At 41.7% G+C, this 72,089-nt stretch overlaps 2 protein-coding genes across 2 annotated transcripts; both read left to right on the top strand.

The window, feature by feature from the left end:
• The first annotated feature begins 21,805 nt into the window (after positions 1–21,805).
• atp6v0d1 (ATPase H+ transporting V0 subunit d1) lies at positions 21,806–29,375 on the top strand. Its single transcript, XM_085358001.1, has 8 exons — positions 21,806–21,991; positions 23,016–23,187; positions 23,426–23,604; positions 24,104–24,183; positions 25,554–25,631; positions 25,782–25,958; positions 26,136–26,213; positions 28,306–29,375. The coding sequence occupies exons 1-8, from the start codon at positions 21,865–21,867 to the stop codon at positions 28,465–28,467; spliced, it is 1,053 nt and encodes a 350-aa protein (XP_085214127.1). The 5' UTR covers positions 21,806–21,864; the 3' UTR covers positions 28,468–29,375.
• Positions 29,376–30,313: 938 nt separating this feature from the next.
• Positions 30,314–33,667, top strand: foxr1 (forkhead box R1). The gene is made up of 7 exons (XM_085357990.1): positions 30,314–30,504; positions 30,654–30,746; positions 31,376–31,605; positions 31,997–32,065; positions 32,940–33,067; positions 33,246–33,478; positions 33,639–33,667. The coding sequence occupies exons 1-7, from the start codon at positions 30,348–30,350 to the stop codon at positions 33,665–33,667; spliced, it is 939 nt and encodes a 312-aa protein (XP_085214116.1). The 5' UTR covers positions 30,314–30,347.
• The last annotated feature ends 38,422 nt before the right edge of the window (positions 33,668–72,089 follow it).

The raw sequence follows: 72,089 nt of genomic DNA, 5'->3' as shown, positions 1-72,089 counted from the left end.
TAGATAGTTTTTTTTAGGTCTGCCATTTATTTTATCTTACACTTTTCCAGTTTCCTCAGTATTTTTAACGACACACGCCAAGATCTGCCAAGTTCTCAGCTATTAAAAACCCACACATGTGCAATAAGACTGCTGCATGTGCAATTCTTTTTCTGACATAGTTGTACTTTTGTATTTTCTTACTCAGTTGTATATAGCATTTGTATTCTATTTTATTCTATTGTATATATTATTCTATTTTATTTTATTATATTGCATTCCAGTATTTTCTAATTTCTGCTACATAACTTTGCACTTTTGCTGTAACGAAACAAATTTCCCACCTGTGGGACTAATAAAGGTCATCTTATCTTATCTTATCTTATCTTATCTTATCTTATTAACTCTAACTGGAAATCCCCACAAAGATAGTAACAAAGTGGTTAAAAATGTTACCGTATTTAAAATTTGTATTTGCTAAGTATGATGATTTATGATGATTTATGTATGATTCACAGGTCAGTGTCAAGTGGTTTAACAAACCACAAAACATTCCTCAGAAAATAGTCAAGTACAAGGACTGGAGTAAAAATGAGTGTAACAATAGCTCATGTTCACATTAATTATATAACTGACTTTTATGATTTGTTTAATTGACTCGAGTATTTTAAAACTGGACTTGATGTATTTTAGATCCACTGTGATAGCACATGGAAACAAATTATGAAAAGTGTCTGACTGTCGAAATATTTCCAGGAAATGGGAAGTAGAACTGTGTATGAAGTGCTTTAAAAGCCTCTTTGTGTCTGCTATTACTGACACCAGTGACTCATGGCCTTTTCTATAACCTGCAGGTGTCAAAGAATCATTAGCATCATCAGGGAATCAAACTCCTTGGAGATTACTTGGAGCCTATCCCAGCTACCATAGGCAAGAGGCAGGGTATGAATGTCGCCAGTCTGTCGCAGGGCTGTCTTATCAATGGCTTTCTTGCAGGAACTCGACTTGTCAAACATGTAACTGGCAGTCAAAGCTGAGACTTGGTGACTATAATCATCATGAAGCTATATTTGAAGATGTGGTCCTGTGAACTGTCCGTCATACAAGCCATTGACTTTCAGAAACTTGTCCTCTGATTCAGTTGTGGCTTTGGGTCTGCCAGACGTCTTCCTGTCAGAGTTTGTTTCTGAGTGCCTTTAATGACTGAGACTGTACTCAGCTTTCACAGCTGCAAGAGAGACACTTTTAAAAGTATGAAAATCTGTTTCTCTTTTATTGTTAATTGCCTTTTCCTCATCATTTTTCACTATTTTTCTAACAGAAAAAGGCCATTTGTATATTTTGAAATGTATATTGTTTTTCAGTTTAGGGTAACCTTACCTTTTTTTTTAAACCACTGGGAGTTCACCACTTATGTTTCTGCCATTTCAAGCTAGCTATTCATTGGACTTGAACTGCTTGAATTTCAATAAGTAACTGTAAGACCTGAAGTGTTGTGAAACATTTGATCAGTGTTGCCATGACAGTCATTCCCAAAGATCCATGGTGTCTAAGTGAAAATGAACTCTTGATGATCTTCTACAGGGTTTTGTGTAAGTAGACAAAGATGCAGGACTATCTCCTTGCCACTGTGCTACTGCCAAACTGTACCAATGAATGCAGTTTGGGCAGTGATATAAAAAGGTTGGAACCATACAACAGATACATTATTATCCAGGTTATTATCCAGAGTATCCAGGATACATGCTCATTGTGATAGAAGTCATTAGGCAATGTGTTTGTGATTTCACAGTCAGATCCAGTTCTCGGCATCATACCTGGTTTAAAAATGCCAAAGTTCTTATCTTTAGGCCTCAGTAGGTGCAGTCACATTCTTTACACTGCCTGTTACTGTGACATTTTGTGTGGTTTGTCTGAAATAATAAAGAGTGACCTGGAATCAGAGTCCTTGTTTTCTAAATCTGATTGTGATGCTTCACACCTAGAAAGTAATGAAAACCACCTTAGGTTAAAAGTAAATATTAAGGACTAATAAAATAATGAAAATATGTGCTTTAGTAGGAGATGACATTTACAACATTTGGCTTAAAACCTGTTAAAAAACAAACCTTTTTCACTATGTCATTATGGAAAAACTTGGAGGTAAAAAATAAATTGAGTAAATTGTAAAAAGGCTTTAACGTGACAAAATGTGGAACAAATGAAGCACTGTGAATACTTAGAGATGCACTGATGTGCAACGTTACTGCCACCTTCTGATACAAGTGTGGATTTTTATGTTGAGTGGATCTTTTATGTCATTACACAAAATATTATGAAGTCATTTATTGACACAAGTTTCTAAACATAGAAATACAATTATAAACCATAACAGATTAAGTTATCCACATTTTGACTTTGATGTAAACTCTGTGATTTCAAAAATGCCTTAGCAGAAGTTCAGACATCATCACAGAGTTAAGTAAAAAAAAAAAACCATGATGAAGATTTTTAACTTAGGAGGGAAACAGGGCAGGATGTAGGGCTGAACGATATATCGCATTTGCGATAATATCGCGACATGATCTGGTGCAATTTTCTAACCGCAAAGGCTGCGATTATACTCTGGACATGTCCAAATTCATGGGCTGCATCCTCCTGAGGCCGCATTTGTAGACCGATTACGTCACAGCGACACGCCGAAGGCTGTCCAAATTCGTAGACTCCTCCGAATGTAGCCAACAAATGCGTCCTCCTTTTCCCCGAATTTGAAGGATGGGTCGGGTGTGTCCTTCGTGGCCTACTGTTGGGGGAAAACTCTGTAAAAGACCCAGGAGAAATAAAGACACAATGAGACAAAGTTACTTTCTTTATCAAACGTGTACACAGGTGAGCTGCTAAGGACAACTCACACCATGCACAGTGGCTTGGTAATTTTTATAGGAAAGACAGTGAGAACAGGATAAGAAAATACAAAACAAATAAAATAAACAACTCCATATGTGGCGCTAGTCTCGTCAGCAGAGAGCTGGGAGAAGGCTGTGAGAGATAAAACAATCTAAAACAATATGTCCCAAAACAGTATGTCTTTGCTGAGAAAGTCTAAAAAGATAATTCTAAACTAATCTAACCATAGGCAAAGGGCAGACAAAAGGCATCTTTGTACATTTAAAAGAAGGTAAAGAAACATAGAATCATTTTTCCTGTAACATTCCCCCCTGTTTAACTTATTTTAAATGTATACAACAATTGTCTATGAAAATCATTTATTAAGCATGTTAGGCAATTTTTAATTTCCAAAATCTTCAAAATGTCATCATAGCAGAAATGGCAGTCATTTGGTCTAAAGAATAAAACAAAATAAAAAGAAAAACATAGTAAATGAAAATCATAGTAAATGAAATAACAAGTGGAATAAACAAGAAAAAATAATAAAACTAAAACTACAAAAAAATAAAAGGATGAAAACTAAAATGAAAACTTCAAAAAATACAAGGATGAAAACCTTATATTTAAAATGATGCAAACCTTAAATTGAAAACTTTATATGTAAAATAATGAAAACTTCATATTTAAAATGAAAACTTTATGTTTAAAACTGAAGACTTCAAAAAATAATAGCATGAAAACTTGCATAACCTACTAATGTTTTAGTCAGTGCATGATCACTTGACAAGTCATTTTTAATCACCTGGATATTTATTTTCTATCCACTGTTCGTCATTAATGAACTTTTGTGTATACTGCCCATTATTGGCAACAGGTTTAGAGGTTTTATTCCCCATTTTTCAATTTTTATTATTTAGTGTATCTTACTTATGTATTTATTTATTTAGTTTTATTTATTTATTTATACACTGGCAATACAGCTGCTATCCACCTTCGCTGGTATGAGGAATGAGAGTGGTTGTTCACACGCCCTTCTACTTTCGGACTATTTCCAAAAGCGGTGTGAACTTTACGAGGCGGAACTCGACCGTTCTCCCAAGCCACCAGCACTTCAGCGAACAGCAGTGAAAGAAAAACACAGTAGGAGCGGCTCAGTCTCTTATTGGACCGTGAAAATTCAGCTTGCTCCGTTAATTAAAACAATACACACACACACATTCACATTCACAGCTTCGACGCGCGCGACCGGAACCCTTATAATAAGGGGAGCTCCCAGAGCTACTTACTCCCTAGACCCAGTCTAGACCCAGCTGGGGGAGCTACCCAGAGCTCCAAAGCTACCAGTCGACGAGCTCCCAGAGCTACCAGTCGACGAGCTACGCTACCAGTCGACGAGCTTCCAAAGCTACCAGTCGACGAGCTACTTCCGCTATTTTAAATTCCCTGAATTCAAAATGCGCTTTTACGCAAGATTGTGTCAGTGTGTCTGTATCTACCTGGTCAGTGTCGCCGGGTCTGGTCCACCTCGATCGGGCCCCACCACCGTGGGTCGCTTTCTAAGAACGTTGGCCAAGACTCGAATTTAACGCTCTTGGTCTTTTATCACACACCTAGTATGTGAGCTGTCGACAGGCGAGCAACGTGGACTGGTCACGGAGATGGGACACGATGGAGGCGCTCCGGCTCCGAAGGACCAAGAAATGTTGGGGGAAAACTCTGTAAAAGACCCAGGAGAAATAAAGACACAATGAGACAAAGTTACTTTCTTTATCAAACGTGTACACGGGTGAGCTGCTAAGGACAACTCACACCATGCACAGTGGCTTGGTAATTTTTATAGGAAAGACAGTGAGAACAGGATAAGAAAATACAAAACAAATAAAATAAACAACTCCATATGTGGCGCTAGTCTCGTCAGCAGAGAGCTGGGAGAAGGCTGTGAGAGATAAAACAATCTAAAACAATATGTCCCAAAACAGTATGTCTTTGCTGAGAAAGTCTAAAAAGATAATTCTAAACTAATCTAACCATAGGCAAAGGGCAGACAAAAGGCATCTTTGTACATTTAAAAGAAGGTAAAGAAACATAGAATCATTTTTCCTGTAACACCTACCATATTCCAGAATTCATAGCACGGCCCAGCCAAACTCCAGTTTCCAAAAATGGCGGGCGCTACTAAGTTTTAAAATTACTCATACTAATCTTTCTGGGTCACAAAATAAACTTTTAACATATTTTCAGGCGAGAAAGTAGTTGTGTAAACATCAAATATCTGCTCGGTTTATCAAGATATCGCATATTTGCAAAAGTGCTTCGACGTTTTCGGAGGCGTCTGCTACCCACCAGCTCGATAGCTAGCCGGGAGCTCGAGGGTTACTGATGCGGCCGAGAACGGCACAACTCCCGGCACATCATTTTCAGATCACCACGGACTTTCGCTGCTCGGGTTAAACGTAATATATAATTCACTTAGACAACCTAAAAATGTTATTGTTGGGCTTTTTTCAGTGTTTTGTTTGTTCGTGAGTAAATCTGTTTGGCTGAGATTAAAGTTATTACATTAGATAAAATAAAACTTTATTAATCCCCCGGGTGGGTTCCTCCTTGGTTTTCACACAGCTGACTAAACGTCAAACAGAAAACTTATTAAACAGAAGTATGAGACAGTCGAGAATTTACACCAGTGTCTGGTTATATTTTAGATAGCAAGAAGCAGACGGCCGAGTTTATTAAGCTCCACCGAGACAGCGGTGACGCTAATCAGAAGGCTAGACCGTCCAATTTCACGGCCGTTTACTTCCGGCCTACCCGACCGTCTGAGGACCAGTGCGGCCTCTTCAGCTTTGCCTCTGCCACTTGAAGATGTCGTGGAGGCAGAGTTGAATAGTTACCTGTTGACCCCTGTCATTGACGGAGAGGATGATCCCTTAGCCTGGTGGAAGGTGCACAACATTCACTTTCCACGACTGTGCAAGATGGCCCGCAAATATCTGTGTGTGCCAGCCACAAGTGCCCCCTCAGAGCGTCTGTTCAGCACTGGAGGGAATATAGTGACCTGCACTCGCTCATCCTTAAAGCCAGCAAAAGTAGATATGCTGGTCTTCCTAGCAAAAAACCTGTGAGCTAGGATGATTATGGCTAGCTGAGCCATACTCATTGTTTATACAATTGCTATTATGTTTGCACTTTATGTCAAATCAAATCAAATCACTTTTATTGTCACATCACATGTGCAGGTACATTGGTACAGCACATGTGAGTGAAATTCTTGTGTGCGAGCTTCACAAGCAACAGAGTTGTGCAAAATACAATAATGTAAACAAGCAAAATACAAGAATGGCTACATCTGAAACTAATAAATATATGTACAATATATAATAGTATATGCATTTCTGGATGTGTATACTAAATATTTTTCTACACGTGTGTGTGTGTGTGTGTGTGTGTGTGTGTACACATATTTTACAAATTAAATAGAGTAAACAATAAATAAAATATATAAAAATGTGTAATGTTACTGACTGCAGAGATCAGTAAGATGTGTGCATTTTTTATTTATTAGTTTTATTTATTTAATATTATTTTTTAATTTAATGACTGTCTAGTAGTTCACAGATGTCGAAAAACTGAGTGTGGTAAAGCCACCGATTTTTTTAATGTATATTTCTGCAATCTGCACATTGCACTGACTTTCATTTTAATGTTTACACCAGGGTTCCTTGTCAGCACTTTATGCTCAGATGTTTGTAAGCTAAAAATAAACTATTGTGTATGTTCAAATATACTGTTGTGATTGAAGAAGTTAAATAAAAATGTCAGTCATCAATTCATGCATCACCTCATGTCATCATAACAGAGGTCTGTCTTCCAGGAAAGAACAGTTTAAAATTAATGTAATATAGTATTGGCCATACTATATGATGTATTGCTTGTCTTTGTTTAATAATACAGAAGACAAAGACCTTAAAAAATAATCGCATATCGCATCGCAATCGCAATATTGGGGCAAAAAATCGCAATTAGATTATTTTCCATAATCGTTCAGCCCTAGCAGGATGCATCTCTCTAAATGCAGAATGACATTAAGTTAAAAGCAATAATAAAAAGAATAACTACAACATTAAAACCTGAATGTCAATGCTCAAAAGCTGGGTATCCTGGTTTGGTCTTTGGCATGAAAGTACTCTCAACTTTGAAGCAAAAAACAAACTAAACATGCCAACAGTGGCTTGTTCAACCACACCATCCACAGACTGAGGGAAACATATAACAAGCAGTTTAACTTTCATTATACTTTATAATAATAATACATAATATTTCATTTGATATGTATAGCCTTAATCTGTAAAATAACTGAAATTGTTGTTCTCATTAGAGTTAGGGTTGAAAAAAGAAAAGAAAAAGAAACAATATGAAAAAAAAAAAACTACTGACTTAGTTTAAACCCGGAATTTCTTTAAAAGCGTATGAGCTGTGTCACGGTCTGCGGAGACAGGCCATGTGGTGGTATGTGTGATGGACCCAGGTGCGTACACAAGTGAGTAGACGGGAGTGAACTTTAACAGAAAGCAAGCCTTTATTATGGCTGAAGACAAAGTGTACAAACACAGCAGGGATAGCGTGACTAAACTAGACTATAACTAAACTGGGAAAACTAGTACTGTGACAAACTAAGAAGACTCAGAGACTATGGTGATAACTGCAAAGTCTGACCGTGAAAACATGGAGGTGGGAACACAGACGACGTGACACAGGCTGCATGAAACACAGAGGCTGTGTCCCAATTCAGGGTCTGCACGCTTGAAGTACGCGCACTACGCGTACTACGTACGGTGCGTACTAGAAGTACGAGAAGTGCGGAAGTGAGAGGCTTGTGACATGGGACGGTATACGCTTCGTCGCGCTGTTCAGGTTGCCTAGCAACCATTATACTAACCGCGAGACACGTTACATACAGCTTTGTTTGACAGAAATGAAGGAGAAAAATGTTTTGTTGGTCATTCATTTTTGTCATGACATCACTTTGATTAGTTGAGTATCTGAGGCTGAGACCACGGGACTGTAAAACATGATAGTTGGGCTTCATTTCATTTAAGATTAGTTAGTAAATAACAATTAGTTAATGTTATTCATGAGACTAAAGTCATCTCACTGTGGTAATGTAAATATAATATGGCCAATATTATAGTATTGTCAGATTATTATGATATATATATATATACATATATATTAGGGGTGCAACGATACACAAAATTCACGGTTCGGTTCGGTTCGATACTTTGGTGTCACGGTTCGATATTTTTTCGATACAAAAAAAATGTTCATGCATTTTTTATTTGTCATTTATTAAAATTATAAATATATATTTTAACTCAAAAGTACAGTTTTTAAATTTAACCCTAACCCTTGTGCGTGTTTTTTATTTTGACAGCGAATGCGCACCTGCGGACCACTTATGTGCAGCCCTGGTTATTTAGCTCTTCATATTGCAGCCACAGAAATTCTTTTGTCCATGAAACCATAAAGCTGCACTTTCTTTTTGCCTTATAGTCTGATTTGTCATAACTTCTCCGTTTTGTGGTAAGCTTTTCTTTGGCTGTCACTTCTTCACCCTGACCTGTCTTATTTGGCTCAGCAGAACTGAAATGCTTTTACACACGCACTCACATAAGCTCAGCGATTCTCTGCGCGATCAACCTCTCACATGTTTAAGCTTGCTGCGGGAGATTTCACTTGTCATGTTTGCATAGTAAGCTAACGATTAATAAGACGATGTCAGAGGAATTGGTGCACAAATTATCATCACTCACAGATCAGTGCTGTCACTCTCTATACACAGTTCGCACATTGCAAAGTGAAAGCAAAAAAACAAGCGCAAATTCAAACGCGATTTCAATATGTCACATATTGACAGTGGCTCACCGATGCCAATGACATAATTACCCAGCTACATTTCTGAAAGAATGCAAAAGCATTGACATATATTTTTCCTACAATAGCCCGACGGGCAGGGAAGAGATAGATTTTGGTAGCCCGACTGAAAAAATCGCTAGCTCCGGGACGTCGGGCTAGCGATATTGCGAGCCCTGTATCTGATTGAGGAATCACTCATCTTTGGAAAAGAGAGTTTATTACAGAGAAATGGCTCTTTCCAAAATAAAAGCTATACTATCCGCTTCTTCTGGGCTATATTCTCAGCAGCATAAGGAGAATCATGTGCTAACAGCTGTCTAAATGACTCGGCTAAAGTTAGTAGCATGCTTGTTGTTTTTGTCTTTGCACTAGGATGATGTCGGCGTAAATGTGCAGTCATATTCGTTGTGTTCCCACTAGTGCTTTCAGGTTAATCTCGTTGAAATGACCTTAACGCCACAACACGGCAAATCTCCGTTAACGAGCTACCGCCGATCGCTCCGTGCATGGGGCTAGACGGCCAACACGTTAACGAGCTAACTGCGCTAACACACTAGTTCACACCAATGTAATTGAGCATTGCATGGCACATCCAACATACTGTTTTACTTTAGTCCATGACTCGCTTACCTTCAGGGTCATACGTCACATGAAAACCAAAATAATTCCAAACGCCAGATCTGAATGAGGTTCAATTTGCCTGTTACAAGGAGAGCTTAACTTCTGTCTCGCTAGCTTGCCCTGCGCTCTTCCTTCTGACTATGCTGTCTGTGTTGAGGCTCAGTGAATCTGCATTCGACTACTCCGCCTAGGCTGCACTGTCGAGCCTAGGCGGAGTAGTCGAATGCAGATTCACTGAGCGCTCAACACAGACAGCATCGTCAGAAGGAAAATTGATAAAATAAATTACAAATGTTGTATTGTTCGATACATATGCGTACCGAACCGAAAGCACTGTATCGAACGGTTCAATATCGATACGAATATCGTTGCACCCCTAATATATATATATATATATATATATATATATATATATATATATATATATATATATATATATATATATATATCATAATAATCTGTTCTTGTTGTTCTTGTGCTGCCATGATTGGTGCCTCTGTGCTGTCTTTCAGTCCAGCTTTGTCCAGCCACTGGTAGGATTTCTGGATATCAGCCACCTCCTCTATCTGCCGGTGGTACATACCGTGCAGGGGCCTGTCCTTCCATGATGGTTCCTCGTTTCCCTCCTCTTTCTTGGGTTTCTGCTGCCTGAGGTATTCACTGAGCACTCAGTCAGTTGGGGCCATCTTCCCAGTGTATTCTTGGATGTTCGTTGCCTCATCCTGGAATGTGGTGCTGACACTCACCAGTCCCCGGCCCCCTTCCGCTTAGCGTACAGCCTCATGTGCTGGACTTGGGGTGAAACCCTCCATTATATATATATATATCATAATAATCTGACAATACTATAATATTGGCCATATTATTATAGTATTGTCAGATATATATATATATATATATATATATATATATATATATATATATAGTACACTCTCAAACCACGAGCTAGAAATCTAATTTGGGGTATTGAGCTCACTTTTTTCATCATCCTTTTCTGACTGAAAAAGTATGATCACCAGTCTTCATTTTATCCATTAGCACAGTCACATAATGAGAGTTTCACTCTTTTAAGTCAGTGATAAGCCAGCAAAGTCATACTTACATAAAACTGTGCTCAGAAAATGAAAGGAAGACTTTTAATCAGAGTAGAGCATCAGGTTGATGCATTGTTCTGGTCAGTTGAACCAGAGGGGGTTTAATCAGTTTCTGTTGCTTTGGTGCTTTTGAAATTAACTGTTGGCCCTCTGGGGCTAGTGCACTACAGGGGCAACAGGGCGTTCAACATCCTGTAGTGGGCCCTGTGCACAGTGCCCAGCACTGTGGAGCTTCATGCTCAGGATAAATCTCTATGATTTATCATACGTGTGACTATGAAAGTTATAAACTGCTAGATGGATGTGGCAGCACGGTGGTTAGCACTATTGTCTCACAGCAAGAAGGTCCTGAGTTCAATTCCACCATCAGGCCATAGTCTTTCTGTGTGGAGTTTGCAGGTTCTCCCTGGTTTCTATGGTGTTATTTTTGTGCCACTATTCTGAGCGCACGTAAAAAAAATTTGAGCGCACGTAAAAAATTTTTTACAGGTGCAAGTGCTGCATTTTGAGGAGAAATTTATGTGCACTTTTGCATATATGTGATGTCTTGATAAATCGAGCAGATATTTGAAGTTTACACAGCACCATTCTTGCATGAAAATATCTTAAAAGTTTATTTTGTGACCCAGAAAGAGTAATACTTCAAACTCCGCCACTCTGCGTTCCTCCGCCACTGCCTCATTTGAGTTTTGGACGAAATGGATTCTGGGATATTGCATTTCGTCATTTCGAGCTGATTGGAGACGAAAACAGCCAATCAGATTTTTTTTGCATCCAAGTCTGTGATTGGCTAGTTTTGTGGCACAAATATAACGGTGTACAGAAAGAGTTGAACGCGCACGGGCAACACATTGCGAGCAAGCGCAAATGCAAAAACTGAGAGAGAGGGGCTGCTATATTGTGTGTATGGATAATAGCAAACACTGAAATACAGTTTTTGCATGCAGCAATGAATTTTGTTCACTCAAATTTAGCTTTACTTTACTCAAAATAAATTTCTCGTCAAAATGCAACATTTGCACCTGCAAATTTTTTTTTCACGTGCGCTCAAATTTTTTTATTTATTTATTTTATGCGTGTGCTCAGAATAGTGGCACAAAAATAATGCCATAGGCTTCCTCCCACAGTCCAATGACATGCAGCTTGTGGGCGTAGACTGGATATTGAATGACAGCAAATTTCATGGCCAATGATCACAATTGGCCATGACAGAAACACCTTTTAGTAAAAACCTCAAAGCTTCACAATTTAGATGAACTAAGATCAATTGTTTAGGTTGGAAAAAATATGAACCAATAAAATCCCAAGGAGGAAAAGAGTGTGTTTGTCTTTGTTATTTATTAATATTTGTTATGTATATATGTGTATGTATATTCTGAGGAAGGATTAAGTTGAAAAAACAGTTGTGAATAAATGTGTAAAAAACATAAATGTCTAACACACTTTAAATAATTTCATGGGGTGCAGTTCATGATATCCATTGCCATGAGGAGGTTGATTATGCTTGGTATGTGCTATGTAATTAAATCAAAAAAAGAAAGTTTCTGTTCTGGGGCTCTCTGTGCAACAACGATCCACTTTGACTTTGACAGTATTTTAGAAACCACAGGAGCGCCTTTCATATCACACACATGTTAATAACATGGGAGTGACTGAAGTGTATAAACAGCAGCACCAATGACTGTAACAAATGTACTGCTGTGGGGATAAATGCTGAGGAAAGCAGTCGTTTGCTGGTGGAGCTGTTGGTTCAGGTGCAAATAAGTGGAAAGGATGCTGGACTGGAAGGTAAAGTGATTATAGAAGCCAAAAGAGCCCTAATGGGATAGACTGACATAAGAACAAAGCATCGTTAGCGATGGGCCTTACAGATGATTCTTTACTTCAACTCCTACAGAACAGTTATAATAATAAATGTATGAGTCATTTATGAGTAATAAATTAGATTTTTATTGAGAAGAGACACACCATATGAAAATAAACCACAAAATAAAAGTTGGTAGGTGGTACTAGTTGGTATAAGATGTAAGTGTAACTGCACCAAAATGGAAACAGGATATAAAGGAATTCAAAGGAATACTGAAGTGCAGACAAAGGTGAAGACATTTCTCCCACATAAAGTATAACAGATGATGATGAAGAAGAGGTCTTTACCACGTTCTAATAGAAACTTAAAAAAATGTCAGGTAGGCTCTTAGTACTCGAAGGCTACAAGCATCAATCCACATTTTCTGGTGCTGGAGTAACATTTTTGCAAACAGCAGATCTGGTTTGCTGATGTGAACATGACGAGTTGAGAGCTCAGCGTCAGTAGTCCTGTTTTTGCCATCGTTACAGATCTGTTTATGTCACGGTTGACGATGGCCAGCCGTGGGGAAGTAAGGAAGGAGGACCCAGGCGCGGAGCTCGGAATATCAGCAGTGCGTTTATTTACAGTGAAAGGAAATAAACAACAATAAATCCCCGTGCTCTCCCGTGACTCCCGTGTCGTGCCCTCCTTGTGCTCTCTGCTCCCGTGTGTCTGCACTCCCCGTGCTCGCTGCTCTTCTGGCTTCCCACGCTCCTCCTGCAGGAAACAATAGCGGCAGCTGTCAGGACACTTAACTATAGCAGGCATGCACTCGCTGACTAAACCTAAACTGGAAGACTAACGTGGAGTCTCACATAGTGATCCCGCGTTGGTGGAGGCTTCACCACACCATTAACAGTAGCATCCCCAGGCTTCTACCTTTCTACCTTTAAAACCCAGCAAAGACTGATAAGTTCGCTGCAATTTCCAGTGTGTGAGGATCATTTGTCACCAACTGCATCATGTGCTACAACCCTGGTCTACATATCACCGTTGATGAACAGCTTTTCCCATCAAAGACTCGGTGCTGTTTCCTGCAGTATATTGCAAGTAAACCTGACAAGTTTGGGATCAAGTTTTGGGTGGCTTGCGACCTAAAATCCAAGTACATTTGCAATGTCTTCCCATATCTTGGCAAGGACCCCAATCGTCCCACTGGGGAGAGACTTTCTGAAAATGTTGTAATGAGGCTGATGGAACCATTCCTAGACAAGGGCAGAAATGTTACCACGGACAATTTTTTCACATCGCTTTCACTTGCGCAAAAACTTCTTAGACGGAAAACCACCATCCTCGGCACAGTCAACAAGATTCGCAGGGAAATTCCTCAATCCACTCAAACCCCCACTCCCCTCCCTCCAGAATTCCCAGGTAACAACCTAATATACATATGAATGACTAGCCAATTTAGCTTCCACTTGGCTGAAGCTAAAGCTTAGCTAAAAGCCTACCAGCCATTTGGCTGCTCTCCGGGTTTTAAAGGTAGAAAAGCCAAATGGCTGCTCTCCGGGATTAAGTAGCTCCCTCCACTGACGCTGATCAGCTCCAGGTGTGTGGCATCCTCCTTGGGCGTGGCCAGTCATCCACAGGCCTGACAGTGCCTGTAGCCCGGCCTCCTGCTACAGCCACAACCACGCACGCACGCACGCACGCACGCACGCGCGCACACACACACACACACACACACACACACACACACACACACACACCTCCCTATACATAGACACATGGAACAAAACCCCAGACAGCAGAACAGTGCACACACATACACCAAATAATAGTAATAACAATAATAATAATAATAACGACAACAACAACAACAAAAGTCCACACTGCTCACGGACCCGGCTCTGGAGGACTCGGGTCCGTGGCATTTTAACAATACAACACAATGAGTACTGTCACACATTCACTGGGTTTCTCACATAAAATAAGAAAATGTCATAGAGAAAGGTTTACAGTGACATAGTTTTTACCTTTTCACTTACTGCACTTGTAAAGTCTGTTTACACGGGCGATGTCTTTGGCACTCATCTGTTTGCCATGTCCAAAGTCGAGCTTATGTCTGGGCCGAGCAAGAATGGTTGGACTCCGGTTTCTGGAGAAGGCATGTCTAAAGAAAAACAAAAACATGTTTGTTAAAAAGAGTAAGGGAACACAAACACATACGTATATCAGGGATATTTATGATTAAGGAGGTAAGATTATTAGGAATTCTTTCCTGCATATTATTTTTCCTCTCTCTGTTTTTTTGTAGGCTAATGCAATGACTTAATGTAGTGTCAGTCTGTGAAAGTTTTGCACCAATTTCTATGCAAATTTAGGAACACTCACACTTACCGAGAAGACTGTTTTTGTCAGCTGAATTAAACTTATTCATAGTAACTAGTTCTGACACTTTTAGTCAAATTTTCCAGGAAAAAAATGGGCCGCATGCTGTACAAAGAAAGTCTGTGCAAATCCTATGACTCCACTTTAAGAAACCAAGTTTGACATTGATTTACTCCTGAAAATACATATGTAAGGATTCACACAAAGAATTACTTCCTATAGTGCATGACAGATTTAAAGTGATAAGTAGTTTCCAAGTTGTTAGTCTGCACCTTCTTGAAGTTGTGTTCGTGTCCTGCACAGGAATTGAAAAAAGAGCAAAGACTTAAACACGAATGTTGGTTTTCTCAGCTGCCTTCCAACCTCCAAATCTTTTTCCAGGTTTAGGTTGCATGGAGAGTCTCGTTATTCATTAAATGCCACAAAATCTAAGCAGGAGCATTTCATTTTCCTGGGAAGCAAGGCTGTAATGAGACATTTTAAAGTAACTTAGCAACATCTGCATTCATTGTACAGCACATAAAAATACACCCAAGCTGAGCTGACCTGGCTCGATGTTTTCAGTGTGGATGTAGACGTGCTTGTCTCTGTCAGAGCGAGAGTGCTCGTGGCGAAAGCCCAGAGCATGGAGAACCTCATGTTGTACAGTGGCCATTTTCAGGATTTTTTCAAGGAGATTTCCTGTTTCCCCCCCGACGGCCCACTTTGGATGAACACCTGATGTACACATAGTGAAATCAGAAAGACAGGTTATTATAGGTATCTGATGGTGTTGACAAAATACCCGACTTTCTCTCATAACACATTTTTCTGACAGAAGTCATCTTGTTTTTCATCATTTGTTTATGGCCTCTACAAGCCTCCTAAATTAAGCTCTTTCTACAAAAAAAAAAAAAAATTAAATCTTGGATTACATCAACTTTGGTGTTGACGGACTATGGTTGTGATACAGAGTTTTATCAGAAAGGTATGCCATAAATGAAATAAAATAAAAAAGATTATCACAGCAGTGACCTCATGGCATGTGTATCAAACAGGAAGTGGTAAGGGGTCCTCAGAGTGTAAGCTACCCACAATAATTCCAGATTTTTTTGTACTTTTAAAAAAATCTGATGGTGTTGACAAAAACTCTGGACACGATTTTAATCACTTAAAAAAATGTGTAAAAATAAATTTTCAATTGCACATTTTGATATTCTATAAGGTATTGACTTAAATACTTAGTGACAAGAGCCATGATGTTAAATTTTACATTACTTTTAATTTTCCTTCTGTATTTTAATACACTCAACAAAAATATAAACGCAACACCTTTGTTACTGCTCCCATTCCCCATGGGATGGACGTAGAGACCTAAAATTCATTCCAGATACACAATATAACCATCCCTCCCAAACAGTGGTCACAAATCAGTCCAAATGTGTGGTAGTGGGCACATCTGCCATATTGAGATAATCCATCCCACCTCACAGGTGTGCCACATCAGGATGCTGATCTGACATCATGAGTAGTGCACAGGTGTACCTCAGACTGCCCACAACAAAAGGCCACCCTGGAATGTGCAGTTTTTTGGGCTATTGGGGGTCTGGGGACCCAGAACCGGTCAGTATCTGGTGTGACCACCATTTGCCTCATGCAGTGCAACACATCGTCACATGGAGTCTGTCAGATTGTCAATTGTGGCCTGTGGAATGTTGGTCCACTCCACTTCAATGGCTGTGCGAGGTTGTTGGATATTCGTGGGAACTGGTACACGCTGTCGTATACGCCGGTCAAGCACATCCCGAACATGCTCAATGGGTGACATGTCCGGTGAGTATGCTGGCCATGCAAGAACTGGGACATTCTCAGCTGCCATCTGCCCTGAACAATGTGAACCATGATTCATCCGTGAAGCGCACACCTCTCCAACGTGCCAGACGCCATAGAATGTGAGCATTTGCCCACACAAGTCTGTTACGGCGACGAGCTGGAGTCAGGTCACGACCCCGATGAGGACGACGAGCATGCAGTTGAGCGTCCCTGAGACGGTTTCTGACAGTTTGTGCAGAAATTGTTTGGTTGTGCAAACCAATTGTTCCAGCAGCTGTCTGGGTGGCTGGTCTCAGACGATCTTGGAACCTGCTGGATGTGGAGGTCCTGGGCTGGTGTGGTTACACGAGGTCTGCGGTTGTGAGGCCGGTTGGATGTGCTGCCATATTCTCTGAAACGCCTGTGGAGACGGCTTATGGTTGAGAAATGAACATTCAATGCACGGGCGACAGATCTGGTTGACATTCCTGCTGTCAGCATGCCAATTGCACGCTCCCTCATTGCTTGTGGCATCTGTGGCATTTTGCTGTGAGACAAAACTGCACATTCCAGGGTGGCCTTTTGTTGTGGGCAGTCTGAGGTACACCTGTGCACTACTCATGATGTCAGATCAGCATCCTGATGTGGCACACCTGTGAGGTGGGATGGATTATCTCAATATGGCAGATGTGCCCACTACAACACATTTGGACTGATTTGTGACCACTGTTTGGGAGGGATGGTTATATTGTGTATCTGGAATGAATTTTAGGTCTCTACGTCCATCCCATGGGGAATGGGAGCAGTAACAAAGGTGTTGCGTTTATATTTTTGTTGAGTGTATGACAAAATATAAAAAGAAAGACCAAAATGACCAAACCTTAGCCAATTAAATATGTTTAGGGATAATTTTAGTTAGAAATTGTGTTACATTAATGACTTAAATAAAGGGCTGTTATGTGTTAACAGGTACTTTTATTTTAGAAGAAGGTCCAAACGCATCTATCTGGAGGCACAATAAACAGTTTACAAGCACTGACATTAACAACAAAGTTAAAAACAGTCACAACACAAAGACATTCATTTGCATTTCCAGATAATTATCAAATAGATTAAATATTAAATTAAAACAACATCACACATAATTGTAAAAAACAAGTGAATATAACTTTCCAAATATAAACTTCAGATCTCTATATTACATTTGTTTCCAATATTTTTACAGGACAACAGGCCGAGCTGAAGCGTCTGGATTCTGGTTGTTTCTTGCCGTCCTTAAAACTTCTGGTTAATGGAAGAAACATAAAACAAACTGAGTGCCGTGTATTATTCGTTGTGTTTCATATGTTAATAGTAGTATTATACTATGAGCTACACTTCTTGTAAAAAAACTGATTGGTAATGCGTTTGAGAAAAGCTCCTGCTGTGACCTTCCTTCTGTGAGGGCACACACACTCACGCACACACACACACTCACGCACACACACACACACACAGAGAGAGAGAGAGGGGGGAGATCATTAATACAAAGGATTGGAGCCGTTTTTGAATTTTCACTTGTTGTTGGCTTTAATATGAACAGTCACATGAAATTCATTCCAGTTTTTTTTTTGCCTTTGCTTCAATTAAGATGTTTCTTTAAATCTACAACAGCTTCCTTTTCAAAAAAGTTTACTGACATAGTAAGGAAGTAGCTAGGGACCTCAGTAAGTATGAGCAACAATAGCTTAGGGACAGTTTCTACAATAAATAGGATTTCTTCATCTGCTGTTCGTCAAAAAGTGCCATTAAAACAATTCAGCAGACCCTCAGAGTGCGGATACAAACTGTTTTCAGCTGTAGAGGTAGAGGTACGCTTCATGTACTTATCAACATACAGTTTAGCGGAGTGGATTAGAGTGCATTGGTGCTTGGGCCTCTTTTATTTAGCACGGTTATACCATTGTGAATTTAGCTATACGAATATGCTCAAGAGTCTATCATATGTTTGACATGCAACTAAAAATTCGAAAATATATATTTTTTAAATCAGTAACTTTGCAAATTTAGAGGAATTGTTTTCAGACAACATATGTGTCACATGTTAAACAGGGTTTGAATAATCAGCACTGACATACAGACATTTATGCCCTGGGTATAACAGACATGCTTACTGTGTGAAAGGCCCTCGGATTTCTTGGAGCAGAGAAACACTCTGTATTGTTGCTTTTCTCTATTGTATAAGCAGCGCCCGACTGTCAGAAACGCTCTGTGCGGGTAGCAAAGTCGGCTCCAACGTACATTCAGGTGAAAAAATAACAAGTTAAAACGCTATACCTTGTGACAGTTGTGCTGAGGAAAATACTGTGTCTCTGATGGGGTGTTTTTATATAGGTGGGGCTACTTTCAGTTGACCTCTGAGATGTAGAGATAAAAGAGTGTGATGTAAGGAAGAAAGGTGGCAGGCCTTTGGAGACTCTGTTGGTCATGGTTTCTGCTGGCCTCTGACATGATAAGACTAGTTGCATTAAAGCCATTAACTGTTTGTGTATATACACCTTTGGGCTGAGATGCTCTTGATAAGGAGCCTCTTTTGTTTGCTTCATGACTTCTTTTGCAGACTGTTGGGAGCCTAGCTGCACCCCCTCTGTCTAACTGTTACAGAGTGTGGGAATATGTGTTTTTTAGAAGTATCACAGCTTATTTCTAAAAGAAATACATGTTGTTTGCGGTGCTCTATTTAAAACTATTGGTCTGTGAAACTTTTAGAAACGTGAAATGCCCCTAAAGTAGTTAAATCATCTATGTGTAATCAGCGAGTCTAACTGTTGCAGACTAGTAGATAATTATAAGACTAGTTGCATTAAAGCCACATGGTGGTTGATACAGCGCTATTGTGAATATGTACTTTTAGAAGTATCACAGTTTATTTCTAAAGGGATACATGTTGTTTGTGGTGCTCTATTTAAAAAAAAAACTACTAGCCTGTGAAACTATTAGAAAAGTGAAATCTTCCTAAACTAGCTAAATTAAATGCTGTGTGGGAATACACGGTTTTTAAAAGTATCACTGTTTATTTCTAAAGGGATACCTGTTATTTGCGGACCTCTGTTTGAAAACTATTTGCTCCTAAATAGCACTGAAGAAAATGCAAAAGGCTCCTAACTGGTTAAAATACCCCTAAAGTAGTTAAATTAAATCACCTATGTCTAAATAACAGAACTCTGAGACCTATACAAACCTTTAAAAAGAGTGTGAAATGCCACTAAAGTAGTTAAAACATCTATGTGTAATCAGCGAGTCTAACTGTTGCAGACTAGTAGATAATTATAGGACTAGTTGCATTAAAGCCACATTGAGGTTGATACAGCTCTAGTGTGAATATGTACTTTTAGAAGTATCACAGTTTATTTCTAAAGGGATACATGTTGTTTGTGGTGCTCTATTTTTTAAAAAAAACTACTAGCCTGTGAAACTATTAGAAAAGTGAAATCTTCCTAAACTAGCTAAATTAAATGCTGTGTGGGAATACACGGTTTTTAAAAGTATCACTGTTTATTTCTAAAGGGATACATGTTATTTGCGGACCTCTGTTTGAAAACTATTTGCTCCTAAATAGCACTGAAGAAAATGCAAAAGGCTCCTAACTAGTTAAAATACCCCTAAAGTAGTTAAATTAAATCACCTATGTCTAAATAACAGAACTCTGAGACCTATACAAACCTTTAAAAAGAGTTTAATTAAAACACATAATGGTTTCATTAAATAATACTCTATTAAACACATGTGAACTCATATGACCCCTGGACACACACGCACATGCAAAAAGTCCGTTCTCGCGCACGTGCACACGCACATGGACGCGGCGGGGGATAGGGAGGGGGGAAAATGCCCTCGGGGTGGGGGGGGGGGGAGAGGGGTGGGGGGGGGGGGGGGCAAAAAAAAGTATAGGTATATTACTACTCACCTATATATGCACTGTCAAAGATACTTGTCTTTGAGTGAAGATTTAAGGTGATAAGACATATAAATAACTGCAACTTGAATCTGTACTGAAGCTCAGTATTTGACACAGAGTTCATGTTCACTGCTGTAATAGCTAATAATGATTAATATAATAACTATAATATTGGCCATATTATATTTACATTACCAAAGTGATATGACTTTAGTCTCATGAACAACATCAGCTAATTCTTATTTACTAACTAATCTTGAAATAATTGTTCAGTACAGAAATGAAGCCCAAAAATCATGTTTTACTGTCCTGTGGTCTCAGCCTCAGATACTTATCAAATCACACAAAGCTCTTGTAGTTACAAACAAACAAATGAACAAAATATGTTCTCCCTCATTTCTGTCAAACTAAGTTGTATGACACGTTTCCAGCGGTTAGTATCATGGTTGCTAGGCAACCTGGGAAGCGCAACGGAGACTAGACCGTCCCATACAGACAAACTTGCCGTTTATTTTGCAAATCGAGCTCAACACTGCCCCTAGCGTCCTGGAGCACTTCCGTTGTGTTTTGGAATTTGCATGTGTTTTCGAGTTTGCAAGTGTTTTGGAATTTGTACGTGTTTTGGATTTTGCAAGTGTTTTGGAATTTGTACGTGTTTTGGAATTTGCATGTGTTTTTTAGTTTGCAAGTGTTTTGGGTTTTGCAAGTGTTTTGGAGTTTGTACGTGTTTTGGAATTTGCATGTGTTTTTTAGTTTGCAAGTGTTTTGGATTTTGCAAGTGTTTTGGAGTTTGTACGTGTTTTGGAGTTTGCACGTGTTTTGGAGTTTGCATGTGTTCTTTAGTTTGCAAGTGTTTTGGAGTTTGCATGTGTTTTGGAATTTGTATGTGTTTTGGAGTTTGCAAGTGTTTTGGAGTTTGTACGTGCTTTGTCTCTAGGGGCCACCGTACTGACAGCTGCCATTACAATAACTGGCCTGCGTTACTTTTGTGAGGGATTATTTTGCCAGTCACCCGTTTATCTGAGCCACCACTGCCACCTACTGGCGAAACTAAATATCGCCCTAACATCACATCAGGTGGGAGCAAATGAGCTTTTTTGCTCTGTGCTATGATGCAAACTATTGTCACAACAATAGCAAAAAAAGATGATGGGGGGACCTTGTTCTTGATGCTCAAAATACTCAGGGTGCCACAACAACAGCTTGTTGACTGTGACAGACTTGGTCTCATGTTGTTTTCCTCTATTTGTGTGGATTGTAATGCAAAAACTAATATAAATATCATGTGCTTTGGAAACAGAGCTGGTAATAAAGCAAACTGTGAATACAAACAGCTACAGTCATTTGTCAATACAGTAATGGAATCATGAGCAGGTGACTGATCAGATGACTGTCACGTGGTTCAGTCAGCTGATGCTAGTGCTAACCAGCCGGACTGAAAGTGAATCCTGTGGCAGAGACGGATCTGACGGTCGGACAGGATGCCTTTCTCTGAGCTCTATTTTAATGTCGATAACGGCTACCTGGAGGGGCTGGTGAGAGGTTTTAAAGCTGGAATACTGTCGCAGGCGGATTATTTAAATCTCGTCCAGTGTGAGACGCTGGAAGGTGAGTTAAAATGGATAGCTAGCGGCTAATAGCTAGACGCCAGCTAGTTCCACAAGCTAGAGCTTAAAGCTAGTTAGCTGTTAAACGTTAGTTTCTGTTTTACTGTCGATATAAGTCGTCCCAATTTCTGTTATAATCTAGTCGCCAAGCTCAACATCGATAACTGCCACACGTTAAAGTGAAATAATTTGAGACTGTGTTCGTCAAGCTTGCTGTCATATGTCTGTATCCTGCGTAGCTAGCTTAAAGTAACCCAAGCAAGGGCCGGCTATATTGCTGTTTATTGCTCACTTCCCAGTTTTAAGGGAAGTGAAATTATAGTCAGAAGAGATTTTACAGTGTTCCTGTTAACATCGATGCTTCAAACAAATAACATTTTCTCTACCTTTTCTGTGACCATTCGGTTCATATCTTGCTAATTAATACTAGCTAACTGAGATTTTCTTATAGCAGACGCTTCTTGTGTTATGCTCACCTGCACGGAGCGGGCAGGGATGAATTCAGTTCAGTTACATTTCAGCGTCAAATTACAACAATCCCTTCAAGGTGTTTGATTAAAATTTATTTTCCAAGAGAGACTTATGAACGTGAGACAGATTAGGACACAACCAAGACCAGGTAGCCAAATTTCTAGTCAAGTTAGCAGTTGGGTTGAGAGACAGGAACAGCAACAAATGCAGGGGCACTGCAGCTGAAAGTTGGACCGCAAATCAGTTGAGAAATTGGTTTGAAAAGACAAAAAAATATCTTGTCAGTGAAATGCAAAATTCTATATAGAAAATAAAAGCTGCCGTACAACACTGCAAGTCTACATTTAACAATTTTTAAATAACCAAGTAAGGTAACATTATGGGGAAACCTTCATATTGCTTTTTGTTGTATTAGCCAGCATCTAAACAAAGAAACTATATGTTTCTTTGTATGTTAATATAAAACTAGATTTATAGCCACACCTTTTTAGCAGTTCTAGTTTCAAACTTAATCCTTAGAATAATAGAGTCCTGACTAACTGTTTGTCCTTCAGACTTGAAGCTCCACCTGCAGAGCACAGACTATGGCAGCTTCTTGGCAAACGAGGCGTCTCCTCTCACCGTGTCCGTTATTGACGACAAGCTAAAGGAGAAGATGGTGGTGGAGTTTCGCCACATGAGAAACCAGTCATATGAACCGCTGGCCAGCTTCATGGACTTCATCACGTAAGCTAAACCTGTCGAGTTGAATTGAGTACGGACGTCTGTTAGCACAATTTCTGAATATCATATTATTTATTAATTTAAAATTTGGCACTGTCATGTAAATAACAGTAGACACTGCAGTACTTTGAAGTACTGTAAAGTATTTGCCCTTAATCGGTAAAGTAACATCTCTGTTCTATAAAGTATAACAGTGTAGAACATTTGTGACGATCCCTCCCCTCCTTCCTTTGGGCTTTAGCTACAGCTATATGATCGATAACGTCATCCTGCTGATCACGGGCACTCTGCACCAGCGGGCCATTTCTGAGCTGGTGCCCAAGTGTCACCCGCTGGGCAGCTTTGAACAGATGGAGGCGGTCAACATTGCGCAGACCCCCGCCGAGCTCTACAATGCCATCCTTGTGGACACACCACTGGGTGAATATCTGTATATGACTTTTTCATCATCATAATAATATTCAGGGGTTTTATGCAATAAGAACAGGCCCTCAAAAAAAGCTTTATCACTCCCCTAAATCTAAAACTCAAATTGGTTTTCACAACGGTGGCTCTCTGCCCTTTTAAAGTTTATTAATTTTCTTTCTTTGGTTTCCTGTTTTAAAAAAAAAGAAAAAAAAAAAAAAAGACGTGACTCGCTTATAGTTTGGCTGAAAGTTGTCACCCTCATTTGGTCAAGGTAACTCTCACACACCTTCAGTCGGTGTAGCGTTTAGCTTTCACTTTTCAAAGCAGTAACATAATGTTTGTCTGTATGCGACACATTTGTAGTGACATCTGTGTATCATACCAACCAGCAGGGGTGTAAAACCTGAATTGTGATGTCTTATGTTGAACAGGAGATGGTGCCAAAGCTGAGGAAAACACTAAACATTGATTTCTGTTTTTTTTTTTTTTTTTTTTTTTCTCTTTTCAATAGCTGCGTTCTTCCAGGACTGCATATCTGAGCAGGACTTGGATGAAATGAACATTGAAATCATTCGTAACACCCTTTACAAGGTAGAGTTTATTAATAACTGAGCTAAGCTTTATTTATACAGTGCATGTCATTCCAGGTGAAATCACAATGTGTTGCAAAAAGCATAATCTGTCCACATAAGCAAGTGAATAAATAAAATGACAGCAAAAAAGGCAAAAATGTGACGGTAAAAGCTGAAACTCAGAAGTTAACTCAGTTAAAGAAACAGAAATTCAAAGACCATAATTACTCCAACAGAAGAAGAACAAGTCAAAAACCAATTAAAATTAAATAATTAAGATCAGCAGTAGTCGAGCACAATTGTTCCAACCTAAACATTAATACTGATAAATCAACATGTCGTTGTATAGATCTTTAATTAACTCTCTGGCAGTTGTGTTCTAGTAGACAACTGCAGATATTGTTGTAGCTCCTAATCTTTCCAGCGTTTGTCACAGAATTAACGGTTTTAATAGTCCTGTGGATGTCGGTCTGGAAGCTGAGGGCAGATAAGTTGTGATTCTGTGAGAAATTGTCAGACTTCTAGCTTTCACTTGAATAACCAGGAGGTATTAAGTTGCAAGTTACCAATGTCCTGTGAACATCCCGTTAGTCTGCCAGTCTGGCCAAATCATTATGGGCAGAGAAACACAGAATATGGTAAAGAATGTGGTATTTTCTGACAATTGATTTTGTATCAGTAAGAACAAGTTAACCAGTTTGTGCCCGTGGGAGTTGGAGATATTTTTAATATTTAATGGAAGCATTAAAAGTAGTTGTTATATATCTGTGAAGGTTCTCAGTCATCCAGGTCATCTTAGTCTAAGGAGCTTGGAAAGAATAGCGTCTGGACTTCTTTAAGTAGCTTGAAGACGTTTCACCTCTCATCCGAGAAGCTTCTTCAGTTCTAGGGTCAAATGGAGAGTCCCAGATTTAAACTCTGTGGGGGTTACCCACCGAGAGGGACAATGGACCCCCTAATGATCCTCTACCCAATCACATGAGCCAAGTTGTGAAAACGGGTGTCGGTCACAATTCACATGATCACATGATGGGGTGGGGCCAGGTTTCACAATGAGCTCACCCGAAACCTTGGCTGATTGTGACCTACACCCGTTTTCACACCTTGGCTCATGTGATTAGGTAGAGGATCATTAGGGGGTCCATTGTCCCTCTCGGTGGGTTACCCCCACAGAGCTTAAATCTGGGACTCTCCATTTGACCTTAGAACTGAAGAAGCTTCTCGGATGAGAGGTGAAACATCTTCAAGCTACTTAAAGAAGTCCAGACGCTTTTCTTTCCAAGCTCAGACTAGTTGTTACATAGTTTAAATTCAGAACTGGCGTGAAATTGTTATGTATTTATGTAAAGTTGTCATGTAAAATACGTTAAGTAGATTTTGTTCTCTCAGGCTTATCTGGAGGCTTTCTACAAGTTCTGCTCCAACTTGGGAGGAACGACTGCTGACACCATGTGTCCTATTCTGGAGGTGAGGCCTCAGTCTGATTTAGGAACGTGTCACTAGTCTTCCTTCTGGTTCTCTGGGAGGTCTTTTATCACTGAGCAGGTTTGCTCACGAAGACACTGAAGCATCTTTAACTTGACTCATCACTGTTCTTCTTCGCCTCTGTATCTGCAGTTTGAAGCTGACAGGAGAGCCTTCATCATCACCATCAACTCATTTGGCACAGAGCTGTCCAAAGAGGACCGTGCCAAACTCTTTCCCCACTGTGGCAAGCTTTACCCAGAAGGCCTTGCTCAGCTGGCCCGTGCCGATGACTATGAGCAGGTCAAGGCTGTAGCTGATTTTTACCCTGTAAGTTCAGAAATGGCCTGCAGAATTCCCCATAGAAACATCATTGAACTCATATGTTTCAAGTTGTTTTCACTTTCATCTTCCAGTTTGTGCTTTGGTGTCTGTCATTGTCCATCGAGGTTCAATCTTTCAGTTTAACGTCTGTGTTAAAGCATAAACTTGTTCTTGCATTTTCAGGAGTACAAGCTGCTGTTTGAGGGCGCCGGTAGCAACCCGGGAGATAAAACCCTGGAGGACCGTTTCTTTGAGCATGAGGTGAAGCACATGCATCCCTCACTCACAAAGACCTTTTTACACCCAGTATTAACCTCTGTCGTGTAATAGTCACAGACCTCTACATTTGAACTAATTGTTCAAAGCTGTTATTATTTCAAGCATGCTGACTTTAACTTTGCTGGATTAATGCAGGTTTGTATGTGTGGTTATTAGATTCATTTTCAGTGATTTGTCTTGCCTTCAGAATATTTCATACAGCAGAATTTCTTACATGCCAGTAAAGCCAGTACAGTCACGACATGGTGTGAGTGTGGCTGCGTCTCACTGCAACACTACACACATCCAACTATTTGACTGTGTGAGAGCCTTAACCGCCTCACACAGGTTGTCCATATTATTATCCAAACACCTCACATCCCCATGATGATTGCTGGAACAGCTCCAGGTCTGAAGCCCGTCATTTCTCCAAGCCAGGAAAGTAAAGGGGGAGAAAAAAATCTGACTGTCCAACTAGAACACTCCGATATCAGGTTTTGAGAACCCCAGAAATGCTCAAAATAAAGCCATTTGTTACCATTATTCACATTCTTTTATTATGAATCATGCCGCTTAACTGTGCAGCACCCCACATTGTGCATTACGTGTTATACTCCAAAGGACAGTGAGGAAAAACACACAAACCAATATTAAACATGATACAAAGGTTGTTTCTTTCCACCTGGACGTAGCATTTCTCCCACTGAAAACGTCCAGATGAAGAGAATCGACCTTTGGGGATTTACTTACCTGGATGATCAAGCATGCATCAAGACGATACTTATGGTTACTACAAAAGATATTCAACTATTATTAAAATATGACAAATTAACAATGGTAAAGTGTGGCGCATTATGAATGATGCGCATTGTGAAAACGTAGTGAGTACACATTGAGGTGTTCCCAGGCCACCCCAGGGAGATGATCCCTCCAGCGTGTCCTGGGTGTACCCCAGTGCCGCCTCCCGGTAGGACGTGCCTGGTCGGAACATCGTACCCAGAAGCGACTGCCTCAGCTGGGCTCTACCCTGTGCTAAAGAAGAGCCCATCCATCCTTTGGAGAAAGCTCTTTTCTTCCGCTTGTATCCGCGATCTTTCACCTTTAAAAGAACTAACAGTAATAGTCTTAACAAGCGATCAGGCCTAGATTAACAGAGTTATGTTGTTTCTCAACAATGAAGCTTCATCTTGTGGCAGACGCCTGCATAACATTTACTGGCATTGGGCGTCAATGTAAAACCATTAAACGACTGGTACGTCTGATAAAGACTAGTGATGATTAGTCGACTAGTTTATTCTATAGGCAGAAAAGATGACTGCCAATCAGTGCCACAATTGGAAAAAAAACAACTGTTATTTACAACTTTGAGCATCTTCAAATAATGTCCTTTCTTATAATTATCATAGTGTTGTTACAGGATGGCTTTGCTTAAAGGAAAAATCAACAAATGTGCATAATTGTCACTCAGACTAAGAACCTTTTACACTAGATTTTAACAAATTTCTGCTTTTGTTAGACAACATGGATATTTATGGTGTTTGGGATTTTGTGTTTAGTTTCCTGTGTGGAAGTCATGTAAAGTCGTTGACATGTGGGGCGGCTGTAGCTCCGGAGGTAGATCATCTACTGATCGGAAGGTTGACGGTTCGATCCCTGGCTCTCCCCAGTCTGCATGCCAAATGTCCTTGGGCAAGATATGAACCACAAGTTGCTCTCAGATGCATCCATCAGAGTGTGAATGTGTGTGAGTAGTAGTTAGACAGTGCTCATGTGAATGGGTGAATGTTGCACTCTGGCAGAGTAGTGCTGTAGAAGAATCAGTCCATTTACCATTTCACTTGAGTTGCAATGTGTGCAAAAAAAAAAAAAGCTTGGTCCAGCATCTTGAGTAAAGGAATACCTGACAAGCTGTGCAATGTTGAGTATCTGAAATATAAATGAAACTGAACTGCCAGTTTAGAAAAGATTGGGTTGAGCTAATTGAGAGATTGAAGTTGGATCACTTTGTGTCAACCTTAACCACGTCTTTTGTTTTCATTTTTTATTCTTTGACGTCAGTACTAACCTTGTCTTTCCACCTCCTTCGTGTTTGTAGGTGAAGCTGAATAAGCTGGCCTTCCTCAACCAGTTCCACTTCAGTGTTTTCTACGCCTACGTCAAGCTGAAGGAGCAAGAGTGCAGGAACATCGTCTGGATCGCCGAGTGCATTGCCCAGCGGCACCGCGCCAAGATCGACAACTATATTCCCATCTTCTAAGCAGTCTTCTTCCCACCATCATTTCATTCAGTTGGTTTTTTTTGTTCCCCACAGTCACAGCCTGGTGATAAAGGCCCAGATGGTTTGATGCTCAAGTCCCACTTTCTTCACTCGTAGGTGTAAATTGGTTTTCAACAGTTGCTGTTGTGTGTATTCCTTTCTTGCTTGTCAAGTTAAATGATCCAACACACAAAAATACAACTGAAGGATGTACTGTAGTTTTGGGGGGTTTTTTTTGGTTTTTTTGTTTAATAGAAAGGAATGACATGATTCTGGTTTGTCAGAGCAACATCTTTGTTTAAACTTATTTGACTTTCAAACACTTGCTTCCAATCCTTGTGTTATGTTGCACGCGGCAGCTGTTTTTAAAAAACAAAACAAAACAGCAGTGGAAGAATTTGCAATTCAATATGACCAGAAACTAAGGACACGGTACGTTGTCTCAGCCTGTGCAGCTCCAAGTGCTGAAACATGAAAACATCCCTCCAGGTTGTCTTTAATGTGGATTTCTGTTGGTAGTGCTACATTTTCTCAGCATGTTTGGTGGTCAGTGTGATTTTCTGTCAAAACCAATGAGTGAAATGTGTGAGGCCCTCCTGGTTTGTTGTCTAAGTATATTCTAAAATATTGAAAATGAAACGGCTGAACAGGAACTTCTGTGCTCAGTGTTCCTGATCCAGCATGAAGATTCTGTGAATAAAGTGGAATGAGTCAGTATCCGGGGCGTATGGATGACAGACGTCATGTTTAAAGTATACAAAGATAAATAGATATTTAATGATGACTATCTGATTTTTGTTTTCTCCTGCTGTAAAGGATTTATTACTGTTTTCATCTGTTATTTGTGAAATGTGTATTGTAAATGTGACAGAGTAATAAACAGACTAATGCAGGTCTGTAGACCTCGAGGAACCGTGACATTATTTTGAGTTTTTAAATTTCCCACCGGATAGAATTTATGGAATTTCCTCATATATACACACACACACACACACACACCTACCTATCTATCTAAGGTAAACTCTTAGCATTTCTGTCACCCTTTTGTTCAGTTTCAGCAAGAGCTGGTTTTCTAAATTAACAGAGGCAATCCGACTTCATTTGGCTGTGAAGAGTAGACCAGCACAGCTAAAAAGTCGTTCACACGTAGCAGAAGCAGGCAGAGCTGTGTTCAGTTTAAGAGGGTTGATCTGATATCCTCGTGTTGGTGTTGTTCCCAGATCATCATACTAAATGTTGTTCCAGGATCAACATTCCAAGTGACCAATCAGAATGTTGTGACGTCATACTTTTGCGACTTCGGGAAAAACTGGCGGAAAACAGAAAACTGTACTTAAGCTGCTTGAAACCGCCTCTGTCCGCCGATCAACAGACCCTGACCCTAACCCTAACCGTAACCCTTTAATAAACAGCAAGCAGAATTGATATTGTCCTTGCAACATTGGAATTTCATAAATGCACGAATGGCTTGGCGCGCAAAAGAATAACGTCACAACAATGTGATATATGTATATATATATGTATATACATATATACATATATATATATATATACATATGTATATATATGTATATGTGTATATATATATATATATATATGTATATACATATACGTGTGTGTGTGCGTGTGTATGTGTATATGTATATGTATAATACAGGTGATGCTGTTTAATTGATTCAGATTGAGAATCTTGTTTTTGGAAGGTGTTATTTACTTTGACTTTTTACACCTGAATTGAAATTTCTGCTTACTGTAGACCTAAATGTGTCCAATCGTCACAGGCTGCATCCTGTTAGGATTAATTGTGTCCAATTAGGCTGTTTAGCTCCAGCTGTTGTATAGACAGTCTGCAGGTCCCCACATTTAAGAGCTTCTGTTGCATGGAGAGGAACCAAACCACTGAAATGCATTCAGCTATGACCTTACAGCTTAAAACCAAAGCACAACTCTTTGACCTGCATTGCTCTGTTGGTCTGACTGACTGGGATATGGACAAGGAACTGAAACTGGCTACAACCACTGACCAGTTATATCATGGTGATGGATTTTTTTTTTCTTCAGTAGTGTTTGCTCTTTATTCATGTCATATGGATGAGCAGTTTTGACTTGCCATTTCAGAAGGAATTAAATCTGAAGATCAGACGGTGTGTATTTTGTGTGTTAGTGTGTTTGTGTGTCTCTGACAGATGACAAAGTGAGTGATCAGTATGTGGTCCAGAGGCCTTCTGTAAGAACCTCGAAAAGGAAAGATGAATTTATTTGGTACGATAAAACATCAGGTGAGCTGCATTGAGTCCCACCCCATAACTCAGCACTGAATGACTCCTTCCAATCACTCTGTTTCTTAGTTTGCCTTTGTAAATGTGGTTTGTGTAGTGTTTGAATGAAATGACAAACAGTCAGTTTAGGACACACGTTGGGCTGCTTTACACACTGAAGTGTGTGATTTGATTGAAATCCTTTTATTTATTTTCTACCTAAAAGCACGTTTCTTCTAATACACAAGGATGCAGTTCTGTTACCGTACTGAAATTATTTGTGCTTTGTTTGCCACTACAGTGCTGTATGCGTGTGCTTGAGTGTTGCATGCTCAGCTTTGGTAGCCTACCAGTATGCATTTACATCCTTCCTTTATCGGGCCAATGCACAGTGACGGACAAACACAGCAGATGCCTGCTTGTCAAAACTTTGCTCCACCACTCTGCTTTCCAATTTTATTTTATTTATAGTGTGTGTGTACTGTGAAAGGAGGGAAACTGTTACAAAGAATGTGGTTTTTAATGTCCTATCTGGAAAACGAGCATCCGCATGACACTCTTGCCTCTGATTTTTATGCTTCTGGCTTCATGTGTTGGAGAAATTATTCTTAAGTGATCACTGTAGCAAACTGAATATTTCTGTGCATCAGATACTTTTGTGAAACCAAACCTGTGGCTGCTGGTGAATCCCAACATTGCCTGCCCGATCCAGTACAACGAGATTAATGCTGACGTGGGGCCTGTGTGTGAACCTGCTGAGGAAAGCCAAACTAGGCTCCTGGAGACCCAATGTCCACTGACAGCAGAGCGCCAGGTGTTTTCCTGCCATGATGGTCCTCTCCAGGGGGAGCTGGTGCAATCAGTTTCTTCTGAGTACACGGTACACACTAACCGCTCACAGCCACTCTATTATGCATCACCTGTTTCTGTTTGCAGCGGCAACCTTACTTTGTTAGAGTGCTGAGTGTTTGTGCAGTCTCAATGAACACTTCATTTATTTTCTGGATTTAACATGTAAGCGTAGGATTAAACCTTTGTGTTCATGGGCTATCCCAAGGCATTAAAGACCAAATGCATTACCATTGACCAATAAACATGGGTCACAGGCCCAGTCTTTCATTATTTGGTGTAACTAATCAAAAAGTGATTTCAGTCTCCACATCTTTTACATCTATTTAAATACACATTTAGAACATTGGATTTAAAAATCCTGTAATGATTGAAACAACCTGTATCTGTTAACTGTCAATCTGACAATCACTGATGATTAGGTCAAGAATGATGTCAACTCCTCTCAACCCGTCAAGAGCAGACGTAAGGCGAGGACCATAAAGCCCAGGGTGAGAACAATATCTTAGACCTGAACCAGTTTCCTTCAGTGGGATGCAGGCAGCTCATTACTCGCCGTTTTTGAAGTCTTGAGGACTCTTTTTTTTCCTCAGACAGGCTTTTGTCCAAATGAATTAAAATGAGAACATTTTCAATTAAAGCTACAGTGTTTTGGAGGAATTTAATGAACTAAAACAAATTAGGATTCGGTGTAAAATGTAATTTAACTGAGACGAGGTCAATGACGTGGCTGCGTATAAATGGGCATTTTTGGAGAGACAGTTTCCTTAGTCCCAATAAAACTGCATCTACATATTCTGGAATAATTGGGAAAATGCCCTAGGCTCTCAGTGTTTCTCTTTATTGTCATTATTCTAGTTGCTCCTTTCTTTAGTGCTTAACTACTCCCAGTTTTTGTGCGTGTTCAAATTTTAAACGTGTGTGTGTGTGTGTGTGTGTGTGTGTGTGTCGTTAGTCTTGTAATCATGAAGCTTTAAATGCATGTTTTGGTTTTTTTTTTTTGGCTGGTCGTGATCTTTATGCTCTAACTGCATTTAAAAACAGTTATGATTCTGTTATAGGAGGAATTTTGAGTGAAGAAAAGCTAAAACAAAATTAATTGCTGCATGCAAAAATGCATTTCAGTGTTTGCTATCTCACACACACAACAGCCCCTCTCGCTCATTTTTTGCATTTGCGCTTGCTTGCAATGTGTTGCTTGCACTCTCAACATTTCTGCCCGTCCGTGTTCAACTCTTTCTGTACACTGTTATATTTGTGCCACAAAACAAGCCAATCACAGACTTGGATGCAAAAAAATGTGATTGGCTGTTTTGGTCTCCAATCAGCTCAAAGTGTGTGTGTGTGTGTGTGTGTAATTTTCAGGACAATAAGCCTCTTAAACCAGGCTGCTGGCCCCGTCCACCAGTGAATTACTGCATCCTCATTGCCTTGGCGCTCAAGAGCAGCCATACAGGGAGCTTCAAAGTCCAGCAGATTTACAATTTCACCAGGTTAGGATTTGATTGTCTAATTGCCCACAAGGTTACTTCACCTTGCATGCTAAATGAAACACCTGATCAGGCATGATTAAGTCTTTCAAAACATCAGATGGGTCCCTTTTCATTTAAGTTATGTTTGAACTGGATAAAACTGCTGCACTATCTGATGTGAATCTCTGCCTGTTCCCAGAGAACACTTCCCATTTTTTCAGACGGCTCCAGACGGCTGGAAGAACACTATCCGACACAACTTGTGCTTCAACAGCAGTTTTCGCAAAACTTGCAACCAGCTGTGCAGAGATGGCAAGAGGAAGTCATGTTTTTGGCACCTTACTTTAGATGGCCAGCGGCGCCTTAAGGATGAGATCAACATGCTGACAGGAGAATCTTTAAAGCAGCTGGAGAAGAGCATGTCCCACCCAGGTAAATGAAGGCAATCTTAATGTGAGGAAAGCTCATAGCTCCAGTTTACTGTCAGAACTGGTAAGATAATGGCAAGGAACTCAGTTTAGTACCACGTATGTAAAGAAATGGCTTTGGAATAAAACTTATTTTGAGTGTAACTGCTTTCTTTTTGTTTCAGATATAATTCGGAGCTTATTTCCTATGTGATTTCAGTTAAAGGGAGAAATGTGCATTAAACAGTAGCATAATAAAGCGTGGTGTAAAAGAGCCATCTGATGCAGTGTTCATTAGTCCAAATGTATTAATCTGTCTTCTTAAAAACCAAATTCAAGGTTTGAAAAGTGCTTGAATTTCAGATGCGGTGCTTGAAAGTGTAACTGTAGTTCATTCACCACATAACTATCTGAATAGTTTTCTTATCAGATATAAAAATTGAGTCGCAAAATTTCCCCGCCTGGGCTGCCTTGCGCCTCTGTTTCAACGTGTGACCCCACCCCTCCCTCGGACAGTCGGCGATGAGTGCGCTAACATACCTGTAGGTTGCTGTTTTAATGAGTGTTTGATGGAAAAAAGACAGTTGCATGATAGGGGAGTCCTAGTAAATTTTCCAGTACGTGTATCTTACACATGCTGCTTTTTTTTTTTTTTTTTTTTTTTTAAATTATCATTATTGGGTCGAACGTGTGGACTTCAAACTATACACCAGTTTTTAAATTGTGTTGATAGGACACTTAAAACAGTGGCGTTTACTCCGGTGTTCTGGGAATCCATCCTACTTGGCAAACAGTCCTACCTGTTGTTTCTGCGCATGCGCACAACACGAAATTCAGTGGCAAATTGTCCTACCTTTGAATATTGGCTAGAAAAATACTCTGACCGGTAAAATTAACTGTCAAACCAACCTACCTTTGAATGTCACCTACAAGCATACTTAAACTGCTTAAAATTTTGTGGCAAATCATCCTACTTTTGTTAATAACAGCTACACACACTCTGACAGGTAAAATTAAGTGCCAAACCATGCTACCTTTGTGAATGTTACTTACACGCATACTTCAACGGGCAAAATGAAGTGGCAAACCTTAAATTGGTGCTGGAATTCCTCTGTGACAGCAGAAATGTGCATAAACTACTTGCGGTAAGACGTTTTGCCAAAGTAGGATGGTTTGTCAGAACACCGGGAAGAAATAAAAAACTGTTTTCTAAGGAGAGCGCTAGCAAACACGCTTTGCTTGTGAGTGGGGGGGGAAAAAAACAGAAACACTCAATTCCTATTGGTGGACAAATGTACCATGTCGACAATCACAAAATGATATGGCAACATGTGGCTTTTTTTTTTTTTTTTTTCTCCCCCCCCCTCAATAGTTTAGTCACGTTCACTGTCGGAGCACAACGGGCGTGCCCCGGAGCACAACGGGCGTGCCGCCTTAAAGGCTGCATTTTAAAGCCGCTTACGTCACAGCGACATGACAAAAACTGTCCCAATTCAAAGGCTGCTCGAAATGCGGCCCTCAAATGCATCCTTAATTTCCCTAAATTTTAAGGATGGGTCGGTGTAGCCTTTATGGCCCAACATATCCCAGACTTCATAGCATGGCGGTGGTGTGGATAATTTTGCCAAGAAGGAGGGGGGGGGGGGGGGGGAAATGGCGGAATCGGACGAAGAGTAAACTTTCTGAAGTAAGTACTGAATATTATGTCACTTATGCGCAAATGTTTTTATAATGAAGAACATTAAAACATTACTGTTGGCCACATGTCGGGAAAGTTATGTGACATTAGTGATGTTTGTACTAACTTGGTTTTAAAGCCTTTACTTCAAAATATACACCGTTCAATAGTCGACCTTAATCTTACAGAGAATGTGATGATTTTATGGATACAGTATTTTCACGACCATAAGACGCACTGTACTAAAAGGTGCAGTCTCAGTTATGTGTGCCATTACTGTATTTAACACACACAAGGCGCACTGGATCATAGGGCGCATACAAGTACCGTATGCGTATTTAAAAATAAAGCGGGAGCAAACCTGAGTTCGGTACCTTACTCACATTTCTATCGTCATCATCAACAACACACAAGTGTGCATATTTAAAAATAAAGCGGGAGCAAAACAAAGTTTGGTACTCACATTTTTATCATCAATCAAACCCATCGAAGTCCTCATCCTCTGTCTGAATTGAACAGCTGCTCGCAGCCTTACTTTGAACGGGCGGTTCACACCGATGTCCAGCGGTTGGAGTTCCTTTGTCAGGCCTCCCGGAATGACAGCAAGCTCACAGTTCATTTGGTTCACTAGTTTTTTCACATCGGCTGTGAGATGGGCACGCATAGAGTCACAGATTAAGAGCGATGGTGATGCGTGGAAAAAAACCACCTGGTCTCCTTACATACACCTCCCTCAGCCACTCTTTCATCATTTCCTCATCCATCCAGCCCTTTTCATTTGCCTTAATGATGATTCCTGCTGGAAACTTCTCTTTAGGCAAAGTCTTTCGCTTAAAAATCACCATAGGCGGCAGTTTCTGTCCATTAGCATGGCAGCCAAGCACAACAGTAAAAGAAGACTTTTCATACCCCGTTGTGCATATCGCTACCGTGCTGGTCCGATTCTTCTCCACAGTGTGGCTCACCGGGATGTCAAAAGTGAGCGGGACCTCGTCCATGTTTGTGATGTGGCTGGGCTGGATGTTTTTGTCGCCGATGTGTTTGCTGCAGTAGGAGCGGAAGATGGCCAGCTTTTCCTTATAATCCACTGGAAGTTGCTGCGCTACCGTAGTCCTGGTCCGGATGGAAAAATGGCACAGTTTCATAAAACGAAAGCACCAAGACGGACCTCCTTGGAAATGTTCAATGTTCATCTCTTCAGCTAGTGAAACTGCTTTTAGCCGAATGGTGACCGTCGAAACGCTTCTCCCGCTCGTTCTTTGCTCGATGATCCACCGCTCGAGTCTTTCCTCCAACTCGGGCCACCTCGTCTTATGTCCGCGGAAACTCAGCTGCATTTTCTTGACCTGCCGGAGCTTGTTTTCTAGCTTCCTCCATTTGCGAACCATCGATTCGTTTGTAGCGCCCCTGGCTGTGTACTCCACTATAGCCGGGTACGCCCTGAGTTCTAGTTATCTTAAACTTACTTAGTTGCCCTCAGTGCAAGTTCCCCTGATTTACACACGTATAACACACAGATACACTTTTACCTTACTTTGAACTATAGATAAGAAACAGTACTAGACACAAAATCTTATGTTTAAACCAAGCAGGTTTACTGAATGAATTGGTAAACACCCAATAAATAAAGTAAAAAGTCTCTTGCAATGACAAAATATAACAATAATAACAGTTACACAGTTCTTTACTGTAATGGGCCCCACACACACACACACACACACACACTCTCACACACTCTCACACCACCCAGTTTCCCAAGTCCCCTCGGTGCAGGCCTGGATCGATGCTAGGGTGCGTAGGAACCAACGGTCCTAAAAGAAAACAAAATGGTGCTCCTACCTGGAAACCTTAGTCTTTTGTCCACAATACCCTCACGGCACACCGAGAGGTCCGTCCCTTAGGTCGCCGAGCTGCACGCTTACTCCTTTTAAGCAGCAAACCTGATCAGCCCGCCTTGGCAGTCAGTAGCCTCCCACTCCGTGCAGGTCAGGTGACGTCCAGCGAAGTCCACCTTTATGGCTAACTCCGATTAGCCAAGTTAGCACGCCGCTAACTAGGGATATTTCGAGGCAACAGTGCAAACCAGTCCGGGCTGCACCACCTCACAGTCACGCTCTGTTACTCAGCCGTGGGCGTGGGATGATTTATCCTCACTGTCCATTGGGGGGGGAAAAAAAAAAAAAAGTCTCTGTAGACGCTAGCCGCATCTCGAGCACGCTTTTCTCTCTCCTCTCGTGGCTGCCTCCGCTCTCTCCTTCCGCTCGCTCCCTTTCAAAGTAAAAGCACCTCAACACACTTTCTTATTACTACTACAACACAGTAAAATGAACAAGAGAACTATTCAGATATATCCAACTGGAAATAAAACTTAGCCCCATAAAATATACCTGGGCTACATCCTCCCCCTTCTAATCGTCTGGATGTCCTCATCAGACATCTCCCAAGGCGACTGAAAACAAATAAAACTCCACACATCTTGAATGTATAACAGACACTCTTAGAACTTCACTTTTTTTTTTTTTTTTTTTTTTTTTTTTTTCTTCATTTACGCATTCCCCAACTTTATCACAACCCCTCTGTGAACAATAGTAATAGGTTGGTCACTAGCCTTCCCTGGTTCATCGTAGGACAGTCTCAAAACTGGCTTTATTCTTCTCTTCCCAGTCGTCCCTGACCTAAGGCATTTGCTGACCTCTTTCCCAATACTCCATCTTCCCCTAGACCTCTTTGAGAGACGTCTTTCCTTCTCCTCTTCTGACTCTGTATCGGTGTTCTTTACATCACCAATGTCATCTGCTTCCTCCTGAGACTCTTCGGCATTGCCCTCAGATAGAAACATAGCTTGAGCGTCATCCTCCGATGCCAATGGAGAATTGTCACTAAATGACTCCTCCCTCAACACTTTCTCCACACAGTCTCTGTACCAGGCATGTGGCCTCTCGTATTCTACATCTGACGATCCAGTCGACTCCCCAGTGTCTTGACTCACGTCTCTGCTTTCTACCCTCTCTTTTCCTTTTCCCATCCTGCGAGTCTGTGGTCTCGCTGGCACTTCATCTCTGGCCATGCCTTCTGGCAGTCTCACTTCTGTCCCAATCGGTAACAAATGATCTCTGTGTAGGGTTCTCACACTACCTTGACCCGTTTGTGGCTTCACCCTATACACCGGTAGGTTGGGCAGTTTTCCCACAATCACATGTGTTACAGCGTTCCATTTGCTTTCCAACTTATGTTTCCCCTTCAACCCCAGATTCTTAAGGAGTACCCTGTCTCCCACTTCCAAGGCTTGGTAACTGACTCGTCGATCAAAAGCTCTTTTGTTTCTCTTGTGTACCTTATCAGCAGCTTCATTGGCTAACTGATAAGCTCTCTGCAACTCCTGTTTCAAATTCGTCACATACTGTGAATGAGTCTTCTCCTCCGCTCCATCAGGAGATGCTCCAAAACAAACATCCACGGGAAGCCTAGCCTCCCTCCCAAACATCAAAAAATAGGGAGAATACCCTGTGGCATCGCTCTTTGTGCTATTATAGGCATGAACTAGCGACCCTACATGTTGACTCCAAGTTCGCTTCTTCTCATCCTCTAGTGTCGCTAACATTGACAACAAGGTTCGATTGAATCTCTCGGGTTGCGGATCCCCCTGGGGGTGATAGGGAGTTGTCCGAGACTTCCGTATACCCAATGACCGCAAGAGCTCACGGATTAATCGGCTCTCGAAGTCTCGTCCTTGGTCAGAATGTATCCTGGCAGGCAATCCATAGTGCACAAAATATTTGTCCACCAACACTTTGGCAACCGTGGTGGCTTTTTGGTTTTTGGTGGGGAAAGCCTGTGCGTACCGGGTAAAATGGTCAGTTACCACTAAGACATTACCTATCCCCTTGGAGTCTGGCTCCATAGACAGAAAATCCATGCAAACCAAGTCCATGGGACCCTTGCTGCTCATCTGGTGCAAAAAGGCTGCTCTCTTGTAGGGTGTTTTATGGGTGACACATACCCCACAGTTTTTGACATACTGCTCCACGTCATTTGCCATTTTTGGCCAATAAAACCGATCTCTCAGAAGGTCAGTGGCTCTTTCTATTCCTAAATGTCCCATGTCATCATGAGTAGACCGCAATACCTGTTCTCTGTATTGAGAAGGTAACACAAGCTGGTACAGCTCATCCCCGGACTGCTTTCGGGTTGTCCTGTAAAGTAACCCATCTCTCATGACAAGTTTGCTGGCCTCCCGCCTCATTAACACAAACTCTGGGTCAGAATGGATACCTTTTGGCCAAGTACCAGTGTTCAGCGCATCGATCACTCTGCCTAGGGCATGGTCTGTTCTTTGAGCTTGTCGCAACTCTGGCCTTGACACCTGCCCTACTGCTGACAGACTTAACTGAGTAGCATACACAGCTGGAACACACTCGGGAGGTGCCCCCAACTGATCGATGTATCTCGCATTGGTCTCAGTTGCATCATCCAGGCATATTTTCTTACAAATAGACTTTACGCCACTTTGAGAGACCTGATCCCATTCTGTCTCCTTCAAGTCATCAACCATGTTTCTTGATAACAAATCAGCATCTATATTAGTCTTGCCAGACCGATACTGAAGATTAAAGTCATAACTAGCTAGAGCCGCGAGCCATCGGTGCCCTGTTGCATTTAGCTTTGCAGTGGTAAGGACATACGTCAGCGGATTGTTATCAGTGCGCACAGTAAACTTTGCACCATACAAATAGTCATGGAATTTGTCCACGACGGCCCATTTCAAAGCCAGGAACTCTAACTGGTGCACTGGATACCGCTGTTCGGGGCAGCTCAATTTCCGGCTGGCAAAAGCCACGGGCCGCAGCCCCTGGGGGTGCTCTTGGTACAACACGGCCCCAAGACCTTTCAGACTGGCATCCACATAAAGGGTGTATGGCTTGTTTACATCGGCAAAGGCTAGCACAGGGGCAGTGGTCAGACACTGAATGATGTGGTGAAAAGCATCAACACACGACTGATCCCATCTACTCCCAAAGGGCTCTGATTCCTTCAAGTAGGTCTTTCCTTGTCCTGCCTGGCCTTTCTTACTGCGCTGCGTAGGGGCATAGCCTTTAGTGAGTTCAGTGAGTGGCCTTACAATGGAAGCATAGTTAGCTATGAAACGGCGATAGTAGCCGCAGAACCCCAGGAAAGATCGCAGGGATTTCAAATCTGTGGGCACCGGCCATTTAGTAACTGCTTCTACTTTACTCGGATCGGGGGCAACACCCTCTGCAGACACAATGTGTCCCACATACTTCACTTTCGGCTGACAGAACTGGCACTTATCCAATGAGAGTTTTAATCCCACTTCTTCCAGTCTGTCTAGCACCTTCAAAAGTCGCTCCTCATGTTCCTCCAGCGACCTGCCAAAGACTAAGTCATCGAGGTACACTAGTACCTGCAGGAGGTTCATGTCCCCTACTGCCTTCTCCATCAATCTCTGGAAAGTGGCGGGTGCCCCTGTGATACCTTGGGGCATTCTCTCAAACTGATAGAAACCCAACGGACAAATGAACGCGGTCTTTTCTTTGTCCTCCTCCGCCATGGGTATCTGGTAATAGCCACTGCGAAGGTCCAGGACAGAGAACCACTTACTCCCTGACAAACAATCAAGTGCATCGTCGATGCGGGGAGTGGTGTACTGATCAGGAATGGTTCGGCGGTTTAGTGTTCGATAGTCAATGCACATCCTGATGCTGCCATTTTTCTTTCTGGCAATGACAATGGGAGAGGCATAAGGACTGCGAGATTCCTTGATAATGCCAGCTTGCAATAGGTCTTGTATGTGTCTACGCACATCGTCAATGTCAGCTGGTGCAAGACGCCGTGACCGTTCGCGGAATGGTCTGGAGTCTGACATCCGAATGTGATGCTCTACCCCCTTTGCCAGACCAACATCCCACTCACTGAGGGAAAACACATTAGCCCTCTTGGACAACTTCTGTCGGAGCCGCTCTTTCCATTCATTTGGCAAAGGTGAGTCGCCAAAATTTATGAGAAGGGGATCTAGCTCTCTATGATCTTTCCCCTTTTTTGAACAGACTTCAACTGCTGCAGTTACAGTATCAACCGTACACAACTGACCCATAACGGTCCCTTCTGGGAGAACGATATCCCGGGAAGACTGATTCTGCACTGCCACAACAAAATGGTCTACCTCCAACGCAGAGCTAGGCAACACCATGGGCTGCAGCAGCACGCCAGCTGGCAACGGAATGGTTGGGGATGCTTCCACCATTAATATGCCTTTGCTGAGTGGTTCTTCTAGCTCCACCCGGCATATAGCATGACAGCTTTGACCGGCCGGGAGTGACAGGGAGCTGGGCCCAACCCACTTCACCCAGCCTACTCCACCCTCATCCTCTACAGGGATCTCCACAGGGGCTGGTGGGGTTAAAACTCCAACTGTTTGGCTTACAGTCTGCACGCTACTCACGCCTACGGTGTCCTGGCACAAGGTGGCCAATCTCTGGAAAAGGGAGGCATTGGTGCCTATGATCATGGGGGTCTGGTCCGGACCTCTGGAGTTGGGACAGACCAAAGCTAAGACCGAAATGGTCTCGTGACCTCCTTTGACTTGCTCAGGAAATTCCACATCCACAATGACATAGCCGAGATAAGGGTAACTAGAATCACTCAAACCCCAGATGGCCAGACCTGAAACTGGGTAAATTGGGACACCTGACAAGTGCTCCTTATACCAGCTCTCAAAAATGATGGTTACTCTTGACCCACTGTCTAACAAAGCATTGCATGGTTCACCATTCACTCTGACTTGCTTTACATTAGATGGACCTATCAAACCTTTAGGGATCCCTCTGTCCTCTAGCATGACTACTTCACTCTTCTTAACTGTACACACAGTATCACCTGCATCAGGGGGTTTGGGATATGCTTCCCGTCGTTTGGGCTTTTTCCGTGACTGAATGAACCTCTGGATAACCTTGGCCTGGTTTGCGGCATTTCCACACTTACTAGCAAAATGCCCATTTTCTCCGCAGCGGTAACAAAAGTTGCTTTCTTTATCACTGGTGCTACCTGTCCGTGCAGAGTTCAGATCAGACCTGGACGGCTCCACTCTCAAAACTGGAGAGGACACAACAGACCTTTGCTCTCTGGCGTCCAGCTTCTGCTGCAACCTTTTAACCCGTTTTCTCAGTGCAACCACTTCGCCATCTGCTGAACCCTCTACACCGTCAGTCTTGCTTGTTGGAAGAGGCTCTGCAACTTCTCTTGGTGCGGGGCATGACTGGTTTACCACGGATGAGACCATAGACTTCAGTTCTCGAATCTCAGTTTTCAGATTCTGAATTTCAATCTGTCTGTTATCCTGTTCTGATTGTGCTTGGACTTTGTGTGCTACCAGATGCAATTTAGCCCGGGAGGCTTCATACTCCTCCTCACTTCTGATCTCACTTAAGAGCTCTACAAAACTGGGTGGGGTTTCTTTCCTGTCTCTCAGCTTGAGTTGCACTAACATCATGTCGGAGTACACGGCACCCCTAAGGAGCTGTTCTACTCGGGCCCTATCAACACGGTGGGCTTCAATTCCACCACAACTCACTACCCTGCTCAGCGACTGCTCTAATCGCCTCAGAAAGTCGGATAGTTTTTCCTGCGGTTGCTGTTGTAGTAACCGAAAAGCAAAGTACAAATCCTCACCCGTCTCAGCACTGCCAAAAGCTTTTGTAACAGCTTCTAGACATTGTTCTGGGCTAATATCAGGATCAGCTGTCCTCACAGCTTTCACCACCGCTAGTGCTGGACCTTTAAGACTCTCAATGATTCTGCGCCTCTTTTCTTTAGCAGAACTGTCACTCTCCTCCACCATTAGGTGTGCTTGTTCAAGCCACTGTTCGAATGTCTCTTCTCCAACCGGTGTTGGTATTGTGCCTGAGAACATTCTGAGTCTACGATAACTACTGCCTTCACTGGAGGGTCTCTCCATCTTTGCCAACAAATCGCCCACAGCACGGATTATCGACTCTGCAGAGTTACCATTCTCCTGTGCCTCTGCCCCGCGTTTCGATTTACTCTGGGAAAAATCCTCACGAGGCGAAGCTTCAGCTGTCACTATGATGGGCCACGGCTCACTAGCCCCCGTAGGGTACACTTCAGGTGGGATTCTTGCGGCATCTACTTTCTCTTTGGTTTCACGCAGGACAGTTAGCCTATCAAGCGCTTTGTTGTATCTCCGGCCTCTGACCCGCACTCGACCCAAAGCTTTAACACTCTCCAGAGTGTGTTCTATTTGGTCTATCTCCACTCCTTCGGGAGTAAGCACCATCAGTGTGTGAGCCTCATCTAAGGTCTCTCCACGACTCCATTCCTGAAGCTCCTCGAACAACTCAGAGTGCATAGCTTGAACATCCATGACCAAACAATATCAAAGTTACTGCTTTTATCTCAAAATACACGTGCTTGGGAACTTCAGACTGAAACAACAAAACATCCCAGCGGTGCCTCCATTTTATGTAGCGCCCCTGGCTGTGTACTCCACTATAGCCGGGTACGCCCTGAGTTTTAGTTATCTTAAACTTACTTAGTTGCCCTCAGTGCAAGTTCCCCTGATTTACACACGTATAACACACAGATACACTTTTACCTTACTTTGAACTATAGATAAGAAACAGTACTAGACACAAAATCTTATGTTTAAACCAAGCAGGTTTACTGAATGAATTGGTAAACACCCAATAAATCAATAAAGTAAAAAGTCTCTTGCAATGACAAAATATAACAATAATAACAGTTACACAGTTCTTTACTGTAATGGGCCCCACACACACACACACACACACACACACACTCTCACACCACCCAGTTTCCCAAGTCCCCTCGGTGCAGGCCTGGATCGATGCTAGGGTGCGTAGGAACCAACGGTCCTAAAAGAAAACAAAATGGTGCTCCTACCTGGAAACCTTAGTCTTTTGTCCACAATACCCTCACGGCACACCGAGAGGTCCGTCCCTTAGGTCGCCGAGCTGCACGCTTACTCCTTTTAAGCAGCAAACCTGATCAGCCTGCCTTGGCAGTCAGTAGCCTCCCACTCCGTGCAGGTCAGGTGACGTCCAGCGAAGTCCACCTTTATGGCTAACTCCGATTAGCCAAGTTAGCACGCCGCTAACTAGGGATATTTCGAGGCAACAGTGCAAACCAGTCCGGGCTGCACCACCTCACAGTCACGCTCTGTTACTCAGCCGTGGGCGTGGGATGATTTATCCTCACTGTCCATTGGAAAAAAAAAAGTCTCTGTAGACGCTAGCCGCATCTCGAGCACGCTTTTCTCTCTCCTCTCGTGGCTGCCTCCGCTCTCTCCGCTCTCTCCTTCCGCTCGCTCCCTTTCAAAGTAAAAGCACCTCAACACACTTTCTTATTACTACTACAACACAGTAAAATGAACAAGAGAACTATTCAGATATATCCAACTGGAAATAAAACTTAGCCCCATAAAATATACCTGGGCTACACGTTAATCTTAAATTCTCTCGCCGCTGCTCGATTTCCATGTTCCTCCGCATAGCTGATGGCCTTCAGTTTAAACTGTGCTTCATAAGCGTGTCTCTTTGCCATTTTCAGGGTTGTTAAAACAACGATGTCCGGTATATACGATCAACGCCCACACTTCACCCTTTAGCGTTCTCATGGTGTTCTCTACTACGTCCTCCTTACAACACACAGGGCGCACTGCGCTATAGGGCGCGCCGTACTTTTTGAAGAAAATCTAAGACTTTTAAGTGCGCCTTATGGTCGTGAAAATACGGTAATTAAAGTCAGTCATATATCCACAAACACAACAAGCTGAAAGTCAGTGAATGCTGCTCGGTTTGCAGTCCTGAATATCACGGCACAAGCAGGATTCACTGCACTGTTAATGTTATATTGCGGCCTCTGTTCGGTGGTGTCGAGCCAAGGTGACTCAAACGTGTGTTTGAACGAGCTGACGGTTCACTCGTTAAGCTGAAAGAAAGATGCTTTAATCACAGGAGTCACATGTGTCCACTGTACCATCTGGGAACTCTTCTTGTTTAGCTCTCGTAATAACACAAACACTAAATCCTCCTCCTCTTGTGCTGTTTTGTAGCAGTGTATACACCTGAGACTGTCACCTGTCTGTCCTGCACTCTTTCTCTCTGTGTAATTAAAAGTATGAACATGTATTTATAAGTTACGCTTGTGTTTGAATCCTGCAGCTTATCACACACTTGATTTCCAGGTGTGACAACTGCAAGTGTCCAGAGTGAGGACAGACTGAGGGACACACTGCTGCACATCATCTGTGAGGCTTTGCACCCCTGATGATCCACCAGGACAAACTCAGTAGTGTGTGAGGGCAGCCAGCAGAAGCTGACTGATGGAGAGAATAGACAGACTGTTCCCTGTTTGTGAAGGACTGCTAGAAAAGTTTAAAATAACTAATTGTCTGTCCTGAATCAGTCTTATTAGGTAATGTTCAAATAATTTGATCATTTCAGTGTGGGAGAAAGTACTCGGGGCCTTCAAGTTACACACTATGAAAGGCAGCAACAAGTTTAATATTCAGAAACCTAAAGTATGTATCAGCAGCAGAATGGACCTAAAAATAAATGTTTGTTCCAGTTCTATGAAGCTTTGAGTATTTTGGATTAGTAGCACTGCTGTGTTTGTTGCATCATATTGCTGTAATTGTTTATATGCTTTATATATTCTGACCCATTTAGCAGAAGTCAGCCTGTTTAAGGCTCTGATATCTATTCGGTATGACTTTAAAGCAGTTATGATATGGTCTGATTTTCCTCACCCAATAAAGGAATATTCAATACATGAGTCTTCATTTTTATCAGAAACGGTTATCACAGCTTGTACATTTTCTTTTTATAAATATATGTAAGCAATGAGCCAAATTTAGTAATGCCAACATACTAAAGGAACAACATTTGTCTCTTATATATGATACACCTCTATATGCACTGTCAATATACATTTTGAACCAGCTGCAGACGTCAGAGTAACAACTGACTGACCCCAACATAAAGTACGTTACAGTAGTCCACAGGGGAAGAAATAAAAGCATGGATCACGGTTTCAAAGTGCTGCCTAGAAAGAAAAGATTTCACTCTTGCCAGTCGCTTTAAATGATAAAAACTGGACTGGTCCAACTTAAAACCAAGGGCAGTAACAACAGGTTTAAAATAAACTTCCAGGGGTTCCAAATCAAAAGAAGAGGACTCACAGGAGCCACTGGGTCCAAACACCAGCAAATCTGTTTTCATTCAAATTTAAAAAGTTTAGAGCCAACCAAGCTTTAACGTCATCTAGGCATGTCAAGAGAGGTTTTATTCAGATGCCATCCTTCTGCTTCAGTGGCAAATAAATTTGGCAGTCATTCCTATATACTTGTCTTTGAGTGAAGATTTAAGGTGAAAAGACATGTAAATAACTACAACTTGAATCTGTACTGAGGCTCAGTATTTGACACAGAGTTCATGTTCACTGCTGTAATAGCTAATAATGACTATAACTATAATATTGGCCATATTATATTTACATTACCAAAGTGATACTTTAGTCTCATGAACAATATTAGCTAATTGTTATTTACTAGCTAATCTTAAATGACTGTTCAGTACAGAAATGAAGCCCAACAATCATGTTTTACTGTCCTGTGGTCTCAGCCTCAGATACTTATCAAATCACACAAAGCTCTTGTAGAAACAAACAGATGAACAAAATATGTTCTCCTTAATTTCTGTCAAACAAAGCTGTATGACACGTTTCCAGCGGTTAGTATCATGGTTGCTAGGCAACCTGGGAAGCACAACGGAGACTAGACCGTCCCATACAGCCCATGTGTTTGCAACAAACTTGCCGTTTATTTTGCAAATTGAGCTCAACACTGCCCCTAGCGTCCTGGAGCACTTCCGTTGTGATTTGGAGTTTGCATGTGTTTTGGATTTTGTACGTGTTTTGGAGTTTGCATGTGTTTTGGAGTTTGCATGTGTTTTGTATTTTGTATGTGTTTTGGATTTTGTACGTGTTTTGGAGTTTGCATGTGTTTTGGATTTTGTACGTGTTTTGGAGTTTGTGCGTGCTATTTGGAATTTGTAAGTGTTTTGGAGTTTGTACATGCTTTGTCTCTAGGGGCCACCGTATCTAAGGACAGTGCTAGCAAGCACTCTCTGCTTACGACCAAAAATAAAAACATGGGAAGTTTTAGGAGTGACAGCGAGAGAGAAAGAGAGAGAGCAGAAAAAGAGAGAGTGAGTTTTGAGGCAAGTTTATTTATATAGCACAATTCAACAACAAGGTGATTCAAAGTGCTTTACAGAGACATTAAAAAACAAAAACAAATAAAAAGAATGATTTAAAATTGATTAAAAAAAACAGTAGGTAAAATCAGAACAGTAGATAAAATCAGTAGTTAAAATGTAAATTTTGAAATTTAAGCTTAAAAGTGTGGATTTGGTGTTTTATTCAAATGCAGCTGAGAACAGGTGAGTCTTCAACCTGGATTTAAATAAACTGAGTGTTTCAGCTGATCTGAGGCTTTCTGGGAGTTTGTTCCAGATATATGGAGCATAAAAGCTGAATGCAGCTTCTCCGTGTCTGGTTCTGACTCTGGGAACTGATAAAAAAAACGGATCCAGACGACCTGAGAGATCTGGAAGGTTCATACTGGGTCAGGAGGTCACTGATGTATTTTGGTCCTAAACCATTCAGAGCTTTATACAGCATCAGAACTTTAAAGTCTATCCTCTGACGGACAGGCAGCCAGTGTAAAGACCTCAGAGCTGGACTGATGTGGTCCAATGTTTTGGTCTTAGTGAGGACTCGAGCAGCAGAGTTCTGAATGAGCTGTAGTTGTCTGACTGATTTTTCTTTTTTTTGTTGGTAGACCTGTAAAGATGCTTTTACAGTAATCAAGCCTACTAAAGATGAATGCATGGACTAGTTTTTCCAGTTCCCGTTGAGACATCAGATCTTTTATCCTTGAAATATTCTTGAGGTTATAGTAAGCTGACTTTGTTATTGTCTTAATGTGTTTTTCTAAGTTTAGGTCTGCATCCATCACTACACCCAAATTTCTCACCTGGTTTGTGGTTTTTAGGTGTATAGATTGAAGTTCTCTGGTGACCTGTAATTGTTTTTCTTTGGCACCAAAGACTTCAGTTTGTTTTTGTTTAGCTGGAGAAAATTGTGGCACAACCAGTCATTAATTTCTTCAGTGCATTTACCAAGAGCCTGTACAGGGCCTCGGTCTCCTGGTGACATTGTGATATATATTTGTGTGTCATCTGCATAGCTGTGAAAGTTTATTTTGTTGTTCTTTATAATCTGTCTGGAACCTTCATTCTCCTCCTCATCAGCACGACTGTGTCTGGACTGGGATCAGAGGTGTCAAGGCATTGCTGGTACATCCTCAATCATTGCACTTGGCAGGAGGCCCAGAGCTACTGTAGAGGGTAGGTTTTCATTTATTTAAATCTCTTGGCTCTTGACGAAGCCGGTCGCACTTTTCTCCTCTCCCTTTCCCTTATTTTCCCTGCTTCTTGTGTCCTTGTCTAATCTTGTCTACTTTCTACTCTTGCCCTGGAACACTCTCTCACAGTCTGTTCTCTAAAACCTAAAAGAGGAATTATGGATTTGATCAACTGGTCCCTGAATGCAATTGACACCCTCTTCTCAACGAGAAGCCTGGGCTCGGGTGAGCCTGAGTGTCCTGAGTGTTTTTAAAAAAAGCGAAATTGGCTGATCAAAACTCCACAAGGCTGCCCGCTGGGATTGAAGCGATGGGACGGGTCGGGACTTTCCAAAATGGACTCATTGAATGCAGCACGGATAAGATCTTGGAGAAGCTTGAGGCTTCTGTGAGCACTCAGACTAAGACCTCTGAGCAAAAATTGGATAACATCTTGGAGAAGCTCACGGCGGTCGTGAGTTCTCAGAAATTGCTCTTTGAGCGCAGGATTGATAACATCTTGGTGAAGCTCACGGCTCTCCAATGAGAGATCGAGAGACCAGTGTCAGACTGCTAGAACGGCTTTGAAATTCACATGAGTTGTTCGCACTAAAGGAAAAACCACCATAATTTCATGCGGATACCATTTCGGCGCCAGCTGTGGTCTCAAGGCTGGAGCTGAACAAAACAAATTCTCACCCTGATAACAGACGGTATTTAGACTGTTCCTCCCCCTACGCAAGGCCACCTGGGTCGGCTGGAACACTGTTTACTTAGCCTGGCAGGGCGAAGGACACTCTCTCAGCTAAACTCAGGACACACACACGCATACACATACACACTCATCCCCCCTCCCTTTCCAAACGCCTTCGATGCTTGTTCCCTCCCGGGGCAGATGGCGGGTTGACTGGACCAGCGCAGACATGCTGCAGGACTGCATGCACTGTCTACACCGGCTCTCTCCTACCCTTACCCACCCCTGTTGCCTGTCTTGGGTTTCTGTGGTGTATTGACAGGCATGTGCTTTTTGTGCCAGGGTCTTTTTTCATTCAGACTGAGCTCCTAATGGGAGAACAGTTTGATTCTCCCATTAGGAGCTCAGTCTGAATGTTTTTTTTTCCTATTTCCTACCTCTCTGACATGTATCCCCAATGTGTTGTTTGTGTAAAGTTTGGTCAGAAGGTTCCTTTGTAAGTGAGCATGCGCCATTAGCGTGCTGCCTGCTGTAACCGATAATTTCCTTCAGGATTAATAAAGTATTTTGATTCTGATAGTCCTACTTTCTGAAGCTCTTAAGTCAACATGACACGTTGTGATTTGGTTATTCCAGGGCTCTAGACTAACTTTTTACCATGGGCGTACCGGTACGCCTAACTTTAAAAAGTTAGGCGTACCGGCACAAAAGTTAGGCGCACACAAATTTTACAAGAATTTATATAATATAATGTGTTTTTCTGGATACACTGTGCTTTTTCAGCATTCAAAGATTGATGACACCATGTCAGAGCACTGGCTATGAATTTCAGAAGGATCAGGCCTTAACTTAACAGAAAAGTTAGCAATAGTTCTTTTCCTATTACAGCTACATCCACTTCTGTCGTGCCTAGGCTGCTCACTAGGGCTGGGTATCATCACTGATTTCTATAATCCATTCGATTCCGGTTTTCAAAGTCCCGATTTGATTCAACTTAGCCTCAGACAGTCAGAAATATTATAATTCTGATCATTTATCAGTACTGACATCATCAGAATTGTGAACATCACAGCAGATGCCTTTGTGTGAAAGTAAATGAGAATAAAACACAGAAAAACATGAAGGAGATTTTCCTGGTCTGGCTTTTTATAGCAGATAACCTTAAAAATATTCTACAATGTTCTGCATATAAAGTTTAAATTTCTTCAATATTGAACAGAAAAATAGGCTTTCTTGTCCGAGGTCATTTAAGTGAAAAAAAGAAAAGAAAAGAAAAAGACAGCAGCCGACAGCGCTGTAAACAACGGTAGACTGGTGGGTAATAAGCGAATGAATAATACAGAAAACAGAGATTGGAGACAGGAAACTGTTCTTGAAGTACAGAGAGAGAGAGAGAGGGCTAGCTGTGCATGAAGTGTGATTTTAATAGTCGTGGAAGCAAAACAGAAAAATTTCATGACGACATTGATCAAATGTGAAGTGCAGTTTGCTGCTTCTTTTGCTGCTGGCTCGGTGAATTTTGGTTGAAGAGAGACAAAACCTGCAGCTCAGAATCAGCGCAAAAAGACGCAATCACAGCGCGGACCGGACGCATCAGAATCGCTAAGCTCCGACAGCGTGTCCGTCTACGGGCCGTCGGGTGAGAAAGCCGAGAAAGACAAAGTTGATTCTGATGCGTCGGGTCCGCTCTGTGTTTACGTCTTTGTGTGGAATCCGTGTACCTGCTCTCATTTGCTGTTTGGTTGTTGTTGAAATGGTTTCGTGAGGTTTAATCTGAGAATCTGGCGTTTCTGGCAAAACACAGTTATATTTAAAAGTTGATTCAGGATTTAATGAAATTGATATCGCTTTATTCAAGCTACTCACCTCCCTCTCTCCACCTGCACTTTCAACTGGACCATGGTCAATCAGAGAGGTCCCGCCCCTTACTATCTCTAATTGGTTTAGTCCACGATAGGGGCATAACGTGTGTCTGTTGTTGACCACAGGGAAGGTTGCAGATTTTTTTTTTTTTCTTTTGCTACCCGAACAGTTGGTCGCACAGGTGCAACCAAATATTTTTTTTAGTTGCACCACTGAAAAATATCCAGGAACAGCACAGGCCGGATGGAGCCGTGAGACTGTGCAGAGAGAAAATATTTTATGTGCTATAGGACTCTCGACTAAAAACAACAGCATTAGGGTGGTCACAGAAATCATTAATTTACAAAGGAAAAACTACTTGAATATTTGCATGCATACACTGGTAGTCCAGAGTTTTCATTCAGTCATCATGGGCATTACAAAATAACCCGATTCTTTCTTGTCCAACCATAAAACTTTGTCCCGAAGGCTTTTGGACCCAGCTGTAGGCAGCTGCAAGTTGCAGTTGGCTTTGAAGCATTGACTGTAGAAAACATGGACGACGCGACCCCGCCTCCTACCATTGTGCAAAAATGAAGCCAAAATATCCCGCTTGTGGAGGCTGCCCTCTTGCAAATTTGGAGCCAGAGTCTGCACAGTAGTGACTTGAGGTGGAGCGACTGTGTAACGCTCCCGCCCACACACCCGCTGGACATGACCGCAAACCAGTGTTGCCAACTTAGCGACTTTGTCGCTATATTTAGCGAGTTTTCAGACCCCCTTAGCGACTTTTTTTCTAAAAAGCGACTAGCAACAAATCTGGCGACTTTTTCTGGTATTATTGGAGACTTATTTATGATGACTTTTTGACGTGAAAACGCATATCGCTCTTACTCTCAACAAGCAGCGGTGCTGCCTTGGGCACCTCACTCGTGCCAAAGCACTCCCAGGCGGAGGATAGTCCTCCTCCAGCTGCTATCAGGGCAGGAGACATTCACACCTGTGCATCCAAACGGCAAATGAATCACGCATGAGCGAAGCCGCTGCTCCCGCACTGACTGTAACACAGTCAGTTCTTCTTTTACTGCTATGCTGTTTTGTGGATCACAAGGTTTAAAACTACTTATAAACACACACTCTCACACACAAAGTAACTCCACCAGAGTGCCAATTTCGGGTGCAGGGTTGGAATTGTGACATTAAAAAACAATAATTGCTAAAAGAAATTTAATTTGTAGTTCTAAATAAATTCTAACTGCATTTAGGACGTTTTTTACTCACTTTATGTCTCTTCCACAATGTTATTTCTCTCTCCAACAACATAGGTTACAATTACATTAGCATGACCATTATGCAAATTAGGCGATGACGTCATTTGGCGACTTCTAGCGACTTTTAGGACAGCCAATAGCGATTTTCCTTACTGAGGAGTTGGCAACACTGCCGCAAACACGCCCCCCTACACTTTTTACGTAGCCCGGCTGCTTGAGTTTTTTGCTGGTTTACCGCGACTGACGACTCGTTTAATTAAGGTAAATACAACCATGTCACTGTTATAAAAAAGACACACAGCTTATCATCTTATAGTTCCAAAATCACTCTGTTGTTAATTCATTAGTTAGATTAGCCGCTAGCATACGCACTGTGTTGGAGGCTTGTTGCTAGCTAGTTAGCGATGCTACACACCTGCTACTCTTAATAGTCTTCAACACTTATGTTTTTTTTATCCATTTTTAGACAGCGATGAGATCAGCTGCACACTCTACAGAGGCCCAGAGTTACTGTTAATATCAAAAATATAATGCTGTCCTTTGAGATTTTAACATAAGACTGTGAGTGTCATGGATCTAAAACTGTTTAAATCTTCAGAGCCCTCTACAGTCTGGTAACATGGAAACTTTAAAAACAGCAGCATGAGGTTTCAGTAGTGTAGTCTAATTTGTTCTTTTAATTTAATAATAGAGTCCATATTATATCAACAGCTACAACACCATCATTAAGTTTGCAGATGACACCACGGTGATTGGCCTCATCAGTGACAACGATGAGGCCGCCTACAGGGAGGAGGTGGATCGTCTGGCTGAGTGGTGCGACACAAACAACCTGCTGCTTAACCCTTTAAGACCTACCATAGAACCAAGTCCGCCAGAGCTTATATTATATTTTTACATGCTGTGGAGCCATTTTTGGGAGCATTTCAAGTTGCTATACATCAATACAACCATTATAGCCCAGATTTTAATAATATGTATTCATTAAGTGCATAGTAATTACATAAATTGCAAAAAAGTGCAATAAACTACAAAAAAATTGAAAATCGTTTTTGATTTTTTAACATATATTTGTAGTTAGAGAAATTTAAGAGTCTTATCCCTCAAAACTGTAAATACAAAAAAGTTGCACAAAATAGTTTCCCACCACAGGAAATTTATTTTGAGTGTCTTCATAGTTTTATTTTTGAAATACACCAATTTTTATACACTGCAGGAAAAATGAAAATAAATATTATACTGCAAATTTGCAAAAAAGCAGCATATGCATCAAAATAAACTATTTCCAGCAGTGCAATATGAGTCCTAAGAATCCCAGAAACGACACAGAAAGTCATAAAGTCAAAGATAACTTTTAAAAAGAGCAGTATAGGCCCTGAGGCCCTGATCGCAAAAAAGACTACATTTCCGCGAAAATGACGTCACTTCCGGTTTCGGGCAGGTAATGGCGGAAATGCAAAAGTTCGCGCTGACGTCTATTCCAACGTAGGAAGTGTTTTGAACAGCTGATCAGATCGGTAAAGCGTGTTTCTGGAATATTATGTTTTTGTTCCTGCAAGCGCTTTTTATGCAGTTTTTGCAAAGCTTTATGTGGAAGGAAACCGTGACCTAGGACAAGCTGATGGCATCAGATGTAAGTACAACTCCTCCGGTTTCATATGCAAAAAAAATTTTTGCGCTAGCTTACGTGGTTGCAGTGCTACTGGGATTTAAAAATAGTTACGCATAACAGAGCGTTCCCGCTCCGATCGGCTCTAAAGGGTTAACACCGAGAAGACCAAGGAGCTCATCGTGGACTACAGGAGGAATGCTGACCCACATCCACCCATCCACATTAAGGGGACGGCTGTGGAGCGTGTGAGCAGCTTCAAGTTCCTGGGAGTCCACATCTCCGAGGATCTCACCTGGACGACCAACTGCTCCAAGCTGGTCAAGAAGGCTCACCAGCGCCTCTTCTTCTTGAGGACTCTGAGGAAGAACCACCTGTCCTCAGACATCCTGGTGAACTTCTATCGCTGCACCATCGAGAGCATCCTGACCAACTGTATAACAGTCTGGTACGGGAACTGCTCTGCCTCGGACCGGAAGGCGTTGCAGAGGGTCGTGAAAACTGCCCAGCGCATCGCCGGAGCACCACTTCCTGCCATAAAAGACATCTACAGGAAGCGGTGTCTGAAAAGGGCTGGGAAAATCATCAGAGACCCCAGTCACCCATCACATGGACTCTTCACCCTCCTGCCCTCTGGGAGGCGCTACAGGAGCCTCCGGACTAAGACCACCAGGTACCGGAACAGCTTCTTCCCCACAGCTGTCAGACTCCTGAACTCTGCCTCCTGACATCTGACCCACGTTAACTCATGGACTGAACATACACACACACACACACAATGGACAACTGTACCCTCAAACACACAATAATAACATGGACTGAACCACCACTCACAACCACTAGCACTTTATATAGCCTCTGTAGAAATTATCCACACCCTCACTTACCTTAACTGCACTACTGTATAGCCCTGTGTAAACAATCATTCTGTACATACGATAATTTTTAACCCTACAACTGTTTACAACTTGCATAGTTCCCATTTCTGTATAGCTGTATATCTCAGATTCCTGTAAAGTTATTTATTTCATATTCTGTATAGTTTTTCATATTTATATCCTGTCCATATCCTGTACATAGCTTGTACTCACTACAGCCTGTACATACTTATAGTTATAGAATATTCACAACATACTTCATACCGTGTACATTATAACATAATAGACCCATTTCTGTAATATACTTACATATCTATATTATTGCTAATATATATTGTAATATATCTATATCACTAAGCACTTCTGGATGGATGCAAACTGCATTTCGTTGCCCTGTACCTGTGCATGTGCAATGACAATAAAGTTGAATTCTATTCTATTCTATTCTATTCACCCTGGAGAGAAACTAGTGAGGGAGACCATCAGGACCAAGCTGGGTTTCCTGGGTTCAGAGGTTTGGAGAAACTTCTTCCCTTTCTTTCATCACAGCTGTCCTGTGCCATAAGTTCTGTTGACCCGCTGTAAGAGGCATCATTTAAGAAACACCAGGAAGACTGAAGCTCATGGCATTGATCAAGCAGGACTCATGATCTTCACCAGCAGCTCCCTCACAGGGAAATCTTCTGCACTCCTCTATAGGCCCACCCCAGGAGATGGATAAACCCAGCATTTCATCAACACTGCGATGAGACCTTTGGTTTGTGTAATGTTATAAATACTCAGATACTCCCCAGAGGCTCCGGACTTTTACATAAAGATATTATATTCAGTCCTGTAGAAAGTTATATATTTAAAAATATATGATCCTCTCTGGTTACTCTGGTATGAATAACTCTGCATCACTTTATGGTAAATAACACACTATGTGTAAAAAAAAAACTGAAAGAATTCCAGATGACAAGTTTGTAGTTCAACATACAAGTGACGACCTTTGACCTTCATCAGGTTTTATTTAATTGTGTTATAGAAAATCTCATATGCTCTTCATGCAGCTGAGTACATCAAGTGTTTAAAACGGAAGCTGTGCATGTCTGAGATCAGCAGCTTTGTGAAACACCAAACTGAGGTCCTGGTAATGCTGATATATAGTGACACAGTTACATGAGTGATTAATCCTTTTGTTTTTTTGTCTTTAACTTTATCACTAAAACAGCTGCAGCTTTCACTACATCACATGTGGTACTTTAACCTTTGTACTGTTTTCATCAGTTCATTTTGCAGTTAACATGTGAACATGTTAGATGATCTGTCTGCTGTCACTCGATGAGGAATCTGAGGGCAGCTCCTGTAATCAAAAAGACAACAGAACCATCAAACTCAGATATAAATTTCATCCCTCAATATTGAAATAAAGATGATTCTTCTGTCCTCACACATTCAGGATCTGAAGTTCTTCTCTTATATTTTTTTCAGTATTACAGTACACTACAGTACTTTAATCCATAGTTCCTGATTAATGAGGAGTTACTGAAGTACAAGCTTTTAAAAAAATTGTTACTGTCTTTACAGATGTGGCAAGAGACTGAAAACATGCTGTTGTTTGCACATATTTAATATTCAGCTCTGCACAGGAGCTGAAGCAGGGTGCAGCCTGTTGCTTTTAGAGTATAATACTTGTAATAAAAGTACAGTAATTAGTGACTGAGCAGCCCGGGGCGTTTCTCTTGATTTCTTTAGTAAATTCATTCACCTGCACAGCTAAACGAACCCTGACAGCCGAGTGCTCATTTTAGCTAGCTAGGTCTCAGGAGCTAGCTAAGGACGGTAGTTACAGATTAGCTTACAAACACGTTTAACTTACCGAAAAAGTGCAGCGGGGCCTCGGGTCCTTCTGTCGGGTAGTCCAGTTTACTGAAGAACACCTCAGGCTGTCAGGTTAAAACACTCGGTCGTGTTTTCGTAGCATAAACGCTAGGCGTCCTCTCAGAACCTACGCTCTATCTGAGATACAGATACGAACAGAGATACGCAAGTTTCTCCGTGACTGCAGCTGTCAGTCAAAGCTCTTATGATGACGTTTCACCCCAATTTAACATCACCGCGGTAGGAATCCGGTTGTTCAGTCTGACGTCACTAGCCGTGTCTGGACCTAAGCTCCGCTGCAGGTCCATATATCAAACGATCACTATGGCATTACTGAGAGTTGAAAAACTGTCTAAAGTCTTTCATCTTTAATAAAATGATCCGCGTTCTGCTCTACCAGGTGTAACAATTGAGTTTAACATCCAGGCATCCATGAAAATGGAATTTATGACATTTAACGGAGTTAGAAGTTAGCAGGGAGTTAGCTCGCTAGCTTCTATCTAAATACAATATAGCATGTCCTGACTGCAGGGTTTTGGAAACAAAATAAAACGTATAGCTCTGTTATCACTTCCAGCATAAATGAAGACAGAAAACTAAAAAACAGTGACATTTGTAAGGTTACTGAAGTTGGGCTAGCTGGTATATAATGATGTGCTACGTGACCGCTAGCGATGCTCTGGTGTCCCTGTCATGGTCTTGGATGTGACCTGGTGCTCTGTGTTTGATTTATACTTCTTGATTATTGTTAAAGAAGCTTGGAGTTTCTGTTTCTGTATTCTCTCTGTGCTTCATGTTCCCTTTGTCTCCCCAGTCAGTCATGTCTCCCTGTCTGTGTGTTCAGAGCGTCAGGTTTACATGTAAAGTCAATGGAAAAAGTGCGATGACACGCGATTGCGGGTCCCGATTTGCCTCGCTGAAACGCGCGTCAGTGTGCCGTGTCTGGCGCGGTTGGCTCGCGAATAAATCCACGCGCGTCAGTTTTTGTGTTGCATTTTGTGCATACGCGCGTTTCGCGTCTACCGCTCAAGTTGGAAAAATTTGAACGCCACGACAACCAATCGGGAGCCTGGTGACGTGGCTGTGACCTAGGTTGTAGATAACCTGCTGTTAGTTTGGTATTTTGTCCTAATCCGCTTGCCGTACCTCCGTGTAGGTGTGTGTATGTTTTGAGTGGTATAGGCACCATTCCGTTATTGAATCCAAGCATGTAAGTTCTCTGCTGCTGTGCTGGTTAATAAAACCACGTTAACTGAGATTACTGCTTCATCATTATCATACTGGTGAACATACAACATGGTGTCAGAAGCGACGGAACACGTACTTCGTAGTTGACGGTATTTTTTTTTCCGTCTCAAGTCTATTTTATGGGTGCATTTTTTGTATCCGGACTGCAGCCGACATGGCGGAAGGATTCAGGAGGCCCGACCCACTTGTTTTCGATGGTAATGTTGCTGAAAATTGGCGCATTTTTGAGCAAGAGTATGACATTTTTATAGCCTACATATTGCTCAACTTAGCAGGTCCCGAAGCTATAGAACAGGAGCGGTCTTTTGTTTACGCGCCAGAAGTGAGAGAGGCCGGCGATGGAGGACGAGTCCTCATTCCTGCAGAATCGAAGGAGGATCCTGAGTGCCTCAAAGGGAAATTCAGAGAAATGTGCAGCCCACAAACCAACGTGATGGAAAGACACAAGTTCAACACGCAGAATCAGAGGACTGGCGAGACTGTTGAATCCTATGTAAGTGATTTACGGATTAAAGCAAAAAGCTGCAGATTTGGTGATCTGAGTGAAGAACTAATAAGAGACAGACTAGTTTGTGGCATCAACAATGACAATTTAAGGAAAGTGCTACTGCGTCATAGTGATTTAACGCTAGCAAAAGCCATATCTGTCTGCCAGATTCATGAAATGACTGAAGAGCATAATAAAACACTTGCTTTTCCTCAACAATCTGCATCAAATGTTGATGTGCTCCAGCCCAAATTTACAAGAAAGCACAGAGGAGATAAAATGAAAATACAAGGAGACAGGTCTGAAACACAGCATGTCACTAACTGTACTAACTGTGGGGGCGCTCATGCTGCAAAAAAGAGTAAATGTCCAGCTTTTGGGCAGCAGTGTCAAGCATGCAAAAAGTGGAATCATTTTAAGAAACTGTGCAGAGCTGTTCAGCCTACCCAAAACGTAGCAAGACACAGAAAGTCAGTTCATCATGTGGAACCAGACCAAGCTGATGACAGCGGAGATGACACATTCTACGTTGATGGAGATGCAATATGCAATCCATGCGACTGATGTGCATGTGGAACACAAAGAGGAAGTTTTTGTCACCATGCAGATTAATGGGATTCCTGTTGAGATGAAAGTGGACACAGGTGCTAAATGTAATGTGCTTCCCAAGAAAACGTTTAACATTATAAGAGCAGATAAACAAATGAAAGCACACCCCAAGTCCGTTAACCTAGTAGCATTTGGAGGCAGCAAGATTCAAACCTCAGGTGTAATTAAGCTGCAGTGTTTTCTGCATGGACAGTCACATGTGCTATCATTCTTTGTTATTAATGAAGATGTTCAGCCAATACTTGGAGCAGCAATGACGTCCACCTATTGAGCACGTCTGCAGATGACCTATCACAACAGCTTATCACAGAATACAGCGACTTATTTTCTGATGAGCTTGGAAGGTTGCCAGTCACCTATCGCATGACACTGAACCCAGATGTGAAACCAGTTGTTCGCCCATCACATCGCATCCCTTTGGCCATGAAAGACAGGGTCAAGGCAGAGCTGGTCAGGATGGAAAAATTAGGCGTCATTACTCCTGTCTCAGAGCCGACAGACTGGGTGTCTTCTATGGTAGCCACCAACAAGAAAGGCAAAGATGAAATCAGGATATGCATAAATCCTTGAGATTTAAACACCGTCCTGAAAAGACCACACCATCCCATGCGCACAGTAGAAGAAGTGGCTGCAATAATGTCAAATGCTACTGTGTTCTCTGTTTTGGATGCTAAGAACTCTTTTTGGCAGGTGTCATTGGATCAGAAATCATCCATGCTAACCACCTTCAGCACTTGTTTTGGTCGTTACAGGTTCCTCAGAATGCCTTTTGGTCTTAACGCTGCCAGCAAGGTGTTTCAGCGAGCCATGGAGCAGATATTCGCTGGGTATCCATCCATGTGCCATCATTGTTGATGATATACTCATCGGCAGAAGAACCATGAAAGAACATGACGGCAACCTGAGAAAAGTCCTTGATCGTGCCAGAGAAGTAAACCTGCGACTAAACCCATTAAAGTGCAAATTCCGGCTGAATCAGGTCAGTTATGTCGGACACATTTTCACAAGCGAGGGGCTTAAAGCAGACCCTTCCAAAACAGCCGCAATCAAAGAGATGCCAGTTCCAACAGATGTCCAAGCCCTGCAGAGGTTCCTGGGGATGGTCAATTATCTTGGAAAATTCATTCCAAACTTCAGCCATCTGTCAGCTCCTCTGCGACAGCTCACTCACAAGGACAGTGAGTGGATGTGGGACACACAGCATCAGACTGCGTTCGAAGCACTTAAAGAGCACATGTCTAATCCACCTGTTCTGTCATATTATGATGTCAGCAAACCTGTGACACTAACGTGCGATTCATCACAGTATGGTCTTGGTGCAGCTTGCTTACAGGAAGGGCGACCTGTGGCATATGCTTCACGTACTCTGACAGACACTGAAACCAGATATGCTCAGATAGAAAAGGAGCTGCTGGCTGTTGTTTTCGCATGTACAAAGTTTCATGGCTACATTTATGGCAAGCCTGTGGTCGTAGAAACAGACCATCAGCCACTGGTCACCATACTAAAGAAACCTATTCACGCTGCACCAGTCAGATTACAGAGGATGTTGTTAAGGCTCCAAAAATACAACATCACCCTCACATATAAATGTGGAAAACACATGTATCTGGCTGACACACTGTCTCGTGCTCCCAACAGCTCCACTTTCCAGCAGTCTGAAGAAGAGGACAACTTTGATGTCATGACGGTGAGCTGCATCTCTTCTTCACGCCTGGAGGAACTTAAAGGACACACAGCTGAGGATGAAACACTGCAAGCGCTCAGCTCGTTCATCAAACATGGTTGGCCACAACGACTCCACAACCTTCCCATGGCGGTTCATCCATATTTTCCTTTCAGGGATGAGCTGATTGTGGATGATGGCATCATTCTTAAAGGTTCCAAAGCCGTGATCCCAAAATCACTGCAAGGAGACTACATCACCATCATGCACAGAGGACATCCCGGCGTAGAAGCTACCAAGCGGAGAGCACGGGGGATCGTCTTCTGGCCGTTCATGTCAAGAGATATTGAACAAACAGTTACTTCCTGCTCGGTGTGTAGCAGCACTAAGCCTCATCAACAAAAAGAGCCCCTTCATCTGCATGAAGTTCCAGAGCTTCCTTGGTCAACTGTGGCTACAGATATCTTTGAGTGGCACTGTCAGCACTATTTAGTAGTAGTCGACTCATACTCAGGCTGGTTTGAGATAGACCTGCTAAAGGATTTGACATCAGCCACAGTCATCAAGAAGCTGAAAAGACACTTCTCAGTTCATGGTGCTCCACACACTCTGATCTCAGACAATGGAAGGCAGTTTACAAGCCAGCGTTTCAAAGACTTCGCTTCACAGTGGGACTTTCAACATGTCACCAGCAGTCCAGAGTATCCTCAATCCAATGGGCTTGCTGAGAGAGCAGTGCGCAGTGCTAAACAGCTGATGGAGAAGTCACACAGAGATGGCACTGATGTATTTCTCAACCTGCTGAATCTCAGGAATGGTAATGGTAAATGGCCTGCATTTGTATAGCGCTTTTCTAGTCCCTAAGGACCCACGTGTTCCACGTGATGTGAACCTGGGTTCCTCTGCAGAACGACTTCTATCTAGACAGACTCGAACTACGCTCCCAATCACAACCAAACTGCTCGAACCACAACACCGTGAATCTGAGAGAGTGAAAGCCCAACTACTCAACAAGAGACTGACTCAGAAGGTCTGTTATGACAGATCCAGCCGACCACTTCCACCTCTCAACGAAGGACAAGTAGTGAGGTTACAGACCCCACAGGGTTATGACCGCACAGGTGTGGTGAAGAAACTTTGTAAAGAACCTAGATCCTACCTGGTACAGTCAGATGGAAACACTTACAGGAGAAATCGCAGACACGTATTGCCTGTGTCTGAGCCTGTTACTGTTCAGAAAGACACTGATCATCATCATTATGATGGACTGCAGGGTGTGGGTGAAAACAATGATGTAGAAAAGTTTAAAGACAGCACTCATGTTAAGAGCTCTTCTGATGTTTTGCATTCTCCAAGACCTTCCAAGAGTGATGGTGTTTACAGGACACGCTTTGGTCGTGTGTGCAAACCAAATCCAAGATATAGGGATTAACTGGGTACTAGTTAAAACACAGAACATTTTCAGGTCTGATGTTTGAGCCAACAGTAACTGATGTCCACGCTTCAAGTTAAATTCTATTTGAGGTGATTTTCAGTAGTAATCATATTTAACTTTATACAGCAAAATTATATTTTTGTCATGTTTATTTCTTCCATCTGGTTGCAAATTTAAATGTTCCTAAGGATCAGCATATGTCACCTTTAATGCTGTGATTATTATTATTTAGCGTGCATTAAACTTTATATCCGGTTGGGGATGAACTAAAGAAGGGGGATGTAGATAACCTGCTGTTAGTTTGGTATTTTGTCCTAATCCGCTTGCCGTACCTCCGTGTAGGTGTGTGTATGTCTTGAGTGGTATAGGCGCCATTCTGTTATTGAATCCAAGCATGTAAGTTCTCTGCTGCTGTGCTGGTTAATAAAACCACGTTAACTGAGATTACTGCTTCATCATTATCATACTGGTGAACATACAACATAGGTCAAAGGGGCAGATCCAGCCAAAGCCCTTCATTCTTCAATGGAGGGAAGGCTAATCAACGCAGTAGCAAACAACCCAGAGCTGTACGACACCAGCTGCTTTCTGTACCGAGACAGGAATATAAAGGACCGAGCTTGGAGGAAGATTTGTGAAGAGATCGGGCAACCTGGTAAGTTCATCCATTTCTCTTTTGAAAGTTTTCACTGATCCGGGGAAGCCGTACAAAAGCTAGCAAGCCACTGCTATTTTCCCACTGATGTACAAATACCGTTCTGCTTTTATGCATGTTGTCATATAGGAATATATTTTATTGTTTATTAATAAACAGCACACAGTGGTCCCGCTGTTCATCCGTCGCTGCCTCGCTTTTTCGCTTATTTTTTTTATTGCAGTACAGCATTGCATTCTGCAGCCTGATTGACAAATCTCCTCTGTGCTGTGTCTCCTGCGCTTGCCAAATTTATCATGTTTGGTAGGGCTGCTCGATTATGGCAAAAATGATAATCACGATTATTTTCACTGAAATTGAGATCACGATTATTTGACGATATTTATTTAACCCTTTAAGATCTACCATAGAACCAAGTCCGCCAGAGCTTATATTATTTTTTTTTACATGCTGTAGTGCCATTTGTGGGAGCATTTCAAGTTGCTATACATCAGGGGTGGGCAACTCCAGGCCTCGAGGGCCGGTGTCCCTGCAGGTTTTAGATGTGTCCTTGAACCAACACAGCTGATTTAAATGGCTAAATTAGCTCCTGCAGTTCTCCAGAGGCCTGGTAACGAACTAATCATGTGATTCTCATGTGTTGACCCAAGGTGAGATCTAAAACCTGCAGGACACCAGCCCTCGGGGCCTGGAATTGCCCACCCCTGCTATACATCAATACAACTGTTATAGCCCATATTTTAAAAATGTGTATGTATTAAGTCCATAGTAACTACATTAATTGCAAAAAAGTGCAATAAACTACAAAAAAATTGAAAATCATTTTTGTTTTGTTTTTTTTACATATATTTCTACTTGGAGAAATTTAAGAGGTTTATCCCTCAAAACTTTAAATACAAAAAAGTTGCAAAAAATAGTTTACAACAACAGGAAATTTATTTTGAGTGTCTTCATAGTTTTATTTTTGGAGATACAGCAATTTTTATATACTGCAGGAAAAACAAAAAAACAATCCTATGATGCAAATTTGCAAAGAATGTGCATGTGCATCAAAATAAACTATTTCCAGCAGTGCAATTCGAGTTCTAAGGCCTACAAGTAAAAAACTACATTTTCCGCGAAAATGACGTCACTTGCGATAGTTCGTGTTGACGTCTTTTTCAATGTGGGAAGTGTTAAGAACAGCTGATCGGATCGGCAAAGCGTGTTTCTGGAATATTATGTTTTTGTTCCTGCAAGCACTTTTTATGCAATTTTTGCAAAGCTATATGTGGAAGGAAACCGTGACCTAGGACAAGCTGATGGCATAAGATGTAAATACAACTCCTCTGGTTTCATATGGAAAAAAATTTATTGTGCTAGCTTAGCGGTTCAGGTTCTACAGGGATTTAAAAGTAGTTATACAAAACGAGCATGCTGCTCTGACCGGCTTTAAAGGGTTAACAATAACAATGTATTGAATAATGACTTTAAAAAATAATATAAAATAGTGTGCAAATACAGATAACAGTGCAAATGTTTGCAATATAAGAAATAAATGAAAAATGTAAACTTTGCAGTGTTGCTCTGTGGTGCAGCTACGACACCATAGCAAAGTTTACACACTGTGTCTACTTCATCCACGTCTGACTCCGCGAACCCATAATGTTTCCACACCACTGAAGTTTTTTGTTTTTTTTACCTCTCTTTTCAACCAACGGCAGTCCACTCCTCTCCAAATAACTTCTGCTTAGCTTTCCGAGCTTCCCTCGGGTCCTCTTAATTGTTGTGACGCGTGTTCGAAATGCAGAGCAGTGCGCTTGATTTGCCACACGGAGCAGCGCGAGAGTAAAGCATGAGGGAGGGGCTAATAATCGGCTCAGTCATTTTTAATGATCGTTGAAAGCCCAGATCGTAATCGTGATTAAAATTCGATTAATTGAGCAGCCCTAATGTTTGGTTTTGATAACCATCACGTCCAATAGAATAAACGGCACAAAAACACTCATAACTAACAAACTAATTTTTGCCTCTTTTTTTTTTATATTAAAACCACTTTATAGAACATCACATCCGTTACAATGTAGAATCCACGTCATTTATAGTTTACAAATACCGCTATTTATACATCAAAAGACTTAAGAATATTTAACTGGAGCAGGTTTCATTTTTCCCTGGTTTTATTATGACACTGTTCACCAAACGCAGCAAACCTTCACCATCTTATCCTGAAGGGTCACCTCTTCACCCTGACATGGAAGAAGTAATCTGATTGGCATGGTGGTATGTTTGAAGCAGGTCCCTTGTGTAGCGCTGGAACCCAGTCATGATGTTTCATCCATTTCATAGGCTGGTTTGCTGCAATAATGCCAAATAATTAGCAACTCTAGAAATAGAAGGTAGTTCTGCAAAATCACTCAGTAGGATGTTTGTTCTAATTTGCTATGACCTCAGAGCGCATCGAAAATAAAACTAATAGACTATAAAGAGTGATATGAACGTATTTAGAACTTACCGGAATGAAAATGTCTGGAGCACCAACAGATATTTGGAGATGGAAGAGAACCAGCTCGTCTCACAGCTGCTATCCAGGCTAGACGCCTTCGTTTGGTAATATCGATACACGAGCTTCCTCATGTTGCTTCCAGGTTGGGAAAGAATGAAAAGACAAGGCGGATCGGGCCAAAATCCTTTCCACGCCCACCCCCATGACATCAGGCTCCAAAGCCCTATAGGAAAAAAAAAAGCACAAAAGCACCCATAACTATGACCTTCATTCGGAAATAGACACCTGCACCGCGAGGGAAAAAGGTGCACGAAAGTGGCAGGCAGATGAAGACAAAACGCGGCATAATAATACTTTTACGTTTTGCAATCTACAAGGGTTTGCACTTTGAGAATCAACTTATGAGAACTGTGTTCATGTGTGTGGCGAGGGGCTAGTTATTCTGATAACCCCTGCTGCAATAAATGAGGGACCACTGTATATACTTTCTCTATGATTTATTAAACCTATTAACATTTAATATTGTCTTGATAGAACCAACTGATTCTGCAGCAGAGCATCCCCTGTTGCTTCTCCTGGCTCCCCAGTCCCTGAGCTCCTCCTGCTGCACCCACAGGTATGTACAGCAAGCACTGATAGCTTTTTACTTGGTGGGATTCCCTTGTGATCACCTTTACTAAATATCTACCGGTACAACTAATCTGATTATATCCAGTTTTGTTTTTTGTTTTTTTGTTTTTTCAATGTTGAAATGAAAATCTAGTAGCAACCTTCTCATTTCTTTGTGTTTTGTGCTGTTTTACAGGCCCACAGAGGAGGACAGCTCCGAGGCAGATGAGGGACGGGTCCCAGGACGGTCCATCGGCGGTGGAGCTGGCCATCCTGGTGTCCCTGAAGAGGCCACAGCAGTCTCCAATGGAGCATTTCCTCCTCAGCCTTGTTCCTGCTCTGGAGAGCAGCTGGGTCCTTTTTATTCCTGTCTCTCTGTAAATACTTATATTTTATATATTTATGGTTAATGTTTTTCTGTTTGTGGCACGGTGGTTAGCACTGTTGCCTCACAGCAAGAAGGTCCTGAGTTCAATTCCACCATCAGGCCGGGGTCTTTCTGTGTGGAGTTTGCATGTTCTCCCCGTGTTTGCGTGGGTTCTCTCCGGGTACTGCGGCTTCCTCCCACCGTCCAAAGACATGCAGCTTGTGGGGATAGGTTAATTGGATAATCCAAATTGCCACTAGGTGTGAATGTGCGAGTGAATGTGAGTGTGAATGGTTGTCTGTCCCTGTGTGTTGGCCCTGCGACAGACTGGCGACCTGTCCAGGGTGTACCCCGCCTTTCGCCCTATGACAGCTGGGATAGGCTCCAGCGCCCCCCGCGACCCTGAAAAGGATAAGCGGAAGCGAATGGAATGGGTTTTTCTGTTTGAGAATTTTAATATTATTTCAAATAAATTTTTATAATGACTAATGTCTCAGTTCTACTACACAGCAAATGTTGGCACACGACTTGACACATGTAGAATTTATTTCATATTATACTAATGACAAAATATACTAATACAGTGGGATGCAAAAGTTTGGGCAACATTGTTAATAGCCATTAATTTCCTGTATAAATCGTTGGTTGTTACAATAAAAAAATGTCAGTTAAATATATCACACAGGAGACACACAGTGATATTTGAGAAGTGAAAAGAAGTTTACTGGATTTACAAAAAGTGTGCAATAATTGTTTAAACAAAATCAAGCAGGTGCATAAATTTGGGCACCACAAAAAAAGAAATGAAATAAATATTTAGTGTATATCAATGTGCGTGTCTCCTATATGATATATGGGGTGCCTTTGTGTGGACATGCTTCCCATCCAGAGTGGTCCTGAAGGAGTCCCCGGTGACAAGGAACCTGGACAAAATTGTTCAAAATTAGTATTATTTGTACTGCAGTTACAAAATACATTGTTCAAATTCCAAAATACTTTTGTAATGTCAGATTTAAATCACAAAACATAAATCTTACATAAAACATTTTGTAATTATAAGGATAATTACATGATGGGTGGCTGTAGCTCAGGTTGCAGAGCAGGTCAGCCACTAATCAGAAAGTCGGTGGTTCGATCCCAGGCTGCCTCCTGGCTGCATGCCAAATATCCTTGGGCAAGATACTAACCCCATGTTTGCCTACTGGTGGTGGTCAGAGGGCCCGGTGGCGCCAGTGTCCGGCAGCCTCGCCTCTGTCAGTGCGCCCCAGGGCAGCTGTGGCTACAATGTAGCTTGCCATCGCCAGTGTGTGAATGGGTGTGTGAATGGGTGAATGACTGAATGTAGTGTGAAGCGCTTTGGGGTCCTTAGGGACTAGAAAAGCGCTATACAAATGCAGGCCATTTACCATGATATATATTAGATATAATATAAAACAGTCGTGTTTTGTTTTAACTTTAACATATCATAATTTGATTGGTAGCAACTTTAACAACTACAGTGAACCAATCACTCATAATTCCTAGACATGTCAATCAGGTAGGAATGAAGTAAGACATTAATAGAAATGAGTTGTATGTTGACATGTAGCCCTTTCCTTGCTTAAATCATTGTTAATATTTTTGAAAAATTAACCTGTGATAAGATAGCATATCAAGAAAGAATATGCTAGATAGAACCATATAACTAAAGATGAACCAAACTGTTCACAATTTTATCTAGCTCTCAGTTTTAAGAACGGCTGGTGACCCCTGTTATAGAGTCTGACAGCTGCGGGGATTATATACAAATATTCAACTATCCCAGAATTAAACCAGGTCTAAATTTTTTTTAAAAAAAGGAGTGAGTATCACTACAAAGATTAACCCACAGTAGTCCTCATACCACAGTCTGATATCAGCAAACACCGAGAGCATACACTGATATGACACCACAGCCATGCTATCAATGCAAACACTGATAACATAGCATAAATCGAATTAAATCGGGACTTGATGAGACCTTTCGAGTATCACTAGAAATATTATGAACAGTCGTCTCCGTATCACAGTTTGCTATCAGTAAACACCGACAGCATTCATTGATAGCATACCACATCCATGTTAGCAGTGTATAAACTATAGTTTTGCATATATTAGCACAAGTATCAATAAAGGACTACTGTATTAAACACTTTTACTAACCTCAGGCAGATGAACAGGCGCTCTGCAGGTGGGATTGAGCGGCTGTAGTTGGTGTCTAGGCGGGCGATTCTGGGGACAGCAGGTCCTCAAACTGGGCGAGTGAAAGACGGTGATATCGCTGAAAGCGGCCGTCATCCAGGCGCAGCTCCTGGAGCAAGTGGTGAAACTCACCAAACTGCTCACGCGTCTGGAGGACCTGATGGACCCAGGTACGGCGAGGACGTCCTTAACGCCGCTGCTGCCATCTAGCAAAGAAACCGTCTGGCACAACTTCCTCCCACATTTCCGGTTCACGCACGTCAAAATATGCAATTTTGAGGAGCGATTGATTTGTGTTGGACACGCGTCGAGGTGCGAATGTGAACGCGTCAAATTAGGGGCATTTGGGGCGTTTTCGCTCGCGTCTATCGCATTCGGTGTGAACACACCGTAAGTGTCAAGTCCGCATCTCTGTTATATTTCCAGTTTTATTTTAAGTTCAAGTTCAAGTTCAACTTTATTGTCACTTCAACCATATACAGTTTAAAAATACACAGTGAGGCGAAACAACGTTCCTCCAGGAACCAAGGTGCTACAAGACAAGTTAGTGCAAAAAAAATAATAATATATAATATATCTAGTAATAATATTGTGCAAAAGAGCATTTACAGGTTGGTGTGTGCGATGGAAAATGGAAATGTCTCATGCCAGTGTTTCTAGTTTTGCTTCCTTTGTTTCATTATGTCTAATTCACAGGTGTCAAACTCCAGGCCTCGAGGGCCGGTGTCCTGCAGGTTTTAGATGTGTCCTTGATCCATCACAGCTGATTAAATGGCTAAATGACCTCCTCAATATGTCTTGAAGTTCTCCAGAGGCCTGGGAATAAACGAATTGATTCAGGTGTGTTGACCCAGGGTGAGATCTAACACCTGCAGGACACCGGCCCTCGAGGCCTGGAGTTTGACACCCCTGGTCTAATTAATCCCAGCTGTGTCTCCCTCCAGTTTCCCATTCCCTCATTACTCCTCTGTATATTTAGGCCTTTTGTTTGCCCTTTGTTGCGCCGTCCCTCTTCATGCTGTGTGTTAGGTTCCAAGTGTAAGTTTCTTACTTCCGAGGTTCCTGTGGCCAATTTTGTTTCGAGTTTTGCATTTGAGGTTTTGGTTTAGACCAGGGGTGGGCAACTCCAGGCCTCGAGGGCCGGTGTCCCTGTAGGTTTTAGATGTGTCCTTGAACCAACACAGCAGATTTAAATGGCTAAATTAGCTCCTCAACATGTCCTGAAGTTCTCCAGAGGCCTGGTAACGAACTAATCATGTGATTCAGGTGTGTTGACCCAAGGTGAGATTTAAAACCTGCAGGACACTGGCCCTCGGGGCCTGGAATTACCCATCCCTGGTTTAGACTGTTTTCTATGAAGAGTTTTTTTTCCCAGCAATAAAGCTGCGCTTTAAGTTTAACCTCCCGTCTATGAGTCCTGCGTTTGGGTCCAATCCTGCCTGCCACACAGCTGAATCATGACAATCATGACATGGCAGTTTCCAGGTGACAGCAAGCTTAGAGGCTTGGTGGTTCTGGTCTTTCTAACCACATTTCTCTCATCTGAGGGTGACAGTTTGGGTCTTCTCCCAGAACCTGTTGGTCTGAGTAACTCCTTATATTGTTGATATTGTTTGTAAGAAATCTGTAGATATGCACAAAACTTGCTGGTGTAATTGTATTGCAGTGCTAAATGGTCAGTATTTTAACAAGATGATGTGTTTCTGAAACAGACCTGCATGTGCAGGGCAGCCATTTTTTGTGTGGAGGGGATAAGTTGCAAGATGATCTGTGTGCTCCAATATCCAGAGTGAGCTGAGAAAGTGTTTATAAAATAATGCATGTAACATTTCTGCACCTTTTTAAAGGAGTCTTGTGTAATTTAGCTCTTTTTATTTATTTATTTATTTATTTTTTGCTAGCTAAAACACCGGTGTCGGCACATAAGGACGCTGTCATAGCCCGTCAATGACGTTGTATATACGAATGTGAATCACATTATTGGCTGGACTATGGGATAAGGTGGCATCGTTCTAATCTGATATGGGAGCAGCCAATCACTTACTGACTAACACTGCAAAACAGAATTGTTAAAGTTTTATTTTCAATTCAGGTTAGATTTTTGTGTGTGTGTGTGTGCGTGTGTGTGTGTGTGTGTGTGTGTGTGTGTGTGTGTGTGTGTGTGTAACGCAGATTTTCTGTGCGTAGAGACCGTGCCCCCCACTGCGCAATTGCGCACGCACGCAGCTTAGAGGGAACATTGCCTGCCATGCGATTGCATTTGTCCCTAACCATCGGGATCCCTCATGTTAGCGTTTACCGAGTGGAAAAAAAGTTTGTTCATCCTCCAGCTTCACTGTACTAATGTTATGCTAGCAACAGAGGCTTTAGTAAGGGGAAGTTAAGAAACAGGAAGTTTAGTGCAGAGCTGCAGAGGCATATTAATAAAATACAGGAAACCAGACAGAAAAAGCGGAACTAAGTAACACACACACACTCAGACCAAAAGGAGCTGTTTTGATTGAAACTGCGTGTGTGACATACAGCAGCACTATATATACGTATTTTTGACTTGCAAGGCTTTTAGAACCAACATTTTTAGCTCCACATATGTCTTATATGGTGTTATCTCTGTACTTTGCACGTCGCACTGTTTCAAACATTGCTTATATGGCAAAGTTCCTCTTTTCTGTGTCTTATCTATTAACTCATTCACTGCCAGCCATTTTCAAATCAGGTAACTCCCCACTGCCAGGGTTTTTGAGCATTTTTACTCATTTTTGAAGAGCCACAGAAAACTGTGTGTTATGATCATATAAACGCTGAACCTACCAAAATGAAGAACAGACTCTCTTCTTTCATCCAAAAAAAAAAAGCTTGTTTCTACCATTTTCCATTCTTTAGTAATCAGCTGTAGAAGAGAGGTGGGTTCCACCAAAAATGCCTGTTTTGACCAAAAAAGGGGAGAAAACGAGCTTTTTGTGAAAAATACATTTCAAGCAGAAATGTGCCTTTGACACTAATATTTCTTGCTTTGTGACACCTCTAACATATAAAATAGTTTTTCACTTCTATAAAACAAATAACACTGAGAAAGGTTATGTTTTATCAAAACAATTTATTTACAAATATATGAAAAAATAAAATGTACATAGTGAAACATTTATTCACAATGAATAATTCACTTTTGTGTGGTAATCATTATAACACTTTCCGGGATGCAAGGGCACACAACAAGACTTGCACCACATTTTTGTCTCACTGCGCAATCCCTTACGTGCGCAAACCCTGCACCTCCTTGCAGGTCTACTTTTACTGCTGGTGGGCTTCAGTTTTTCAAGTTGCCCGAGGTTGTATTCTAGCCCCTCCCATTGAAAAACGTAATTGACGTCTATAGACGTCAATGGCAGTCAACGTAAGTTTTTCAATTGACGTCTATAGACGTCAATGGCAGTCAACGTAAGTTTTTCAATTGTCGTCTATAGACGTCAATGGCAGTGAATGAGTTAATATGCCTATGCACTAAAACTTCCTGTTTTTCAGTCTGGCTGAGCACTTAGTTTGTGAGTCAAAAGTGGC

Source organism: Diplotaxodon limnothrissa, linkage group LG1 (genome assembly GCF_057381915.1).
Source record: "Diplotaxodon limnothrissa isolate DT_005_m linkage group LG1, D_limnothrissa_male_GT1.1, whole genome shotgun sequence".
Taxonomy (NCBI): Eukaryota; Metazoa; Chordata; class Actinopteri; order Cichliformes; family Cichlidae; genus Diplotaxodon; species Diplotaxodon limnothrissa.
This window is presented reverse-complemented; position numbering and strand designations above follow the sequence as displayed.

Coding starts and splice junctions, on each gene's coding strand:
- atp6v0d1 (XM_085358001.1), top strand. CDS start 21,865: ATGCCTTTCTCTGAGCTCTATTTTAATGTCGATAACGGCTACCTGGAG. Junction 23,188..23,425: donor AGCTTCATGGACTTCATCAC/GTAAGCTAAACC, acceptor TTTGGGCTTTAG/CTACAGCTATATGATCGATA. Junction 25,632..25,781: donor CCATGTGTCCTATTCTGGAG/GTGAGGCCTCAG, acceptor CTGTATCTGCAG/TTTGAAGCTGACAGGAGAGC.
- foxr1 (XM_085357990.1), top strand. CDS start 30,348: ATGGAGAGGAACCAAACCACTGAAATGCATTCAGCTATGACCTTACAG. Junction 30,505..30,653: donor CACTGACCAGTTATATCATG/GTGATGGATTTT, acceptor TGTCTCTGACAG/ATGACAAAGTGAGTGATCAG. Junction 33,479..33,638: donor GAAGAGCATGTCCCACCCAG/GTAAATGAAGGC, acceptor TTTTTGTTTCAG/ATATAATTCGGAGCTTATTT.